Here is a 72089-nt window from a genome sequence, read left to right on the forward strand (position 1 = left end):
ACCTTCTTTTTTTTTTCTTTTTTTTTACAGTGTTATTATAAACCTGCCGTTACACAATTCAAGCCAAACTTTAAAGTCTTACACCATTAATGTCTCACACACATTACATTACAAACACAAATGCATGCTCATAGAAATGTTTATTCAAAATGTTGTGCAAACCAGCTCATTCAGCAACGTTTAGCCTTGTGTTTAATGGGAGATTTATTTCTGTGCAATTATTTTTGTAACTTAGGATGTACTGGTTCAGTGTCCTCATTTTAATTTTTAGTCATATATTGGATTCAGGAGTGTGTTCCTATTCATTGACTCCAAAGTCATCGTCAATGGGCTCAGAAGTGTTTTCATTTTCGGTCTCTGCAAAGTAATCATCAGTGGGTTCAGCAATGTTGTCAATTTTGTTCACTCCAAAGTCATCATCAATGGGCTCAATAGTGTCACCATTATTTGTCACTCCAACATCCTTATCAGTGGGCTTGGGGGTGTTCTCATTTTCGTTCACTCCAACATCCTCATCAGCAGGCTCAGCGGTGTTATCATTTTCAGCAAATCCAGTGTCCTCATCAGCGGGCTCAGGGGTGTCATCATTTTCGTTCACTCCAGCATCCTTATCAGCAGGCTCAACGGTGTCGTCATTTTCAGTTACTCCAGCGGTGTCGTCATTTTCGGCCACTCCAGCGTCCTTATCAGCAGGCTCAGCAGTGTCATCATTTTCGGTCACTCCAGAGTCCTCATCAGCGGGTTCAGGAGTGTCGTCATTTTCGGTCACTCCAGAATCCTCATCAGTGGGTTCAGCAGTGTCATCATTTTCGGTTACTCCAGCGTCCTCATCAGCAGGCTCTGGAGTGTCGTCATTTTCGGCCACTCCAGTGTCCTCATCAGCAGGCTCAGCAATGTCTTCATTTTTAGTCACTCCATCACCCTCATCAGTGGGTTTAGCAGTGTCTTCGTTTTCGACCACTCTATTGTCCTCATCAGCAGACTTAGCAGTGTCATCATTTTTGGACATTCCAGCATCCTCATCAGCAGGCTCATTAGTGTCATCATTTTTGGCCACTCCAGCATCCTCATCAGCAGGCTCATCAGTGTCGTCATTTTCAGCCATTCCAGCATCCTCAACAGCAGGCTCAGCGGTGTCTTCATTTTCGGCCACTCCAGCATCCTCATCAGTGGGTTCAGCAGTGTTGTAATATTCGGCCACTCCATCGTCCTCATCAGTAGGCTCAGCTGTGTCATCATTTTCGGCCACTCCATTGTCCTTTTCAGCAGGCTTAGCAGTGTCATCATTTTCGGCCACTCCAGCATCCTCTTCAGCAGGCTCAGCAGTGTCGTCATTTTCATTCACTCCAGCGTCCTCATCAGCAGGTTCATCAGTGTCGTCATTTTCAGCAACTCCAGCATCCTCAACAGCAGGCTCAGCAGTGTCGTCATTTTCGGTCACTCCAGAATCCTCTTCAGCAGGCTCAGCAGTGTCGTCATTTTCGGTCACTCCAGCATCCTCATCATCAGGCTCAGCAGTGTCATCATTTTCAGCCACTCCATCGTCCTCATCAGAAGGCTCAGCTGTGACATCATTTTCGGCCACTCCATCATCCTCATCAGCAGGCTCAGCGGTATCTTCATTTTCGGCCACTCCAGCATCCTCATCAGTGGGTTCAGCAGTGTTGTAATATTCAGCCACTCCATCATCCTCATCAGTAGGCTCAGCAGTGTCATCATTTTCAGCCACTCCATCATCCTTTTCAGCAGGCTCAGCAGTGTCGTTATATTCAGTCACTCCAACATCCTCTTCAGCAGGCTCAGCAGTGTCATGTTATTCGGCCACTCCATCGTCCTCATCAGTAGGCTCAGCAGTGTCATCATTTTTGGTCACTCCAGTATCCTCTTCAGCAGGCTCAGCAGAGTCATCATTTTCGGCCACTTCATCGTCCTCATCAGCAGGCTCAGCTGTGTCATCATTTTCAGCCACTCTTGTGTCCTCATCAGCAGGTTCAGCGATGTCTTCATTTTCAGTCACTCCAGCATCCTCTTCAGCAGGCTCAGCAGTGTCGTCATTTTCATTCACTCCAGTGTCCTCATCAGCAGGTTCATCAGTGTCGTCATTTTCGGCCACTCCAGCATCCTCAACAGCAGGCTCAGCAGTGTCGTCATTTTCGGTCACTCCAGAATCCTCTTCAGCAGGCTCAGCAGTGTCGTCATATTCGGTCACTCCAGCATCCTCATCATCAGGCTCAGCAGTGTCATCATTTTCAGCCACTCCATCGTCCTCATCAGAAGGCTCAGCTGTGACATCATTTTCGGCCACTCCATCATCCTCATCAGCAGGCTCAGCGGTATCTTCATTTTCGGCCACTCCAGCATCCTCATCAGTGGGTTCAGCAGTGTTGTAATATTCAGCCACTCCATCATCCTCATCAGTAGGCTCAGCAGTGTCATCATTTTCAGCCACTCCATCATCCTTTTCAGCAGGCTCAGCAGTGTCGTTATATTCAGTCACTCCAACATCCTCTTCAGCAGGCTCAGCAGTGTCATGATATTCGGCCACTCCATCGTCCTCATCAGTAGGCTCAGCAGTGTCATCATTTTTGGTCACTCCAGTATCCTCTTCAGCAGGCTCAGCAGAGTCATCATTTTCGGCCACTTCATCGTCCTCATCAGCAGGCTCAGCTGTGTCATCATTTTCAGCCACTCTTGTGTCCTCATCAGCAGGTTCAGTGATGTCTTCATTTTCAGTCACTCCAGCGTCCTCATCAGCGGGCTCAGAGGTGTCATCATTTTCAGTCACTCCAGCATCCTCATCAGCAGGCTCAGCAGTGTCGTCATTTTTGGCCACTCCAGCGTCCTCATCAGTGGGCTCAGGGGTGTCATCATTTTTGGCCACTCCATCATCCTCATCAGCAGGCTCAGCAGTGTCATCATTTTCAGCCACCCCAGTGTCCTCATCAGCAGGCTCAGGGGTGTCTTTGTTTTTAGTCACTCCATCGTCCTCATCAGTGGGTTCAGCTGTGTCATTATTTTCATTCACTCCAGCATCCTCATCAGTGTCACCATTTTCAGCCACTCCAGAGTCCTCATCAGCAGGTTCAGCGGTGACATCATTTTCGTTCACTCCATCGTCCTCATCAGCAGGCTCAGCAGTGTCATCATTTTCTGCCACTCCATCGTCCTCATCAGCAGGCTCAGCAGTGTCATCATTTTCTGCCACTCCATCGTCCTCATTAGCAGGCTCAGCAGTTTCATCACTTTCGGCTACTTCAGCGTCTTCATCAGTGTGTTCAGCAGTGTCGTCATTCTTAGTCAATTCAGCATCCTCATCAGCGGGATCAGTGGTGTCTTCATTTTCGGCCACTCCAGCATCCTTATCAGCGAGCTCAGGAGTGTCATCATTTTTGGTCACTCCCTCATCCTCATCAGCGGGTTCAGCGGTGATGTCATTTTTGGCCACTCCAGCGTCCTCATCAGCAGGCTCTGGAGTGTCATCATTTTCGGTCACTCCATTGTCCTCTTCAGCAGGCTCAGCAGAGTCATCATTTTCGGCCACTTCATCGTCCTCATCAGCAGGCTCAGCTGTGTCATCATTTTCATGACACATGAAACACGTCATTTCATGACGATGACAGTTCATCGTCTTCATCAGTGGGCTCAGTGATGTCGTCATTTTCAGTCACTCCATCATCTTCATTAGTGGGCTCAGAGATGTCCTCATTTTCGGTCTCTCCAGCATCCTCATCAACGGGCTCAGGATTGTCATAATTTTCTGCCACTCCATTGTCCTCATCAGTGGGCTCAGCACTGTCATCATTTTTGGCTACTTCATCTTCCTCATCAGCGGGCTCAGGAATGTTGTCACTTTCAGTTACTCCAAAGTCATCAGGAGTGGGCTCAGGAATGTTGTCATTTTTATTAGGTGGGCCATGTTCCCAGTGGAGCACATTGCCAAATCTGTTCAAACAAACAAAAAGTCATATTAATGGTTCTATGCCATTTTTATTTTGGAAATTAAATCTAAAAAGCATTAATCAATTTGTTAAGCATCTCTCTCCATTTCTCTAAAAGTGAGTTTAGAAACAGAAATATAGATGCATAATAAAATAATTGCTTATAAATCTATCTCATTACATTGGGACAATTTCTTCTGCAATAAAGATTACATTTTAAGTAATCTATTTGAAAAATTTTTGTAAGAGATCCTAAATTAGAAGTTGTAAATGGAGTGTTCTAAAGTGGGATGTATTTTAAATGTCAACAGCCTTATCAGGAACAAATATTTGGATAATTAGTAAAAAGCATGCATGGTAAATTGTGCATCCAAGAATTTAATGCAAACGTACCTTCTGCAACAGATGGTCCCAAAAGTCACACATACACATGTGTCAGAGCCCTGCTCCCATTCAGAGTCAAATTCATGGATTGTTCCCTCTGAGTCAAGGCAACCTAAATGAAAACAAAATGTTTTCAAACACTCAAACTTTATTACAGAAACTTTTAAGAAAAAGATAACACACACACACACACACACACAAGGAAGAAAGCCTTGACTGAACCAGATACAGCACAGTAGTAATGACTTTATTTTTTAAAAAGTACTGATAAAATTGAAACCAACAGAAACAAAATTGGAATTATGCAACCCTCTGCCACAGTACCTCAGAAGACAGTATCACAGTATCACAGTATCCCCTCTGAGCAACTTCAGTCCTTCGCTGTTATAGGTCTGAAGGAGCTAACAAAATGTATTACAGCATCAAAACCAACAACATGTATACTAGATCCAATACCTACTAATCTCCTGAAAGAGGTGTTTCCTGTAATTTCAGAACCTCTTCACAATAAATTCCCAAGAAACTTTAAGCTGGGAGTTCTCAAACCACTTCAGCTCAACCTTGCCAAGACATACTCCTCGTGATTCCAGCAAACCCAACTGTTGACCACAACATCACTATTCATCTTGGTTCAACTACACTAGCACCAACCAGAACAGCTCTGAACCTGGGAGTGGTGGTAGATGACCAGCTTAATTTTACCACCCACATCTCATGAACTGCCCAGTCTTACAGATTCACGCTCTACAACATCAGGAAAATCAGACCTTTTCTGTTTGAACATGCTGCACAGCTCCTGGTCCAAGCTCTGGTCACTTTAAGACTGGACTACTGTAATGATTTGTTGGCTGGCCTCCCAGATAACACAATTAAACCACTGCAGATGGTCCAGAATGCAGCAGTGTGTCTGGTCTTAAATCAGCCAAAAAGGGCTCATCCCACCCCACTCTTGATTTCACTTCACTGGCTACCTATAGCTGCCCGTATCAAATTCAAGGCTTTGACTCTGGCCTTCAGGACAGCTAATGGAACCGCACCCTCTTCAATTCACTTCTCCAGGTCTATGCTCCAAGTCGCTCCCTGCAGTCTAAGAACGAGCGGCGCCTGTGGTCCCATGGTCCCATCACAGAGAGGCTTAAAGTCTATTTCATGATCGTTCACTTTCTCTGTTCAACTGTGTTGGAATGAGCTTCCAACCATCACATGATCTGCTGATACCATCTCAACATTCATGAACCAGCTGAAAACACATCTGTTCCACGAGCACTTAAACAATCCACACTAATTGTACATACTATTGAACTTAACTTGCACTTACTGTACAAAAACAAAAACAAAAATCCTTCTCTGTCTCTTTCCTCTGCACTAGTGCCTATTCTACTCCAGCCACCTTGACAGCTTGGCAGTACAACACTGTAGATGTTGTTGAACTTTGCATGACAAATTGCTTGCTATGTTCCTCATTTGTATGTCGCTTTGAATAAAAGTGTCTGCTAAATGACTAAATGTAAAATGTAAATTTAAATCAAGAAACTATAGCTTGAGCCTGGAAAGTTGGCTAATTATAGGCCGATCTTAAATCTACCATTTATGTCTAAAATGCTGAGGTAGTATCCTCCCAACTATGTTCTTTTTTTACAGAGAAATTTTATTTTTGAAGAATTTCAGTCATGATTCAGGCCCCATCATTGTACAGACTGCAAATCATTGTTACAAATACTCTTATCATCTGACCACAGCTGCATCTCTCTTATAGTGCCTTTAGATCTTGGTGCTGCCTTCAACACCATAGATCACTCTGGATAGGCTTGTCAATTATATTGGCATTTGTGGACAGGCATTAGCTTGGTTTAGGTCCTATTTATCTGACTGCTACCACTTTGTCTGTGTAAATGAAGAATTGCAAGTTCAAGCTAAAGTTAAATATCGTGTGCCACAGGGATCAGTTTTAGGGCCTGTGCTTTTCTCCTTATAAATGCTTACCCTGGGAGACATTATCAGGGACCATGGAATTATTTTTCACTATTATGCCGACAATAGCCAACTTTATGTTTCCTTGAAACCCTCAAAAATGGACCTATTCTCTAAATTTGCCGAGTGTATAGATTGGATGGCTAGAAATTTCCTTCTACTCAATTCTAACAAAACAAAGGTACTATTTTTTGGACCAAAAACCTCTAAAAATAAGATGCTAAAATATCATTTGACTCTCGATGGATGTACTGTTATGTCGTCTTCTACAATAAAGAACTTGGGTGTCATATTTGATAGCAATTTGTCCTTTGAAAATCACATTTCCAATGTTTTTAGAACAGCATTCTTCAACCTCTGAAACATTGCTAAGTTGAACAAAACATGCTTTATATTTCTTCTGATGCCAAAAAATAATTAATGTGTTCATGACCTCAAGACTAGATTATTGTAATGCATTACTGAGAGGATATCCCGCAAGTTCGTTAAATAAGCTTCAGTTGTTTCAAAAAGCAGCTGCTAGAGTGCTTTATAGAAACAATAAAAATGATCATATCATCCTGCTATATTGACAATGATAAAATGGCAGGACTTAGGATGGACTTCAAAAACACTTAGTCATTAATCTCACAGTTCATACAAAATCCTTTAGTCTAAATATTGGCCACCAACATCTACTCAGTTTACTAAATAAAACCATTACCTTTTTTACACATAGATAACTAATATTGGCATTATATTCATGCTGTTTAGGCAGAAGGGAACTGGCTCCCCCATTGAGACTGGTTTCTCCCAAGCTTATTTTTCTCCTTTAACTAACATCTTATGGAGGTTTATGTTCCTTGCAACAGTCTCCTTTGGATTGCTCACTTCGGGTCTAAACACAAATAATTTATTAAGGCATTATCTAATATCACGTTATTCAGTTAACCCACACAATGAGGAATTTACAATGAGATATTACAGACATTACAACTTCATTTTCTGTTACAGCATGATTTTCTATAAAGCTGCTTTGTAACGGTGTCAGATGTGAAGAGCGCTATACAAAATAAAATGACTTGAAGTTGACACACACACACACACACACACACACACTTTTTCACCTTCTTGGCCATTATCTCCATTTGTTGTGGGCGGCATTTCAAAAAACAAGCAGGAAGCATTACAGCAGACCACTGCTGAAAGCAACACAAACAGTCTCAGCTAAAGGAGAGGACAAACAGAGATGAAAAGAGAAATTTATGTTACATAATTTGATATGTTAATACATTATGCTGCAAGTTAAACAGTTAACATAACAAAGCAAATTGGTGTCAGAATGACAACCAATGTAATATAGAACTTTATTTGTCCAATAAATAAAATTATGTTTGCCCAATACAGGTTTTTTGCATTGAATATAAAATTACATTGTACCATGTCGTATAAGAAAACCAAAAATTACACTTTCCAATATTGCAGAAGAAACCCAAAAACAGCATTGTTGCATATAGTGGAAGAGACCCTTTAAACCTAAAAAAAAAAAAAAGCCATACAGTACCATGTTGTGGTGAGATGTCATGACCGATTTGAGATGTTGTTCAGTGAAACACAATAAGTGTTTATGGATCTCTCTTCATACGCCGTTAGGCCTATATAACTGCGACCTTCAAAATTATAGAAGTGACTGACAATCATTTCTTCCAATAACTGAACAGTAACTTGTTTACTGTTTGTTGGCAAGAACAGGTTAAATGAATAATTGTTTTTGTCACCCACCCCATTATGTGCTTTAATTGCTTTTAATTACATTTGTGATTACCTGGGTGTGTTTGTGTGCATGTATATACAGTTGCAGAAGCCATAGTATCAATCCAAACCAAAATTATTTACATTGGTGGGGTCAGTAGAGATGTTTAACATATTTGATCTTGAACTTCAAACAAAAGATTGTTTTAAAAATGTTCCTATGTAAATATTCTTTAGAACTAGTAGAACGTGTAAATGCATACTAGTTAGTAAAGTTTTCTATTTGGCGAATTTATAAACATTAAAATGGGTGACTAAATTTCTATTTAATCAAATTAAGGATGTTGAGGAACCATTTTGTTAAATAAACCTTATGTGAACCTATTCAGTAGATTTAACATGTTTCATCCACTTAGTAAAGTGTTGGATTTTGGTAGGGTATGTCACACGTAGCGTTTGTTTAGCTGAAAACTCACCCTCTTCTTTCGGAGGTCTGTCATGCACAATGAATTTGAATGGAAGAGTGCTGACAGACTGAACCACTCCCAGATAGCAAGCATTGAAACAATGTTAAGTAAACATTGATGCATCAACATTAATGGCATTAAATTAATATTATAATCTGATATTGATTCTACATCTCTTTTGCACCCTCAATTAATGTTGAAACAATATTGACATTTTAACCAAAAAGACATTTTAAGACATTGAATCAATGTTAGAATCTGATGTGAATTATACATCAAATTTGTTGAAACAACATTGAAATTTCAGCAAATTTATATGTTAACATTGTTAAACCAACGTTGCAATCTCATGTTGATTCTGCATCACTTTTGCACCTTACGTTAATGTTGAAGCATATTTAAAATCTCTAAATAAATCATTATTAAGGTCATTGAATCAATGTTAGAATCTGATGTTGATTCTAAATATTTTTTTTTAAACAACATTAAACATTTCAGCCAAACATAAAACAAAATGTACATAATTGAATCTATGTTAGAATTCTACATAAAACATTTTTTTAAACAACATTGAAATATCAACAAAGATTCAAGAAATTAGATATAAAATAAATATTATAAAAAATATTATAAGTTTCTCTACATTCTTAATAATTACAATCATCCAGAGTCTTTTCTGAGAGAAAAACTGCTCCCACACTAATTTTTTGAATCAGGGCATCTAAAACAGAACAAATCAAATAAAAAAAATAAAAAAACACTAGGATAAAAATCAATGGAACAGAATAATAATGCTGTTCTCAAGAGGACATTTTGATAAAACAAGATACACTTTTGAGGTATGTGGAAATATTTCTTCAAAGACTTTAAGCGCCTTCAACAAAATTTCAATGTTGATCCAACATACTTTTAACATTTAAATTTCGATATCAACCAAAAACAACCTTGCTATCTGGGCTCTCTCTGGCATTGAAGAATAAAAAAACTATATATATAAGAAGGGTCACGTGAAGGCATGCGAGAATCAGACGTGTGAACGGCGAGCTCTGCGCACTCTGCTAGTTTTAATACTTTTAATGACATAAACCAGTGAGATTCGATATGCTCCATTCCATAACTGTTTTAGGAGGACAATATGTCAAAGAATTCAAAATCATTGGGCTCTGGAGACATTAAAAGACAATTACATGCTCAAGCAGATGCCCCCGAGCAGGCCGCAAGCCTGGGAGTCGACTTAGTCGGGGAAGTGCAGGAAATACGGCGAGAGATGTTGAGCATGTCGGCAATGCTGGCGAAGGTCGTTGCTGACTTGGAGGATCTTGCTGTGATACGTCGATTGATCACTGCCATGGAGATGAAGTTCACTAATGTGGTTACAAGAGTGGTGGATGTCGAGAAACGGATCGATTACCTGGAGTCATCGGAGAGGGAATTATCTGCTAATGTGCTAGCGACCAAGGTGGATTTGGAGCGTGTCTGGGAGAAGTTGAAGGACATGGAAAACCGTAGCCGGTGGAATAACTTCAATATCATCTGAGTTCCTGAGGGAGCAGAGGGACAGGATATATTGAAATTCCTGGATGGGCTCTTTCAGAATATGCTCGACATAGCAGGCCATAAGCTGGAAATCGAGCGAGCTCACAGCGTTCCTGCTCGGCGATCCGCGGAGGGAGACAGGCCCCGATCCATTCTGGTCAAATTTCGGAGATTATCCGATAAAGATCTTGTGTTACGCGAGGCGAGGATTAAAGGAGGGCTTTCTTGGAAGAACCACAGCATTTTCTTTTTCCCAGGCTTTGCGAATTCGACAAGAGAGAATCGCGATCGATTCAAGGAATGCAAGAAACTTTTACATCAATGGAAAGTCTTGCACTGATATTCCCGGCCAAATTGAGAATAGATGCTAAGGATGGCCGTAAAACATTCACATGACCACAGCAAGCGATGTCCTTCATAAATTCAGTGGAGTGACCCGAGTGGGCCGGCTAACTGAACATTTGCTTGACTGTTGGGGGAATCTGCGCACATTTTTTGTGCTGGTTCTGCCTAGCAGCTGGAGTTTATTTTGTAGAGTAACACACCTTCAGGACAGTTTTATGGATGAATCTACATGCTCTTTGTGCTTATTCCACCTATTGGCTGGAGTTTGTTTTGTGGAGTATTTCTTGAAAAGTCAATGGAGTAAGTCATCTTGTTGTACTTAAGTTGCAGCCGAGTGGACCAGCTCACTGAACATTCGCTTGACTGTTTGAGGAATCTACACGCTCTTTTTGTGCTGGTTCCGCCTATCGGCTGGAGTTTATTTTGTGGAGTAACACACCTTCAGGACATTTTTGTGGATAAATCTATATGCTCTTTGTGTTTGTTCTGCCTTTTGGCTGGAGTTTGTTTTGTAGATTATCTTTTGCTGTGTAATTTTGTCTCATAAAATTTGTAAAAGAACACCGGACTTGAGCAATTCGATGGCAATGTTGTCACGGAGATTCTCGTGGGCGTGCATGGACTGTTTGAGTTGGAGGGATGGACGCCAGTTGGCATTGCCATGTGCAGGGATATTGCACAAATTTTTTTTTGTTCTGGGGGATGTTCGAGTTTTAATTGTCGCACTAATGTTGGAATGTGGTCTTTATAATCTTGTTTTTGATACACAATATATTTTTTCTTATATGTCAAAATGTCAAATGTTAATATGAGTGGAATGTCTCTCTCCACATGGAATGTGAATGGGTTGGGGCACCCCATAAAAAGAAGGAAGATTATTTTGTCTGCTTAAGCGCAAGAAATATGATATAGTATTTCTTCAAGAAATGCATCTTTCTCCGCAGGAAGCTGAAAAATTTGGGAAGATATGGGGTGGGCATGTTTTCTATAGTGCTGGCTCAAGTAAGAGCAGGGTCATTACACTGAGAAGTAAACATCCACAATTCAAATTTCTAAAACAGATTAAAGATAAATTAGGAAGAGTCATTATTGTTTTAGCTGAAATTCAGGGACAAAGTCTTATTTTGGCCAATATTTATGCACCTTACGTTGATGATCAGGGCTTTTTTATAGATCTTGAAGGGATGTTGCAAGCAGCTGGCACCCCTCATGATATAATATTGGGAGGAGACTTTTGACTCAGTCCTTTATCATAGTGAAGCAAAAGTGTGCAAGCCCCCTAGAGCAGCACTGATGCTTCACAGGATGTGTAAAAATCTCGGTCTTACAGATATTTGGAAATTTTGAATCCATCTGGGAGGGACTATATATTTTTTCATCAGTCCATAAGATTTACTCTAGAATTATTTTATTTTTTATCTAAGTCCCTCAATTTCATCAGCTGCTGATTGCTCAATTGGAAACATTTTAGTTTCAGATCACACCCTGGTGTGTTTAGAGGTGTTACCACATATGGTGAAAAGGAAATCATATAGTTGGCGCTTTAACATATCAATTTTGAAAAATCCTGAATTCCAACAAATGCTAAAGGCTGAAATCAATGTCTATATGGAGACCAACTAGTCCTAAGCATCCTCTATGGGCGTGGCTTGGGAGGCACTTAAGGCGGTTCTTAGGGGCCAGATCATACAGTATGCCTCATTCACCAAAAAATCCAAAGCACAAGAACTCGTGGAACTGGATGGGAATATTAAAAGTGCCAAAGCAGAGCTGAAGCACTGAATGTCGTCTAATGGCCTCAGGGAATTGACCCAATTGAAATAAAGATATAATACTATTTTGTCACGGAAGGTGGAGTTTTGGCTATTCAGGGCAAGACAGTCATATTTTTTGTTGAGGGACGGGGCAGGAAAACTTCTGGCTAGATATATAAAACATAGAGAGAGTCTTTTTCTATCATTCCCTCAGTGAAATCTGCTGGTGGTGAAATATTTACCTCAGCCATTGATATTAATAATGCTTTTAAAGAATTCTTGATCTTTATGGTTCCACATCTTCATCTACTGATGAGGATGTTAGAAACTTTGTGGAACCATTAGAATTTCCTAAACTGATGATTGAGCAAAAAAATTATTTTGATTCTGAGATAACCTTGGAGGAGCTTTTGCTAGAAGTTTATACAGAATCATTAAAGCATGGAAAGCTTCCACCAACCATGACGCAAGCCCAGATCAGTCTGATTCCTAAAAAGGACAAAGATCCAAGCGAGTGTAAGAGTTACCGTCCAATTTCCCTGATCCAGCAAGACGTTAAAATATTGTCAAAAATTTTTGCTAACCAATTAAGTAAAGTTATAACATACATATAGATCAGGTGGGGTTTATTCAGGGCCGTAACTCTTCTGAAAACATTAGGTGTTTCATTAATATCATGTGGTCAGTGGCGAACGATCAGTCTCCGGTCGCTGCCATCTCACTTGACACCGAAAAGGCATTTGACATGGTAGAATGGGATTACCTTTTTAAGATTTTGGAAACGTATGGGTTCGGGAATACCTTTATTGGGTGGATTAAGTTACTTTATAGACACCCGGTAGCGGCGGTTCAAACGAATGGTTTAATTTCAGATTATTTTACTCAGGATAGGGGCATCTGGCAGGGTTGCCCTCTTTCCCCCTTATTGTTCTGTCTTGCCCTGGTACCATTAGCAGCCGCAATAAGAAAGGAGGAGGATTTTCCAGGAGTTGTGGCAGGAGGTGTGGCGCATAAGCTTTTGCTTTACGCAGATGATTATTCATCTCCGACCCTACTAGATCTATGCCTTGCCTCCACAGAATTATTAATTCATTTTCTAAGTTCTCAGGATACAGGGTGAATTGGTCTAAATCTGAAGCTTTGGCTCTGACAGCATACTGCCCAGTATCGGCTTTTCAGCCAGGCGCCTTCCTGTGGCCCAAACAGGGCATTAAGTATTTGGGTATTTTATTCCCAGCAAATTTGTGTGATTTAGTTAGAGTTAATTTTGAACCTTTATTGAAAAGGTTTTCAAGCAATGAGGGCAGGTGGGCTTCATTACATTTATCTATGACTGGGAAGGTTAATGTTATTAAAATGAATTGTATTCCAAAATTCAACTAGCTGCTACAATCTCTCCCTATAGATGTCCACTTCTCTTATTACAAGCAATTTGATAACATAATGAAGTCCTTCATTTGGAATGGTAAACATCCCAGATAACATTTCAGTAAGTTGCATAGGCCGATTGACAAAGGTGGGCTAGGCCTACCCAAGATTTTGTTTTATTAATATGCATTCGGTCTCAGACATCATTGGTCACTTCCACCTGAGAGATCCCCTCCCTGGTTTTGTATTGGACAGGAAGTTCTTGCCCCTATTTCGCCATTGCATTTCTATCAAACTAACCAGAGAAGTTAAGTTACACCCTGTTATCTCACATTTGCACGCGGTATGGACAAAAGTGTCCAGAGTGTTTAATTCGGACATTTTTTAAATGTTGCTTTGAGCATATGGCTGAACCCAAAATTATGTATTAATAAGTCCCCTTTCTGCTAGACAGAGTGGATTGTGAGGGAGGTTAATATGCTCGGTGACCTATATGAGAGTGGAGTGTGTTGAGATCCTTTGAAAATATGGTTCAACATTTTGGGATTCCCAGTTCTAAATTCTTTAGGTATTTACAGCTGCACCACCTGCTTTGTACTATTTTTGGGAGTAGCATACACCCTCCTAAAGCGGCAGATACTCTGGGAGTGGTGATTACTGCTTTTGGAAAAGGTCACGAGGCATCAGTGTACTACTCCCTGCTAATTCAGAGTCTGGGGGACGGAGCTTCAACTTCTCTCAAGAGATTATGGGAGAAAGATTTAAACATGGTATTGGAGGAGGGAGTGTGGGCTAGGATTCTAAAAAACATCAAGTCTACATCTAGAGATGCAAGAGTGCGCCTTGTGCAATTTAAGATTTTACATTGATGCTAATGGACCCCCTCTAGATTGTATAGGCTTGGTTTTAAAGACACACCCACCTGCTGGCAATGCCAATCAGAAGATGGGGACACAACCCATGTTTTTTGGTGGTATGTTAAGATCCAGAAATTTTGGTTGAGGGTTCAGAGTTTTATGTGTGACGTATTGGGCACTCAAATTTCATTTTGCACCCAGACTCGATGGGGCAATGGGGCGGTCATTAATACTGGGGATAAATACATAAAAAATTGGGTCCTAGCCAGTGTTATGGTTGGTAGGCAGGTCATTCTTAGTGGATGGAAGTCGGCTGGAGCGCCCTCATTTCAAGAGTGGTACACAGAGATGAGCATGGTAGCGGCATTTGAAGAAATATCATATAGAAGGCTAGGCAACCTGGAGTTATTTAATAAAAAATGGGGTAGCTATTTAGCATTTTTAGAAGGATTTTTGGGAGGGGCGGTGGAGAGAAATTTGTAGTTTTAAATGTGTATGATTATTAATTTTACATCTATATATATATTCTCTTCATTGTGTATACATCTTTTGTTTTGTACTAAAGATTTGCATGTGGAAAACTTTTAAAATCTTTTATGGTACAACTACTCCTTGCAGTCTTACTTTGGAAGCCCATGTCTTCAAGTCACGTCATTTTTATTGTATACATATACTATATGCTACTCCCATAAAGAACTGTGAATGATGTAGGCAAATCAAAATTCAGAGGTTCTCAAATGTAATAATCCAACAGCCCTCTAAGAAATCAGGGAAGAGTCTGTGTTATATAATCAACTCTCCATACTATTTTTCATATTACACAAAATGTTTTTATTTATGAAATAAGACAGTCATTCACAAATGCTCTTTGCAATGAAATTAACAATGCATATCCATATAAAACATGATTTAAAAACAACAATACATTTGCCCTACACAATGACATTTTATTATCTTATAAAATAGGCTACAGTTTTATGGAACTCGTGGCCTCCCTGCAATAATGCAGCCCACATTTTGGAAACAGACGTATTAGAATCAGTGTCACTTTTAGTCACCTTCGCAGTCCAGCATTTCGCATCAGAGCGAATTGAAGCCTATATATTTAATATTTAATTTAATACTATATATTTTCTAATACCTTTCTTACAAGGTTATAAATTAAAATGCACATAAAATACTGTATGACGTACCCACAAAAGATGCATCAAACTACCTGTAACTAACTGTAACTTGAAAGAGGGGTGTGAGCTCTTCCTCAAGTGTTCCATGCGATACCTGGTGTATATTGTGAGATGTGCAAACACATCATTGAAAGTCAAGCTTTAAAATTTGTTGCTTTTAGGCCCCCATTATGCAAGCCAAAGGCAACTGTGGCAAAGAACGAAAAACTCCATAAGATATTAGATTGTGGAGAAAAAAAGCCAGTTCCCCTCTGGCTAAACAGCATGAACATAATGCCAATATTAGTTAGCTATGTGTAATACAAGTCATTTATTAATTGAGTAAACTGAGTAGATTTTTTAGATAGTTTTTATATCTAAAGGATATTGATTGAACTGTAAGATTAATGATTAAGTGTCTTTGAAGTCCATTCCGAATTAACTGTGGAAGTGCATGTAGATGCAGCAGCCTCTGCTGTTTGTCTGGTAAAGGCTTTAATTCAGAGGGGAGGGCCCGTCAGAGAGGAGACCTACGGAGGGCACACCACGGGTGGAGCACTGTGCAGCGCTCACGATTCCCAAAGATGAATTGATGCAGATGGACACAAACCCCCCTGATGAATGCGCATCCAAAATGCCAGTGCTCCAACCCAGGAAGTTCGCCTCAATGGAAGATGAGTGCGAGCCACACTCCCTCCATTAGCCTGGTACAGCTCAGTGTCCTCAGGGAAAAGAAACAAGGGAAAGCTGTCGTTCCTGTCACATGTGACCACAGAGATACCCTCTATGTACCTTCAGTCACTGACCATCTCGTCTGAACCCGATTTATGGACCCTGGAGCTTGGGCTCCTGAATGACCAAGACGGAAGCTATCATGACGCTGGCACACGAACATGGGATGCGGGACACCTAGAAGCCCAGAACACCTTTCAACGCAAATGTGACTATTTCCACTGGCCCAGGAAGGATGGGGAAGTAAAATGTTATTGTCAGCAGTGCGAAGTGTGCCAGATACGGCACCGCAGTGGCTGCCACCCAGTTCACTAATCCCACTGTCCGTGACTGAAGCGCCCTTCGAGTGCCCTTCCAACATATTGGCATGGACATCATAGGACTGTTGCCAAAGTCGGCCCGGGGTCATGAGCATATCTCACGTGTTGCGTTTGTGCTTTCACATTGACTGCACCTATTTTCTAGGTTCCTACAGCAACAGCAGACAGTCACTTGCACTTGTTTATCAGCATACTTAGTCGTAATTGGTTAATATATCATAGTCCCTTTCAAGGCAAGTCAGTCCACTTGTCATCTTTGGAATGCTCTCTGGCAGGCTGGGCAGCTATTTTCTTTGCAAACAAACAACATAAAAGTACAGCTCCTATCTATTTGAATGGGGAAAGACTGAAATTTCCAAAAAGGTTATTCAAGATGCAGATCTATAAATTGTAGTGTATAGTTGGTTCGGTTTAAATATTGTTTATTTGTTTTTGCCGGTAAAACCTGCATTAGTCATCACTGACTACGCCACTCGCTACCCTGAAGCCATACCACTAAGAAAGGCCACCACTGGCAATGTTGCAAAAAAGCTGTTCTTACTGGTCAGTTGAATCTGTATTCCACAAGAAATCCTCATGGACCAAGACACCCCCTTTATGTCCCAGTTGATGGTAGACCTCTGCAAGCTGCTATGCGTCCACCATCTACGCACCTCAATTACCATCCGCAGACTGACAACTTGTTGAGCACTTTAACCAGACCCTCAAGCACATGCTCAGGCAGGTGGTGGCGGAGGATAGGCATGACTGGGGCATTATGATCGTGTATGTCCTGTTTGGAGTACGAGAGGAGCCCCAGGCCTCCACTGGGTTATCCCCATTCAAACTACTGTTTGAAAGACAGCCATGAGTGTTATTGGCCGTCATTTTAGCTGCTAAATTTTTGGCCTCTTGGCAGGGTCCCTATATGGTGACAGAGAGGGTGGGGCCTGTCTCCTATAGCCAGGACAGAGAAAGGCAAATCTACCATGTGAAATGGGTAAAGTCCACACTGCAACTCGCCAATCTGATCACAGGGATTCCCATCATGGTAGACATGGGTGAGCAGTTCACATCCACGCAGAAGGAGGAGCTTCCCTATAGACGTATTTTCTGAGACCCCAGGCCGAGCCCATGTCACCTCCCATGACATCCACATGCCACCAGGAGTCATTATCAGACAACGGTCCTATAGATACCCCTAAAGCTCGCCGGCACGCTATGGCACTGGCAGTACCTGATCCTTCCCTTTGGTCTGCATGGGGCCCCTGCAACATTCCAATATATGATGGAGATCATCCTCTGGCCCCAATTGGACCTATGTAGACGCTTACATTTTTAGGGGCAGCGGTAGCTCAGTGGTTAAGGCTCTGGGTTACTGATCAGAAGGTTGGGGGTTCAAGCCCCAGCACCGCCAAGATGCCACTGTTGGGCCCTGGAGCAAGGCCCTTGACCCTCTCTGCTCCAGGGGTGCTGTATCATGGCTGACCCTGCACTCTGACCCCAGCCTAGCTGGGATATGTGAAAAAAGAAGAATTTCACTGTATATGTGCAAATGTATAATGTGATAAATAAAGAAAATTATTAATTATTACATTGATGATGAGGTCATCCACTTGGAGGGCTGGATGGACACCTGACTTGTCTCCGGAAGGTGCTGTTGGAGCTCTGATGGGCAATGCTGACAACTAAAAGTGTCAAGTGTCACCTAGGCCTGCTGGAAGCATGCTACCTGGGATTCCAAATAGGTCAAGGCCTTATGATGCCCCATAAGAAGAAGGTGAAAGCTTTCCCCAACCCATAATGAAGTCCCAGATACATTTTTCTGGGGTTGGCTGGGTACTATAGATGCTAAATTTCTCACCTCTCCTCTCTAGCCTGTCCCCTCACAGACCTGACCAGGAAGGTACAGCCTGAGACAATACAACGGACGCTGAGACAGAGAAAGCCTTCAGGACCCTTCAACGAGCCCTTACATCTGAATCGGTACTGCATGCCCCAGACTTCTCTTCTACAGAAATTAATCTGGGCTGAAAACTCTCTCTTAAATGTATTCAGTAACGTATTCATTACATAGCATAAAAAAGTGATGTATTCAGAGTACTTATATTTTATATACACTATATTGCCAAAAGTATTCGCTCATCTGCCTTTAGACGCATATGAACTTAAGTGACATCCCATTCTTAATCCATAGGGTTTAATATGACGTCGGCCCACCCTTTGCAGCTATAACAGCTTCAACTCTTCTGGGAAGGCTTTCCACAAGGTTTAGGAGTGCGTTTATGGGAATTTTTGACCATTCTTCCAGAAGCGCATTTGTGAGGTCAGACACTGATGTAGGACGAGAAGGCCTGGCTCGCAGTCTTCGCTCTAATTCATCCCAAATGTGCTCTATCGGGTTGAGGTCAGGACTCTGTGCAGGCCAGTCAAGTTCTTCCACACCAAACTCGCTCATCCATGTCTTTATGGACCTTGCTTTGTGCACTGGTGCGCAGTCATGTTGGAACAGGAAGGGGCCATCCCCAAACTGTTCCCACAAAGTTGGGAGCATGGAATTGTCCAAAATCTCTTGGTATGCTGAAGCATTCAGAGTTCCTTTCACTGGAACTAAGGGGCCAAGCCCAGCTCCTGAAAAACAACCCCACACCATAATCCCCCTCCACCAAACTTCACAGTTGGCACAATGCAGTCAGACAAGTACCATTCTCCTGGCAACCGCCAAACCCAGACTCGTCCATCAGATTGCCAGATGAAGAAGCGTGATTCGTCACTCCAGAGAACACGTCTCCACTGCTCTAGAGTCCAGTGGCGGCGTGCTTTACACCACTGCATCCGACGCTTTGCATTGCACTTGGTGATGTATGGCTTGGATGCAGCTGCTCGGCCATGGAAACCCGTTCCATGAAGCTCTCTACGCACTGTTCTAGAGCTAATCTGAAGGCCACATGAACTTTGGAGGTCTGTAGCGATTGAAAGTTGCCGACCTCTGCGCACTATGTGCCTCAGCATCCGCTGACCCCGCTCTGTCATTTTACGTGGCCTACCACTTCGTGGCTGAGTTGCTGTCATTCCCAATCGCTTCCACTTTGTTATAATACCACTGACAGTTGACTGTGGAATATTTAGTAGTGAGGAAATTTCACGACTGGACTTGTTGCACAGGTGGCATCCTATCATAGTACCATGCTGGAATTCACTGAGCTCCTGAGAGCGGCCCATTCTTTCACTAATGTTTGTAGAAGCAGTCTGCATGCCTAGGTGCTTCATTTTATACACCTGTGGCCATGGAAGTGATTGGAACACCTGAATTCAATTATTTGGATGGGTGAGCGAATACTTTTGGCAATATAGTGTATATTTATATGTACTAGAATACATATTTATGTAGGTGAAGCACAATTGGAAGAATTATGTTTGATATTTGATATTATCTTATCTGAACCACTACACCCACACCTTTAATACCTAAGGGAATCTTAATAGTTTATGTAAATTAGATATGGAGTTAGACACTAATGTTTCTCTTTATGGAAGGCAGAAGGCAAAGGCAGTTTGTGGTCAAATATAATATTTCATCCACTTTCCAGAAATGTTGCCTGTACCTTCACAACCCAAATGCCCAAGAAATACTTCATACATTTGGTAGACACTTTTATCCAAAGCAACTTATAGTATGCATTCAAGGTATTCATTTAATCAGTTTGTGTGTTCTGTGGGAATTGAACCCATGATCTCATCGTTGCTAGTGCCATGCTCTACCAGTTGAGCTACAGAATCCCCTAATTAAATAAATAAAATAAAAAAAAATAACCTCATATGAGATGTTTTTTTAAAAAGTGAGATATAAATATTCAAATGCCTGTATGTCGCAATACATGTCACATTGAACTAGCCCCCATGTGTCTATAAGCCTCAAAATTTGCAGTAGCTATTTACACAAGGTTTTTCTGTTGTCGTTTTGGAACACCTCTGAACTGCTTCAAGACCTTTTCCATCTCCCAGTCATTGCAGTATTTTCTCCCATATTTTACCTGTTCATATTATTGTGGTTAATAACTGCTATTTCTCAACAGATCTTCATTCTGCAAGTTTCTGATGTGGACACGACTCACCAAATGCTAATCATGAAGAGTCTGTCTTTACACTGAAATGCTCGGCACAGAGGCCGCATCTGTAGCTGCATAATTGTATTTACACAGCAATTACAATAGCTGAAAACGATGTATAATCACTCAAATGTTACATTTCTGAAAAAACTTTGCCAGCTGTATTGATACTGGTGCACAACTGACAGCACACTGATACAAGTGTGCTGGTGCGGTTGCCAGATATTAAATAACGGATTAATTATTCATGAAAAAAAATATATATATTCATAATCCATTTTTAAGTATCCTATAAAACTCAACCAGTGATTCTATAACTGTATTCTGAATATTGGCTAAAGACAATGTGAGGGATGAAAACTGTAATTTTTTTGTATTCTGAAAACGTTTGCCATTAAATGTATTCTGTTACAGCCCAACACTGCCAACAAACGCTACCCAACAACCGAGCAACAAATTGTTTCCCTGAACTTTCCCCTTTTGCACCTACTATGTTTACAAATAAATGGCCCCTTCGGGGTAAAAACTGCTATACCTTGTTGTGTTCACCTCATTCATCCCGCCACAAAAGCAAGTACACCGTATTTAAAAAAGCACCCAAAAGTGTCGCAAAAGAAGTCAATGCGACTCATGCGTCAAAGTCTTCTAAAGGCATAAAATCACTTTATATGATTAACAAATTGTAATTTAAAAATCTAAATGAAAATTTTGCTGCTTTTATTCCATATATATTAACTTTAAGTTCATACATATGCTAGTGTCTTTCTAAATGTTGACAAAATTTGTTTTCAGAAGATATATGCATTTAAAATCTGCAGTCTCTCTCTTTCGGCTAAAAACTCATGAACATCATGACGTCACATAGAGGTTGAGAAACATTGTCCAATAAAATGCTTTCTAGAAGGAGAATGCACCCTCAACCTACAACTGTTCAGCGCATCTGGCTGTGTTTTAACTGCCGCTGATCATGCCTTCGAAGGGCACATTAAAGGGAGCACAATTCATGCTGTAGGGTTGTTCCAAACAGAATTTTCTCTAAGAATTGCTTAAAAATTGAGTTCTGACTGACCGTTATCACCTTTCAGCAATAAGAAGCTCTCACAGTGAAGAAGATAATGTCTTGGGAATAGGGAATAGGGATGATCACTTCTGAATAGGACACACCATCACAGGAGCTGGACCCGAGGAAAGTTGCTGGAGTTTATTTATATTTTTGTGCAGCCGAATAGTTTCTTCGGATGTACAGCTCAAGTTATGCTTTGTGTATTGTGATTTAAAACATGGATATGTTATCTTTTAACCTCTTGTTTCTCATTCCTTTTCATTGGACTTGCACAACGGCTCCAACTGCATTGTGCTGTGTGCATTTGTGGGCTGGTTATAGGTTATGTTGTCAGTTAGATCATCATTTGGTTTTCAAGTCTTTGGAAAAGCTGGCAGGTAATGAGATATTCTCAAGTTTTCCTGGTAAATGGCTCTGACATGAGCAGCATGGTGGAAAGGGGTATGTGTAAATGGCTGTAATCTAAAGCTTTTTGGCTATTTAAAAAAAAATGGTTGTTCGACATGTCCCACCACCACTTCCTGTTTCAGTAGGAAATACATCAAAACACCAAATCAAACTGCGCTTGTCAAGGCAATTCACGGCAACTTTGAGTTGTTATTCTGTCTCAAATCCAATCATTGATCAACTCCTGTAAACAAAGCACAAATCAAATATGGTGACACGTCAAACCTCATTGGTTCTTGTGTCATGTCGTTCGGTCACGAGACATGCAAAAACAAAAAAAACACACATACAATAGTGTTTTGTTAGTGTAAGTCTGTAAAGTTTTATTATTTTAGTAAGTCTGGTCTTGTAAATGGTAAACCAATTGATAAGACTTCTGTTGGCACCAAATTACATTTAAATAAAACACTAAAACAGAAACAGCGTTATAAATTTTAGTTGCATTCACAAACACATGACTTCCATAAGCGAGCACCCGACTTCCATGCACACGCACACACACAAACACACACACACACACACACACACACACACACACGTTGGTGCGGCTATCCTTATGAGGACTCGACATAGGCATAATTATTTTTATACTTTATGAACTATAGATTCCATCCCCTAACCCTACCCCTAATCCTAACCCTCACAAAAAACTTTCTGCATTTTTACATTTTCAAAAAAACATCATGTTTTTTTAAGCGATTTGAATTATGGGGACACTAGAAATGTCCTCATAAACCACATTTATAGCACAATACCCTTGTAATTACCAGTCTGTAACCTAAAAACATTTGCTCGTAAACCACTCAAACCCGCCCACACACACACACACACACACACACCCCTTATACTGACAAACATAATTAATCTTACAGATAAACAAAAATTATGTACCTTCCTTTTTACAATGAAGTCCATATAAAAGTGTAGATCATTTCAATGAAGTGGGTTGCTGACATTAATACTAATGCTAATATTGGTAAAACATTTTGTAATAGTAATCTCTTTTAGGATCCCAAAGAGATTAAAGTATTTATACAAAACTAAATTAATAGCAAAGAGTCAAAATCAGTAAAACATAAGCATTACATCTCCTTGGCTATAATATGTCTTCAAATATGAACCATTATGAAGTATCCCAACATAATAATAGGCACCGCAGTAAACAAGAAATCAAAGACAGCAGTGCAGTATAAGGGCTCAATACTGATGAGCTATATTTGTATTTTTTTAACTCCCTCTAATTTTAACCCCTCTGACATTGCAAGTGTTTGTTTAAATATTATAGGCTAACTGTTAGTGTGATATAAATACTGTGTTTTCGGTTCTCAAACTGCTTCACAAGTGAATTCTTGTTCCAGTACCAGTAAAAGGAAACCGTGATATTAATTACTCAAGTGTATCCAACGAAAAAAATAAGCCTTTCAAATTGTGTATGCGTTTTATAGATTCGTATACAGATATTTTCCAATATTTTAAGAAGTGCAAGTCACCAAAACAAGACAGTGTTCTTATTTAAAGTGTAATCCAAACCATTAGATAAAGGTTGCAAGAAAGTGAACAAAAAGCAATAAATAAACAAATAAATAATCCACCAAGACACCAAATAAGAAGACGACTGTGAAGCCACAGTCTGAGCTACACATAAACTCACACAGTCTATCCTATAATTTTCTTCATTAAGATAGGTTTGGAGAAAGGCCAGCTATACACATTTGGAACAGGTCCGGTCACATTGCACTCAAAGAAAGAGAAGAGAGGGAACCAGATACGTGCTCTGCGGCTGTGCTGATAGGCTTGTGTGTTTGCAAGCGTGTGGTAGTACAGGAACAGTCTGGTGGTAATGTAGAATGCAATGAAGACGTCAATAGAGTAGTGTTCATGAGCCGCCAAGATGAAGAAGATTCCAAACAGGTTTAGGACCCAAGACATGGTATGGATAAAGTTCCAGTTACGTGGCATATCTAAAATTCCAAAGAGACATTGATTACACCACTGAATAAGGATACTGTAACAACAGGGATGGTTGTTAAAGACATCTTCCAGGTTCAGTACAAGTTAAGCTCAATCAATAAAGTTTGTGGCATAATGTTAATTACACAAAAGATTATTTTGACTTGCCCCTCTTTTTCTTAAAAAAAATAAAAGAAAGAAAGAAAAAAAAGGAAGTGAATGGGGCCAATTTTTGGATGATTTAAAGGCAGAAATGTGAAGCTTATAACAGTGGATATTTTGACATTACGGATTGGCCCCATTAACTTCCAACATAAGTGTCTTACTGTAACCCATATTTTTGCTTTTTTTAAAGTCTAAATAAATGTTTGTGGTAATCTTTGTCACAAATGCTGTCAACTAAGCTTAACTTGTATTGAACCCAGAATATTTCTTTAAAACAAGATCAATTTACTTGAAAAGCAAAACTGTACAAGGCTTGTTTTCAGAAAATACACTATATGGCCAAAAGTTTGTGGACACCCCCTTCTAATTAACAAATTTGGTTACTCCATTAAATCCAGTAAAGAAAAATCTTAATGTTTCTTTATGTAATGGCTTAGGCTTTGTGTACTTCCAAATTTGTGGCAACTGTTTGGAGGTAGCCCTTTTCTGTTCCAGCCTGACAATGTCCCTGTGAACAAAGTGAGGTCCATAAAGAAATGGTTTAATGTGTCTGGCGTGGAAGAAATTGACTGGCCTGCACAAAGCCTAGACCTGAACCCCACTGATCACTTTTGGGGTGAACTGGAACAGCAACTGTAAGTCAGGCCCCATCGACCAACATCAGTTCCTGACCTCACTGATAGCCTTGTGTCTGAATGACAGCAAATCCCTGCAGCCATGTTACTACATACAGTATAGTGGAAAGCCTTCCCAAAAGAGTGGAAGCTGTTATTACAGCAAAGGGGGAAATTGATGCCTAGGGTTTTTAAATCAAATGTTCATCAAGCACATATGGTGTCCACAAACTTTGGCCATATAGTGTATATATTGAATTAGTTTGATTTTTCTTAGGTTTTTTTTTTTTTTTTCTTTCATAAGGCTGCTCCGAGTGTCAAGTTGTTTTTTCTTGTTTAAAGCATAAACCTTACAAAATGTTGTTAGATTTATGCTTAAAACAAGAAAATAAATATATGTTAATGCAGTAAGAAAAAATAACCTAATTCAATATTCTTTTAATATTCTGTTAATATATTTTTTTTGCTTCAAGTAAATTAATCTTCTTTTAATACTTATTTAAAATAAAAATAGAATAAAATGTTTAAATATGGATTTACTCATTCAAATACTGAATTCTGATAAGAAAATTATTTTTGAAGCCATGCAATGATATTCTATAGAACGAAGTACAAAAAAAAATTAGAAAGCTTTACTTTCTAATTTTGTGCCAACAGTTTGGGGGAGGGCCTTTTTCTGATACTGCATAACAATGCCCCTATGCATAAACCAAGACTCAGAAAAAAATGGTTTACTGAGTCTAATGTGGAAGAACTTGACTGGCTTGCGCTAAGCCCAATTCTTGCACAAAGAATTGGATTGCCAACTGCAAGCCAGGCCCCACTGCCCAACATCAGTGCCCGACCTCACTGATGCGCGTCTCAATGGGAGCAAATCCCCACAGCCATGTTTCAATATTAACGCTAATCGTTTTTAAATTGAATGCCGAAAAAGTATGTATGGCTGTGGTGTTTGCATGTTCACATACTTTTGGCCATTCAGTGTGTCTATATACAGTATCTGCATGTGAGTAAAACCCTAAGCACAGCTTGTGCACTCACACTCAGTGATAAAGAAGTTGAGCATGGTGAGAACAACAGTGTGTCCACTAAACATGTAATCCCCACATGTATGAACACCCGTTAAAGACATGCCAAGTCCACTCCAGATGTCCAATGCACGCTGCACTTTTGCCCAGATATCACCATACATCTGCAAAACACAGATCCACATTCACACCTGCACATACACACAAAGTAGAAATGATGATAATGGTGTGACTGAATTGTTTGACTGGGTGTATGATGTTTTCTGAGGTTCTACAGGGCAGAATAAATAGATAATTAGAGCTAATGTTTATACTTTACTATACACACATAATAATCCAGTACACAATACAAGTTCTTTATCTACAAAAATAATTGTGTATGTGACAGACAAATAGTAAAATGAAAAAAAGAGAGAATGCGTTTTAATTAGGGCTATAAATCAATTAAAATTTTAACTGAATTTATATATTATATGAAATACTGATTAATTAATTGAATTAATCAATATAATCCCATGCAATCAATATTTGCTCAGAAAAGTCCCCAAATGATGATAATTCAACATTACATTTTTGTGGCAGATGAGAAAATGAATGTATTGAATTCCAGTTATAAAAATGGGCTTTAGAAGTTAATATATTGTTTGTTTTATTCATTATCACTGAACATAAGCCTATCACTGGCCTACAGTCCATAGCAATTTATTTTGCAATCATTATCAATCTGTCTGAGGTTCCATTCCACTGCGCTGAGGGTATGATTAAAAGTGTTAATTTTTTTAACACTTCATTTATACAGTATATATATATATATATATATATATATATATACACACACTATATGGCCAAAAGTTTGTGGACACCCCCTTCTAATTAACAAATTTGGTTACTCCATTAAATCCAGTAAAGAAAAATCTTAATGTTTCTTTATGTAATGGCTTGGACTTTGTGTGCTTCCAAATTTGTGGCAACTGTTTGGAGATAGCCCTTTTCTGTTCCAGCATGACAATGTCCCTCTGAACAAAGTGAGGTCCATAAAGAAATGGTTTACTGTGTCTGGCATGGAAGAAATTGACTGGCCTGCACAAAGCCCCAACCTGAACCCCACTGATCACTTTTGGGGTGAACTGGAACAGCAACTGTAAGTCAGGCCCCATCGACCAACATCAGTTCCTGACCTCACTGATAGCCTTGTGTCTGAATGACAGCAAATTCTTGTAGCCATGTTACTACATACAGTACAGTGGAAAGCCTTCCCAAAAGAATGGAAGCTGTTATTACAGCAAAGATTCCAATTACAGGAAATTGATGCCTAAGGTTTTGAAATCAAATGTTCATCAAGCACATATGGTGTCCACAAACTTTTGGCCATATAGTGTACATATATATACAGGTGCATCTCAAAAAATTAGAATATCGTGGAAAAGTTAATTTTTTTGATTTCCATGAGCTGTAAGCAGTAATCATCAAGATTAAAAAAAAAAAAAGGCTTGAAATATTTCACTTTATGTGTAATGAATCTAGAATATATGAAAGTTCCACTTTTTGAATTAAATTACGGAAAAAAATTCACTTTTCCACAATATTCTAATTTTTTGAGATGCACCTGTATATATATATATATATATATATATATATATATATATATATATATATATATATATATATATATATATATATATATATAAACACTCACTGACCACTTTATTAGGTACACCTGTACATCTGCTTATTTATGCGATAATCTAATCAGCAGATACTAGTCAGGAGCTTCAGTTAATGTTCACATCAACCATCAGAATGGGGACATTTTTTTGATCTCACTGAATTCAACCGTGGCATGATTTTTGGTGCCAGACAGGCTGGTTTGAGTATTTCTGTAACTGCTGATCTCCTGGGATTTTCATGCAGTCTCTAGTGTTTCGTCTAGTTTTAGGTTCCAAAAACATTCAGTGAGCGGCAGTTCTGCGGATGGAAAGGTATGTTGATGAGAGAGGTCAACAGAGAATGGCCAGACTGGTTTGAGCTGACAGACAGACTACGGTAACTCAGATAACCACTCTGTACAACTGTCAGCCATGAACAGAACGCTGAGGCTGCAGTGGGCACAGGCTTGCCAAAACTGGACAGTTAAAGACAGGAAAAACATCACCTGGTCTGATGAATGTCGATTTCTGCTGAGGTACACAGATGGTAGCCCCACTGCAGCCTCAGCTTTCTGTTCTTGGCTGACAGAAATGGAACCTGACGTGGTCTTCTGCTTTTGTAGCCCATCTGCCACAAGGTCTGACGTGTTGTGCATTTTAAAATGCTATTCTGCTCACAACAGTTATACACAGTAGTTATCTGAGTTACCATAGCCACTGAGATCACATTTTTCCCCATTCTGATGGTTGATGTAAACATTAACTGAAGGTCCTGGCCTGTATTTGCATGATTATATGCATTGCACTGCTGCCACACGATTGGCTGATTAGATAATTGCATGAATAAGTAGGTGTACAGGTGTTCCTAATAAAGTGGTCGGTGAGTGTATTTGTATATACCATGTATATATACATTTTTACTTTCAAATTCAAATTGACAAACTAATTTAACAAAACACAATTCAAGCATTAGTTTTATTTGTGTGTTCATTCCTGTCAATTGTTGTCACTACTAGAGCCACCAAAAATACATCTTATTCCATCGTCCACCCCCAAAAGTGTATGTATTTGCATATTCCTCACCTTGCCTGAACACTGCAGATGATGACCAGGTACAGACAGTGAAGTGACAAACATAGTAACACAGCGGAGCAAGAACACTGTCCCCATTAAACTACACAATCTGCGAAACAGAATGGACCTAAAAACACACACACAAACACACACACACACACACACACACAAACAAAAGAAAAAAAGGACAGACATATGAAAATGAAATTAAACTGATCATTAAAGGAGCACTATCACACTAATGATGTACAGTATGTAATTTACTGTTTACCATGGTAAAAACACAACTCATTGGAAATATAAAAACCAAACAGCGTGGCCTAATGTGTTTAAACACATTACATCTACCAGGATCATTTCTCTCTGATGCTGACAACCTTCATAAAAATTGCTGATAAAATTTACATGAGATTGTTTGCATAGTAATAAAGTATTTTCATATGTCCCAGCACCTTCTGAAAAGAACTCCTTTGTCTCTGAGAGTTTTGTAATTCTGTAATATTAACACTGCCCTGAGACCACAGTAAACTTTCCAGAGTATCTCTAAGTTCTGTCTTGCATTTTGACCATTTGTGTTTACCTGTGTTTGTGCATCAACAACACTAGCAGTAATATGAAACCCAGCACCACTCCACATGCTTCAGCCATGGCGAAAGCCCAGGGAATTCTGGGTACACTGACACATAAATCACAAATCATGAGTCTTTAATCATAATTATTAATATAAAATACCCAAAAACCACAAGCTACGCAGCATAAACACTGACTTAAACAAACTTCACACATTCAATGAACTGTGATCTTAACCAGGAAGCAGGTTAGGGATGTGTGAATTTAATATCCAGGTAATTGTATTTCAAATCTTTTTTAGCATTTTGACAAAATTGCATAATTTTTTTTTATTTTATTTTATTTTATTTGCAATATTCTTGACCAAACAGCCATTGTTGCCACATGGATTCATATTTTTTAATGCAGGAAGTAAAATACAGTAAAAAATCTATTAAAAATAATCAAACTATGTTTTTTACTAAGAGAACACATGGAAGAATTATATTTATTATTTTTTATTTATAAAAAATTATTTATATGTGCCAATATTTCTACATGTGTACCAAAATTTATTTCTAATAAAACATTGTAACATTTTAACAGAGCCACAGAATCAATTTCAAAAGAACAGATTCATGAAAATGAATCAAACTGAGGTATAAATCACAGAGGGTATTAAAACATTTCTGTCTTAACTAGTGCCCGACCGATATTAGCCTTTCACCGATATATCGGTATCGGCGTATATTTTACCGATATGAAAACTTTTTTTCAGAACATATAATGCAGAAAACAATGCTTTAGAATTGGTCATTACATAGTTTGTCCAACTCCATTGTTTACAGAGCTGACTCTGAGTTGATGGTGGCTCTGCAAACAGGGCGGAGTTAAACGGTGCGGATTTGAGGAGATCTCTTCTCGTTAAATTGCTAACTAGTTTGTGAAATACATACTGGAAAGTTAATAAAAAAATGACCCCATAATTTTATATAACTAATATAACGTCCCTGACAACCATGTCACTCATGTTTATCACATCTGTTTGCTGTGAGCCAGCTATAGTTTATCAGTGCAGTCAGTAATGTAGCAGATTGAAAGGTAAACATCAGAGCATCTTTTTGCAGCTCAGTAGACAACGGTGCGGTGGTGGATTGTGTCTGATGAGTGTTGATTTCACGCTTCGCTCTTGCCTAGTTGGTGAGACACAATGCTGGAAAATAAATAAAGTCCATCTTTTACTCTCCATGACGACGAGCTTACAGCTAACTAGCTAATCACGTAGCTACTTTCACTGATGTCAGCTGAGTGGAAGCTAATGTGTAAACATGTATTCACCTAAATGTTTTGTTCAGGATTCACAGTTTGATACCCCCTTCAACCAGACATTCCAGTCGTTGCATTTATAAAATGTAATATTTAAAAGTCTGGTTTTCCATACATTAAAATACGATACGTAATAAGAGTAGATTTAATAAATAGTATATTTGCCCTATGTAAATAATGATATATAGGAACTGTATCTAAAATAAATGAAGTGTGATAAATACTAATACAGCAGGCTGGAAAAATAGAAATGTATTCATTTTAATATATTATTATATATATTTTGAATGTGTTGAAACTTGACACCGGGCGACGCACCCTAAAAACTGCACTGTTAGATCGGTTTCATGCTGAAGAGCCGCTTAAAAGTACGTTTTTTTTTTCTCTCTTGTAAATGTAAATGAGTGTAAATGCCAACACCATCATATATGTCAAAAGGACTGATGCCTGTCAACCAAAACATGAACTCATTGATGTCATGAAATGAGTCTGCTTTTTTATTCCATCAGTTACTCCTGGTCGGAGGCTGCCTTATGTATTTAGTTTATACGTAGGGTTACGTCCTACATAAATGTAATGGTGCAACGCTCAAATATTTAGTAGTGCGTAAATTGTAACTTAGTGACCATTTACGCCACAACTAGGCTAAGATGTTTATTCTTTATTTTCTCAGTGTTCATTTCTAGAATTTGTTGACAATGTATAATAATAATGTCAAATGTTCTTTGATAAAAATATTTAAGAAAGCAGCCTGAGTACCTTTGCATAGTCATATCGGTGCAAAATCAGTGCACAATCCACATAGAAAAGGTCCATTTTCATTCCAGCTCAAAAATTAGATATATCGGTTACCATATCGGTAATCTGTGAAATTTCCCTCTCTAAAATCGGTATCGGTCTCAAAAATCCCATATCGGTCGGGCTCTAGTCTTAACACTCTCATATTCACAAATCATGACACGAGGAGTCGCCATGGAACTATCCTACTGGCACAGATATTAGGATCTTAATGGCTAAATAGAAAGCACATTAAAATATAAATATATTTAATACAGAATATTCAATACATCACCAGACCCTACATCCAGATGAACTCTGTGATGGTGGAGCTATGCAACACAACTCTTCTGAAATATATCCACATATGCAAACATAACTCACCTCTCCAGAAATATGTCTGGAAGTGGCGGGTACATCTGCATGTCAGGAACTCTCTCATGCACAAGCACCATTACGAATGATGTCACTCCGCACACCAGCATGGCATAGAGGGCACCGAGTGCAGTCTTCCAGTACTCTGGGTCCAACCGACCAGAATTCTGTTTATGCTTCCCATTAGAATAACCAGTGCTATGTTCTCCACCTACTGTGGTGACCACCCCAACCCCATTACAGTGTTGGTAGTCTCCTGACCCTCGTTCTGCGAAGCTGTTACATACTGTACGGTCCAGTCCCCCAGTGTGAATGGGAGACAATGCATTGACCTCTGACACTAAGTGTGCGAGGGCCACGTGTTGTCTCTGTAGTCTCCGCACTGCCAGCATCAGTCTCTTTATGTCACCAAGCACCTTAAGCTCCAGTGGAGGGGACCGTAGATCAGTTTCACTAAGGCACAGCAGGCTGGCTCCATCCAAACGGTGTTTAGAGCACAGTAGATCCACATATTCATGAAATCCCTGTTCCCTCAGCCAGCTAGCTACCTGCTTACTGCTCCAACATTCCACACAGACGTACCTGGACCCCGGCATACCTGGAGACAGGTAAAAAATAGTCACAAGGAGAACACTCATCCAATTTTTAAATGCACAGTACGATAAACCTTAACTATGTTATGTGCAGCTCATCAAGGCAAGATAACACTTATACTTGGATAAATGCACAAACAATCTTATATTTTTAATATTCCTTAAGTAAGCCTTTGAACTTAAACCAACAGGCTGATTCAATATTTGGTCACTTTGAAATTTAAATTAGTCCAAACTGTGCAGACAGCCTTGTCAATGGCTAATGAACAATTACTGTTTCCAATAATTCTGTGAATTGTGAGTAAATGTGTATTTATTATTTGCTGTAATTAAATTGTATTGTGTATATATCCGCAATAAACTGGCAATCGGCCACCCTGCTTGAGTCTAGATACTGGTATCAGTCATTTAAAAAAATTAAAACATATTGGTCGACCACTAATTAAAATTCAGCCAAATTAGCAGAGACTTACTTAGAATACGCTTGATCTCTTTGAATTACTCTCTGTAGCTCACCATCTTGAACTGCTCTTTCTGACTCCAAAGGTCTGTGTATAATCAGTACCTGTAGCTATAAGAGTAAATAAATGCAGTCTACAGTGCTTATTACAGTTTTCTTACACTGGAGTTTCAGTGCTAAAGTGCAGAGTTTCTTAAAAACACACACACTGTACACTTGCTTATCAGTGATTGCATGTAACCTCTGTATTCAGTTCAAAGAATGTCTGAAATGTGATCAGATTGGTTCAGTAAGGGGGGTGTGCACAAGTTATCAGAGATACATAACACTGTGTAAGTGTGAGGAAACTGAATTAAGTCTTAATTAACAAACTGAATGACTGGTGCTGACTGGCGAATTGTAAACAGCATTCGTGCAATATCTCCAAATACAAGTGTGATCTCTCCAAATTTTTGACTAGATGAGTGAAGAGTACTTGAGTTCTGCAAATTCTACAGCTGATCTTAAGGAGCAGAAGTCTGCTTAATTTAATTTAAATGCTTGCAGTTACAGACTTACAAATTGTTCCCAGATAGACAGGAACTGATAACACTGATGACTTTTTAAACATGCTGACCATACATAAAATCTCTTACTAGGGCTTTACTTTATATCTATTGACACAACAGGAAACTACAAACAGGGCCCAAATCTCTGTCACTGCTGACACATTTACACACATACAAAAATGGCATTCATTATTTATGGATAAATACATCAACACAAAAGCTGAACTGAACTTCTGAATTTGGAGAGAGAATCATAACCATCAGGGTTTTATATTAATAGTTCAGCCAAAAATGAAATTCTGACAAATTTTCACCTTTATGTCCTTACAAACACATTATGCTTTCTTCCATGAAACACAAATGGACATTTTTTGCAGTAGGGCTGTGCAATTAATCGCAATAAAAATCAAGGAATGAGCATTTCAGAATGGAAGCAAGCTGCAATTCTGTGATCTTTAATTCACAATCTAACTGGTGCACATATTTCGCACACTGACGATCTCGCAAATCAGAATGCAGAGTGCAAACATTGGCACCACTGAGATAACAGAAATTGGGAAGGTGAATAAAGATAAACACAAAGACAAACGAAAAACTGACGCTATCATCTATTGCTTTTGCAAAGAAATTTTTTTCTTCATTAAATATGTTTTTGAACACTGAAATGTTTGATTGTGAGATGTATAAGGCAAAACATTTGCCAAATTTGCAATTAAAATTACAACTGCAATATCTATAAAAACTAAACAAAAACATTATGTATTAAAAATTTATAAAATGTTTTTACAAAATTCATATTGCACAGCCCTATTTTGCAGAATGTCCTGGCTGCTCTTTTCCATACAACAAAAATGGATGGCCATTTATACTGCTATGCCAAAAAAAACCAAAAAAAAAAACACCAGTGACAAAAAGCACAATGAGCCATGCAATAGCTTTATGTGTTTGTAGAACAGACTGAAATTTCAGTCATTATTTGTTCCCAAATCTCACTTGCGTTCAATTAAAACCATTCAAATGCATCACATTACAGTCACGAAAAACACAGGAACCAATGATGTTTGACATCACTGAGGTCAAACCTAGCGAAGTGCAACTTGAGGTGCCATGTTTGAATGTGCAAAAGCACAAATGAGATTTGAGAGCTACAGTGGAGGGGAAGATTTTAAGTGAATAACAATTTCAGTCTGTACATCACACAAAGTTACTGGCTTTGAAGACTTGGAACAGTGCATGCACTGAAGGTTGTTCACAAATCTAAAGGTGCCCTTCTGGTCACGCAAAAAAATGGGGTGAAATTTTAATAACAGAAATAAAATTATTAAATAAAAACAAATCAAAATCATCTCTCAATAATCTCACAATAACAGTGGAAACATTAAAGAAAATTAGGTAGAGGTGCCTTTAATAGGGCAAGATACAGCAGATCGGGGCAAATTCCAATCGAAAGTGATCCTCCCTGTGCCCTACTCACCCTGAAGGACAAAGCCTTTTAAGCAGGTACTCTAAAAGCAACATGGCACCATTACTGAAGGAACGACGCCTTCGCTAACAGTCTTGTGGAAGGGCCCTTCGAGATAGGATTTATTTTTTTCACTTTCGTCTGGAGCAACCCTTTTGGTGGTGTTCACTTGCCACAGTACCCTTCAAGGGTACTGAAAGCAGCAGAGATGAATTGATGAAGTGAGGAATTAGACATGACAGAAAGTGAAGAGAAGAGTAATGAGACAAGAAAAAAAATAGCACTGTGGTGTTACCAAGGTAACATCATGGTAGTGAATGATTTGTGTCTTCATATTTCATGATATTGTCACGGTACTTCAAAAAATACCACGGTTTTCATATAGCACATGTTAAAAAAAAAATTATATAATAATAATAATATTTTTTCTATATACATTACTGAACTGCAATATGATGTTTAAATCCAGGCACCACAATGACATTGTAAGGGCAGTTCCTTTAAACAATTAATATTATCTAAATGAGACCAAGGCTGTTTTGGTTAATAATTATAAAATGATCTCAAACACTGGGTGTGTACAGTGAACTGTTCACAGATACCCAAACAGAATGCCACTCCATACCAAGACTAATTAGTGACTCAGGGACACTACCACGCAGTTAAAGTCGAGCGTCTGTCCTCTTGCGAAACGCTGTATGAACAAACAGCCTGTTGTTACCAAATCCATTTTTTTTTTTCTTTTTTCTATCTGCCACTTAATCTGTAAAACAGAACAGTATTGTCAAATCAAAGAATATACATACTCGCTCAAGTTTAGAACAATGAAACATTACGTAATATATCACACGCCCAGAAAGTGTTCTCGCTGATGTTTCGCGTGAAACGCTGATTCAAGTCGCGTTTGGCGCGTGGCCAACCACTGATTCCGATTTCGGAGTTTTGGCTCCGATGTACAATGTACCGGGGACGCGTGAGCCTATCTTTGGCAGTAACCACAGATCCAAGAACGATCGTGAAACTAAACCTGTGCTCTCAAAGACTGACCATGGAAGGACGTCTCCATAAGCTTTTATTAAGACGGACATAAACACATCTACAGTGCGCAGTCTCGAGACGCGCGTTTTATACGTTCTTATAACTGTACGTGTCCACTGGCGCGTAAAAACTCCGCCCAAAGCCGCTCTCAACGCCAGAGAGCAGCCGCTTTGGGGCGTTACATCGAATGTGGGCTGTCTTTGCAATCGCATACTTCCCATAGCCTACTACTTTACTGCTTCTGCCACATCAGTCAATGGTAGAAATAGCAAGAGTAGTATGTAGTATGCTATTTAGCCCCATCATGTGATTGACCATGAATTGAAAACAATCTAATCATCATAAATGTGCGTGATTACAGCCAAAAAAAAACTTTATTCCCAAATGCCTAACATATAAAAACTGCTTGATGTATTGTGCTTTTTCATCCAGCCACTGTATTTTCACAAGGAACACATACAGTCTTCATTTGTCAAGTCTGTTTGGAGTCTCACTTTTGCTCACCCAGCCACAGTATTGTCACAATGTATGCGTGCAATCATCATTTGAAATCCGTTGTTGATTAAAGCACTGAATCTAGCAGAAACATCAGCATTATCCTCATATGTTGAAGCAACGTCACTGCTTTCAGCTCACAGTCATTGGCCGGCGCACGGTGTTTTTCGTTCCTCATTTGCATAAAGCAGGAGAATTTCAATTATTTTTGAGGCTTTCTCTGCGCCGCTGTTAATCCCACAATCCACCTCGAGAGAGTGGAGCTCCATTTCCATAGGAATTAATTTGCTCACCTCCATTCAAAACGCGCTAGTGGAAAGGTACCGCAATCGCATAAATTCGAGGGCCTAGCAAAAGTTCAAAATCCTCTGCTTTATGTAAATGAAAAACGTAAAATGCCAGACACCAGCCAGTCTCTGTGAAATGAAACCAGTGTGGTCTGTCATGATAGCTTCAACACCTGATGATAATGATAGACTTTCTACTGGATTGAGTGCTTAAATCACATATTTTTGTTGAACTGAGTTTTTTTAACACTTCAAATTAATATTGCACACATTAATTGTGGCAATACTGTAGCTGGGTAAACAAAAAAACAGAAATAAATCAATTTACATACTTTTAAAAGTGGAAATAAAGTTAGCATCTTTCTGTCTGTAATCGCTCACATATATGACGATTATATTGACTGTGTACTGAAAACAATATTATATTTACAGTGTATTGAAAGCATCACAGGTTAAGTTTGAAGCTGCATACTACCATACCACTCTTACTATTTTTGCCATAGATCGATATGGTAGAAGCAGTAAGAGTAGTATGTATAGTATGCCATTGAGAAGACATCTGTAGACAATACAAACTTGCTGTACCACGCCCCAAAGCGGGAGTGTTGGAGCGACAGTGAGCGGATTTCTTCCATGCCGGTGAAAATGTACCGTTAACCTGACACGGCGTATACGCACGAGACAAAAAAACAAAAAAACAACTGGATGCGGCACAACGGGCGCCAGTCTAGCGCATTAAAAAAAAGTGCGAATGGACGCAAAGTCAAGTATTCGCTCCTCTTATCTGGCCAGGAATTTGAATGTGCACATGCATAAACGGGAATTTATAATTAATGACACCCATATAGACGCACATAAAAAAACAGTTAACAATAAATAAGCTCTCAAGTGACTTCCACGAGTGTAAAAAAAACCCTTGACAAATATGCATTTCCATCCACTTAAGTGTACAGTATATGGAAGTGTGTGCGTTTGTCATATTAGCTATGCGCTTGTCTTACCCTGTTTGTTATTGTGGTTATTTAAATAATCGTGTTGTGTTTAAAAAGATCCACTCCAAACAGCTCGAAATTTTTCAGCCTTGTGATCTCCCGCCACATCACCTTTTGGCTTCTGAGTCAACGACATGCTGCTTGTGACGCCCAAACAGCATGTAAACAACAATGGCGTCACAGACGACACTCCCCATGGGTGTCGCTACGGAGGTCCACATATGGAAGAAAGGGCTCAAAAATAACAATCATTCTAAACTCAAGTTTTTAAGTCATTTCTATTGGAAATTCTGTTTGGGACAACTTTACAGAATGGCCTATCAACCATTATAAGAAAGATAAATGACAAATAATTAGATTATTTGTCTGAATAAAATTCTCCACCATTAAAATCGTCAACATCTCGTTGTATCTGCTCACAGTTTCTGTTGTAAGGAATTAGAATTTAATAAGGGAATTATGATTAATCATTTTACAGATTAAGTCTTGGACTCTGTTATGATTGTGGATCGTTATTGTCTTGATGGATGATGAGGCAGGCTTTGAAGCGAGGCCTTCCGCAAGGAGGACTCGCGACTCCCATTATGCGTGTGTGACCTGTAGAGCAGAGAGTGAGAGGCTTCTTCGAGACTTCAGGTCCCGAGTTTCCTTGGACTCTGCATGGCATGGAGGCTGCAAGCCATGAGGGCAAAAGCACGGAAGAGCTGCAGAGGAAGTGAAGAGCAAGAGAGCCAAAGAAGAGAGGAGACCACCACCGACTTTTTCCTTGGTAGGAAACTTTTGAGCTGAAATTGGCCGCACCGCAAAGGTGTCCTAAGCCAATCAGAAGTGGCTTTTCAGAGTCACATGGTCAACTGGTCTGTCCTTTTCAAAGCTGATTTACAATCCTTTGTGTGGAGGATTCTTACAAATGTCCCACTCAAAATAGTGTATTTTTAATCATGAACTTTTATATCCTGGATACAACTGAATATATCAAAAATTAATTAACATAAACATTCCTGAAATGCAGAAATAATTTCAACAATAGTAAACATGAGGTGTTTTATCCTGAATAGTTACCATTCTTAGTAAAAATGACATGAATAACACAAGATTAAAGATTATAATCATCGATTTGTCAGTTATAATTGATAACAAATCACTACACATATATTAAAAGGTACATCAGGCTATAATCATTAATTTGTCAGTTATAAAAGTAATCACAGGTCAAAGTAATTTTCAGAATTATCTAGCAAGGCTAGGTATTGTGTACATTTTGGGTCCCAGTGCATTCTGTACATTTTAGAGGGTTAACTCAGTGAAGTACAGTGACTTTGTGTGTAATGTTCATGGATTAAGATGAGATGTCTTCATATTAGGATCGTGCAAACACGAGGGGCTTTAACAAGGAAACCTTTCAAAGAAAGCCTGCTTTAGCTATATGTGGAAGTTCAGAAGGTCATGCTGAGTCTGCCCCATGTCACCGTCCCATGAGTTGAGGGGCCTCTGACCAATGGCCTCTTTTGTTAAAATGCCTTTTATTAAATTATTATCCTTGTTTCTCTCTCCTAACCTTTTCCGCATCTTTAAGACGATTCAAGTCCATCCAGCCTGGGTTCAACACTGACGGTTTGACTGGGACTGTCGTGCAAAGCTTTCTGCCCATCAGCAGTTCTGCAGGACTATAACCATTGTCTAATGGTGTTGCCTGATACTCCATAAGAGCATGGTATGGATCTGCTGCTTTGCTAAGAAAATCCTTCACAGTCCTCGCTGCCCTTTCAGCTTCACCATTGGCTTACGGATATCTGGGACTGGACGTAGTGTTAGAGAAACCCCACTCTTTAGCGAATTTCCTAAAGTATTCCGCACTGAATTGTGGGCCATTATCTGACATCACCTCGGTAGGAATTCCATGAAGAGCAAACATACATTTGAGATGAGTTACTACACTTGTAGAGTTGTTGATGACAGTTTTGCTATTTCCACAAACCGGGAAAAATAGTCAATCACCAGCAGATACTGATCCTCTTTCCACTCAAATAGATCTGCTCCAACCTTTGTCCAAGGTCTCTCAGGGAATTCAGTGGGAATCAATGTCTCTTTGAAGTTTTTCCGATGGCTTGCACAAATGTCACATTCCTCCACCTTTGTCTGAAGCTGTGCGCTGAGACCTGGCCACAAAACTGACTGCTTAGCACATTCTCGACACTTGGCTATACTTTGGTGTGCAGTGTGTAATTTTTCCAAGATATCACTCTGTAGAGATTTTGGAATTACCAGTCGACAGCCTTTTAACAACAGACCGTTTTCTACGGTTAACTCCCCTGCAAATTGAAAGTACGGCTGCACTATGGCTTCCACTCTGTTTTTAGTCGGCCAGCCCTCTAGAGAGTACTTCTTCACCAGCTGTAAAACTGGATCAGCTTCCTGATGTTGCTGAATTTCACGAAGTCTCTTTTCAGTAGCAGGTAAGCTTGTGACAATTAAATTCACATACAGGTTCATCTCTTCTTCATTTTGCTGTTCGTCTTTGTCTCCTCCTTCTCCAGGTGCTCTGGAGAGGACATCAGCTGTCGCAATGTTTTTCCCTGGAACATGTGAAATAGTGTAAATGAATTTAATGAGTCTCATACGCAGTCTTTGGATACGCGGTGGTAGTTCGTCTAGGTTTTTGGAACTTAGGAGAGGTACCAAGGGTTTGTGGTCTGTTTCTACATGAAAGGAAAAACCCACGAGAAAGTCTGAGAAGCGCTCACAAGCCCAGGTGACAGCTAGGGCCTCATTTTCAATTTGCGCATATCTCCGTTCAGTGTTTGTGAGTGCTCTTGTTGCATAGGCTATGGGTTTAAACTGTTTGTCACCTTGCATTTGTAGCAATACAGCTCCCAGCTCATACGATGATGCATCCACTGAGACAACTGTGGCCGCTTTTGGATCGTAAAGAGCAAGCCCAGGTGGTGTGCTTAAATCTCTTTTAATGTTCTCAAAAGCCCTCTGTTGATGCTCTCCCCATGCCCACATGTTCTTTTTCTGCAGGAGATCTCTCAAAGGCTGTGTTTTCTCTGCTAGGTTAGGTAAAAACTTCCCTAGGTGATTTATCATTCCCATGAATCTCCGCACTTCACTTGTGTTTGTTGGCTCACTCATATGTGTGATTGCATGCACCTTTTCAGGATCTGCATGAACACCTGACTCATCCAGTATCTGCCCAAGGAACTTCACACTCTTCTTAGAGAATTCATATTTCTCATTGAGAGTCACTCCTTCCTTTTGCAGTCTTTGCAGCACAGCAAAGAGACTTTGGTCATGTTCTGTCTGGGACGCTCCAAACACCAATATATCATCCATGTGGCACAAGACTCCCTCTAGACCCTCCAGCATCTGTGACATTCTTTTCTGGAAATGTTCTGGAGCTGAAGATATTCCAAAACAAATTCGGTTGAAGCAGAATCTTCCAAAAGGGGTAATAAAGGTGGTGAGGAGGGCTGAATTCTGTGACAAAGGAATCTGCCAAAACCCTGAGTTGGCGTCAAGTTTTGAGAAGACTTTGGCTCCTTCAAGTTGACCCAGAGAGTGTTCCACAGAAGGAAGAATGTATCTTTCCCTATTTACTGCGCTGTTGGGCTTTGTTATGTCCACACATATGCATACTGCGCCGCTGGATTTCGGAACAATGACCATGCCTGCGCACCAGTCAGTTGGTTGTTCTACTCTGGTAATCACACCTTGATTCTCCATGCATTTCAATTCCTGTTTCACTTTTGACATTAGGGGTAGTGGAATGCGATGTGGCGTTGACAGTGAATAGGGCTTGGTATCTGGCTTTAGAGATATCTCATACTCTCCCTGCAATTTTCCCAGACCCTGGAATAATTCAGGGAACTGTCTTTTAACTGAGTCTAGGCTATCAAGGTTCACTGTATCAATTCTCACTATAATGCCAAGAGCATGGATTTCTGGCCTCCCTAGTAGAGCCATTTTCAATCCTGAGATCGCATAAATATCTTGGGTCGTGGTTTTACTTTTTGTGCTGATTTTGGCTGTGCACCTACCCTTGACCTGCAGTGAATCTTGGCCTGGTCCCAGAAGTATCTTTGAGGTTTTCTGCAATTTACCAAAGTTTTCCTCCTTGAACAGCTCTTCTGAAACCACAGTGACATCCGCTTCCGTGTCAACTTTGAACAGCACCTCTGAATCATTCACTTTGAGTTTTATCAGCTAGGGGGCATCATTCTGCTCTGTACAGACAGTGCCTAAGAATGCTATGTCACTCTCATGTTCATCATGAGTCATGTTTACTTCACTTATGCCTCTGGACGTGCAAACTTTAGCATAATGACCCTTTTTCCTACAAAGGTTGCGGTATGCCTGTCTCGCTGGGCATTTAAATTTGCTGTGAGATGGAGATTTTCCACACCACTTACATGGAGTGGACTTATCTAACAATGTCTGTTTCTCTGCCATCTTAGCAGGCTTCTTACTCTGCATTGTGCCTCATCCTTTATTGTAAGGTCTTTGCTGTGCATGGACAATGTCAATATTTGTTGCTATGTCACTTTTGAAATTGGCTTTCAATTCCTCTTGCTGTTTTTTTACCAGCTCACTTTGGCATACACGTATGACAACCTTTTCTAAAGTGAGTTCAGGAACCATCTGAAGTTGCTCTGACAGTCTCTTATCTCTCAGTCCAACCACTAGCCTGTCCCGAATCATTTCATTGTATAACTCTCCATACCCACAATGCTCTGCTAGGCAATGTAATGCTGTGATGAAATTATCTGCAGACTCTCCTGCTTCTTGCTGTCTCATATTAAATTTTGCACGCTCAAATATTACATTTCTTTGTACTAAAAAGTGTTCATTCTTTCTCTCCATGACAGTACTATACTCACTGAGCTGTTCTGCCAAAGTTGAGCTGTATCTCCAAAGATAATACTTAAGTATAGTAATGAAATATAATTGCGCAAGTACTTTTCACCCTTGGCCACAACATAACTTTGGAATGTGCCAGTCCGTCATGAGGAGATTGTGGCAATATCGATGACCAATAGTTTTTTGTTGGTAACCAGTTGGTAATTTTTGCTTTTAATGATTATTCTACATGCAGTAGTCTAACTAATTTATGTCCTCATTTGCCCAACATTAATTTAAAGGCTATTTAAACAGTGCATGTGAATAATGAATGCAGACTCAAAGTTAATGTACTTCATTTATTTTGACAGAGAACAGAGAAAATAATTCAACAATAAAAGAAATTGAGACCTATTGCCACAGAATTGCAATGAATTACAAGCCTGAATGACTTTTGTACCAGATTAACATTTAATGCCTTGAATTACATTTGTTAATTTAAGCAGTTTTAATTTAAGCAATTTTAAGGATATATAAAAATGGTTAATGACTTCATTACAATATAATCTTCAGAAGATCTACATATTTTTTTCAATAAATATTTATATTAATTTATAGCAAAAATGTAAAATTAATCAGTTATCAAAAAATTTATAAAAAATGAAATAGATAGATATATAGATATATAGATGGATGGATTCACTTTTGTATTATATTATATTATGTATACATATATTTTAACAAACAGCATCAAACATATTTCCATACGTAAAAACTTATCTTGTATAATACACTTCTGTTATAAATATTTGACATAATGTTAGCGAAAATTTCAGGTGATTAAAGCTGCCAAATAATCACAGATGCAAAAATATTAACAGAACTTCAACTAGAATGTAGTAATATTACTTAACCAATCCAATGTAATTTTTGAACTTTGAGACAGAGGTGCAGCTGTTGTCTTCTGCAGTTTGGGTTTGGTCCGATTGCCATGGCAGCTCCACTGCTAACAGTACTATACAATGGTAAAAACAGGTTTTATGTATTTAGCATCTTTCCAAAGGTCAAGGAACCTTTACACACACAATATTTCAGTAAATTTTTAATAAAAGTCGTTTATTTGTTGTGAAGTAATACGTGTCTCTCCTGTCAGATGAGATTTCAGGCTTTATGTAAATATAGAAATATTCTAGAGTTATTTTCATAACTTAAGATATTTTTTTATATGTTGTTGTGAATTAAAGTGTCTTAACTCAAAAAAACAAACGGTCCTGTCAGATGCATTTCCATGGTGGAGCCCCGCTGGGAAAAAAAGTGTTCCGTATTTAATGCTGGAATGTCCGGTATTTGGCTGGTAGAAATTTGGCAACCCTATGCATGATATTCAGTTTGCTTATGCATTTGTTAGTTTTTGATATTTTTGGTGACATTTTTATAAGTATGTGGAACATTTTCAAAACTGGTAGAATAAAGGTCCAAACTGATTTGTAACAAAACTAGATATTCTTTCAAAACATGCTCTCAATTTTCATGATGGTTATACATGTTTCCTTTCCACATAGTCATTATATTGTAATTAGAATTGTATATTTTAATAGAATTGTATGTATTAATATATTGTATTAAACAGAACGGTATGGTCTTCTTTCAATTTAGTACTTTTAAATGTCAGTAAATACAATTGCAAACATACAACCTATTTATAATTTTATTGTTTTTAAGGTTTATGTGTCACTGAAAAATGTATTTGACACTCTTGAGGCATACCAGTGCTTCAAGTGCACAAAATGTCAATGATAATTTTGAAAATTTATGTACCATCTGTGTAAACTGTATCTGTGTATTTGAATCTAATCTGAATCTATTTCCCTCCCTAAATTAAGTGAGAAAACAACAACAACACCAATGTTACTGTGTTGAGCATATACACACATGCACATCTGATATTGTAACTGTGTTATCAGTGGTTTATGTTAGTCCAGTGGCTGTGATCTCTGAGCCTGTGGCAGGTTGCTACATATCTAGCTGCTGTTTGTAAAAGACTTGAGTTTTCTCCTAAAGTGTGTCTATTTAGTTTGATTTGGTGATGACATGTTCTCACATTTTTGGAAGAAGACAAATCTAATATTTTTTTAAAGTGGTCACAATGTAGTTGAATAAATTGTACTTATTTTCTACTGCTGTCTGTGTGCACGGGGAACATGGTCTCTCCTCTGAGTGGCAGATATCTCTGTCTGTCATGGCCTCTTTCAGTGGCTAGCAGATGGTCACTTTAGTCTATATTTTGTCAGTGTCTTCCTCAAAATTTCTCTCTCTCTCTATCTCTTTCTGTTATCTATCTGTTTGTCTGTCTATAACTATTATTATTATTATTATTATTATTATTTTATTTTATTTTTTTCAACTTTCAGACCAGGTTTCTTCAAGCCAACCTCAAATTTAGTCTACAAACTTTGTCTAGTTATTATTATGTTTTTCCTCATTCAGGTGTTGCATGTTGGAAAAGTAAATGGCCACCATTTACTTGCATTAAATGTAGGTGAATGAACTTATAAATTACAAAAATCAAAAAGGCAGAATAAAAGTAATCCTTAAGACTCCAGTGGTTAAATGTATGTCCTCAGAAGCAATCACTTTTACACCTGAAAGGGAAAATAAACAGGTGCTGCTTAGGAAAGTGAAAGTGGAGATTTATAGTAAAAAGCGGCTTAAACATTTATCTGTTTCTCACACACACACCTATCATAACACGACTGAAGATATAGATTTATCCACTGGAGTTGTATGGGTTACTTTTATGCAGATTTTGTGCGTTTTGAAGCTTTAAAGTTCTAGCCACCATTCACTTGCATTGTGTAGACCAACAGAGCTAAGATATTCTTCTAAAAATCTTCATTGGTGTTCAACAGAAGAAAGTTAAGCAAATCTGGGATGGCATGAGGGTGAGTAATTGATGAGAGAATTGTTATTTTTGGATGAACTATCCCTTTAAGGTAACAAGGTAACTTTTTCCATTTTAGTAGTGTAGTCAGATAACTTTTAAAGCAAACCTCTCCAAGCAAGGCATCACAGACATGCACCCTAGTACTTAATGTGTTTCCTGTGTATCCACCAGGTTATGCTGGGAAGGGTAGACGAGGCGAGCTCCAGGGCATTTATTCAGATGCCCTGTGTCCAGGATTTTGCAGTTGGTCTTGAATGCAATCCAAATGTGCTAAATGTGCTAATGAGTGACATGTTATTGTATTTGTAAAGAAAATGCTTCTCGAACTGTGCCACCTTAATAATCTGGACTGTTGAAATGTTTAAATTGTTTCAATTTCTATGAGCCATTTGTACATGTTTTGTAACTGTTGAAAAGATTTGGCATCTGTGGTGCATTCCCTTTTAAATATGCTTTGTAATACATTTATTACATATTCTACTGTGTTGTTATAATATTGTTGTGAATAGATGGGTAATGGAAGATTTGATTGATGTAAAGATTTAATTTTACTTAAAGAAATTGCTCGCTAAAAAATAAAAATGTAATTTACCCTCAGATTTCAAACTAATGACTTGCCTTTATTTTTTGTTACATGTTAGGCAGGATGTAAGTCTGTCAGCATTCATTAAAGGAGAAAAATATAAATTATAGGTGAATTTTGACAGAGACTACATCTCATTTAGTGTTCCAAAGAAGAGAATGTCATATAGTTTGGAGCAACATGAATGTGAGCAATTGATGTTAGAATGCATACATTTTAGGGTAAACTATCCATTCAACTTTTTTTTTTATGCATGGGACAAAACTGTGACATTAGGTTAAAAAAAAAATGTAAACACTTCACTGTAAATCGCTGGCTTTAATAACATTTACACATTCACCTCACCTCACTGAGTGCAGTTATATCTCCTTTTGATACGCTCCTTTCCATCTTGATACTAATTATTTAAATGTAATATATAATATTAGCCAATTCTCCAGGTATAAGTTTGTGTTTTCAGTTGTGTGACAAAAAATATATTACAACCTTATTGTTTTAATGAAATACCATCAACATATGCACGTATGGCAAAAGGTATAAGCTTAAGTGTTTTCAGTTGTGTGACATAAAAAATATTTTACAACCTAATTGTTTTAATTAAATACCATCAACGTGTGAGCGTATGGCAAAAAATGCAACTTCAGTGTTCAAACTGAATTGCATTAGACAATCACACAAGGAGATCCACTTGGAGGTCTCCAATATGCAGCCATACACACTTGGAAAATTTCAACTTTGTGCAAATGACGAGTGACACTCACGAGCGACTACCAATGAGAGTGAAGACAGAGGAGCTCATGTCATCCGTCTCCAGGAAGGGTGAGTGAGAGATACTGGAGTCCACACGAGTGCAGGCAAGAGGTATGAGAAGTTAAAAGTCTCTGTGAGCAATTTCACTGTTCAGTATCATTTGTCTGTAACCACATACATAGATATGGCCTAATAAAATGATGCATGGAAAACCATGTCAGCATTCAGAGTGAGTTTGATTCATATACTGATATAACGTTCGTCTTGTTTAATGATATGATGCATTAAGCACTGCTGCAGGTATATAATACGCTCTCCCCTTCAGAATGTGCATTTGTAGCGGCAAAAGAACTGATTCCTTGTCAAATTAGTATGATATCTTTGTTTAATCGGCAGTATCATCTGTAAACAGCATTTCAAACTCTACTATGTCCAGTTGTGCATTCCACCAATAACATTAGAGCGGCGACAGCAGTAGGAACGCCCACCAGCGACATGTCACCTGCGGTGTGAACGGGGCTTTAGGATACAAGAGAAGGAAAGAGGATGGAGGAATATAAGTGAAATGTATTTGTAAAATGAAATGTCCCGCTCATTCAAGCGTCATTTCAGAGCGTCGCCTTTGCACAGCTGCATTAGCCTACCTCAGAACGCTTGCCGTTATGTTGTTCAAATGTAATTAATTGATATAATAAGAATAAATCCTAATAATTCAATGTGCACTGTTGAAGTATGTGACAATTACAGTTTGTTAAAACAGCGGTGAAACAGGAATTAGAACTATTATGTCAGATGTGAAAGGGGAGAAGAATTTAAGCATACGTCAGGTGCGATCGACACAAAAGATTTCCAAATAGAATCAACCTGCGAAGGGCTGTAGCTAATGGTGTGAAAGGTGGTAATGATTCTAGGGGCCCACAGGTCCAGGGGGGCCCACAACAAATTTTAACCTGTATATTTTTATATGAAAGGGGCCCAGCGCAATATACAGTCAGGGGTCCGAGAATTCCTTGCTACAGCCCTGAACCTGCGCGTCCTTGCTCAAGCCTCCTCATAAAGATTTCTCTGTCCTCCTTTCAGTTGTTTTTCATGTAAACATGCGCTAGATTAATGTGTTTTTGGTGCATTTTGCTGTGTTTTTAGACGCCGTAAAAGAACTTCAACTGTTAAAAACGTGTCTCAAGACATCTGCGTTCTGCCTTATTCATTGCGCTGCATCTTGCTTTTTTAGTGCAAGAACGCATTTGGAATGAACCAGGGTCAGAAATTAACAAGGGCTCAGGGCAAAAATGCCACTGAAGGTGACAAAAATAACCCCGAAATTGAAAATGTGGGGGCAAAAAAAATAAAATAATAATGCCACTTATGATTTCTATTTCTTATTTGTAACATCGGATATATATATATATTTTTATTCTAGACCTAGTATATATGTATCACATGAAATTATTTGATGTTCATTTAAATTTATTGGTAACTGCTTATCTGAATTTTCAGGTTGAACATGTTTTATAAGGAATTGATTAATTAGAAATATTTGATGTAACACAATGATGTCATATTGTCATATTTTGTATGGTTATAAAAAAATATGCCCTAACAATTCCTTCATAATGGTGATGCCCCTAAAAACAACTCCAGGTGGCAAATGTTGATATAGATTAATAAAAAAGTTAATTTCTGACTTGTCTAAATAGCCTCTTTTAGAAGTGCTTTAGCCAATTGTTACATAAACGCTATACATACTCAAGAAAATAATAATAATAAAAAAATGCTTCTCTCAAAGTCACCATAGTTTAATGCTTCGGTGTTGTAAAAAAAAAAAAAAAAAAAAAACACACACACACAAAAAACAACAACAACAACAATAATGGTACACTTAAAATATGTTTTTAAATATAATAGAATAACATATGTTATTCTACCTTTTTCAGCTGTACGGAGTTTGATGTGCCATTGTTTGTGTTTTTTAGTTAGCCTAGACTTCAGTGACATGCTATCATGATAACATGATAGGTTTTACTCAGGCATTACAAACGGTTAATTTATCATGACAGCTGTCCTGTGTCAGGAATTGTGCATCATTGCAGGTAAGGAATTGTGGGGATGTATCTGTGCAATTGCGTGGTCAGCTCAAGGTCTATTTTGGGGTTTCTACTTTCTACACTAGAGGGCGCACAAAAAAAAAAAAAATTTGCCAGTGAGAAATACATGAACTCTGTTTGAATGTTATTTTAGACTAAGATGAAATTAAAACAGTGGTAAATCTAAGATTTGTTTTGCATACCCCCATCGTAACTCCACTTACCCCAGACTGGGAAACACTGGTCTGCTTGGTGTTTTTTAAGTTAGGTGTCTGTATAATTCTGTTAGAATCTAATGGATTTGATTCTGGAGAAGTTCCCTGTAGAAGGAGCACAGATGGATCCATAAACAAGCTTTTTTCCTATTTCGTGTCTTTACAGGTTTACAGACAAATAAGAACACACACACACACACACACACACACACACACACTATGGAACAAGCAACATAAACATTTTCACAAAAAAAACAAGGATTCAGTACAGGGCTGGACCTAGAAGGGTGCTGGGGTGGGCTTTGCCCCCACAAATTATCCCTATGCCTCCCCATGGGCGAGTGAAACAAACGGTCCAATTGTATCACGGATGGTGCAATCGCGGTAACCCTAAAGCAACGCTCTTGAATGGATGATATGCTAGAAAGAAGACACACCCGCAACACACACAAGTACAACAAAATTTTTGATTAATTAAAAATGTTCAGTGTGAATGTGGGCCACATATTTTAATTGTTTGAATGATTAAATAATCAAGTATATTGTTGTAGGCTGTGTTAATACCCTGTGCTGGGAAGTAACCGATTACATGTAATCATGATTATGCTACCTTAGTAGAAAAATCAAGTACTTGTAATCATATTACATTATTTTAAAATATTCGTAATCAGATTAAAGTTACTTTTTAATCTGTTATATGATTACATATAAATCAGGCAACAGCAGTAAATTGTTGATAATTTAATAACTCCCCTAATTCTTCTTTTTTAAATTTTAAAATAAGATTTTTGAAGGATTTCCCAAAGAGTAGGTAGCAAAATTACACTATCCAAAATTAATATAATGATAAACAACAGCTATTATTTGTCCATAATGAACATTACACTACACAAGAGTAGTAAAGATGAACTTAATATAATTTACTGAATAATGTTGGAATATCCATAGAATGTGAGAGTATGCATGTTTTTTCTGCTTAATGCGTGTATGAAACAAGAACTCAGTTCTGCTGTTTTATGCAACTCTGCATTCCTCCACTATTGTCAAATGGAAACACTTACTGTATGTGTGTGTGGATATATAAGCCAGACGTAGAGCCTTATTAGAGAGGGAGAAAGAAAATTAGTCTTTTACTCAGCACTGAAATATCATTGTAATTATGAATGATCAATGAACATAATTGTGGCAGCGGGGGCATGGTCAAGCATCTCTCCGGAGAGAGAGAAAGCGGTAAGGGTGCTTACACCTGAGCTAAATTATGTCTAACACCTGTCTCTAATTTCAGTGAGCACGGGGAGAGCGGCACAAAAGAGAAAAAGAGCCACACCGCAAGTAGACGAGAGAGAGAGAAACAAATGTGCAGCATTGTCAAACTGTTTCCATTTCATGTTGAAGCTATTGAGTGTTTTGTGAAGAAGTTTGTTTATTTTTGAGAGTGAATTATTGAACGTAGTGAAAACCCTGAAAGAGTCTATCTGCTGCAGTGAAGAGAATAAAAGGCATACCTGAACCAGGAAATCTGCTTCTCACCTCCTCCTTTCATTGAGAAGTGTTACAATAATATAATTTATATATAAATTATATGATACCCTTGACAAGGCCGCAGACTAGGTACTCAATTTGGCTAGTGAGGTAAAAGAGATTCAGCGTCAACTGTTGAACGTGACGGCAAAGCTCTTCCCGAGTCTGCTCAACATTACAGGCCATAAGCTGGAAATCGAGTGAGCTCACAGAGTTCCGGCTTGGAGATCTGCGGACGGAGATAGGCCCCGATCAGTTCTGGCCAAATTTCTGAAATCATCCAATAAAGGTCTCGTGTTACGCGAGGTGAGGAGTAAAGGAAGGCTTTCTTGGAAGAGCCACAGCATTTTCTTGTTCCCAGACTTTGCAAATTCAACAAGAGAGAAACGTGATCGGTTCAAGGAATTTGCACTGATGTTTCTGGCCAAATTGAGAATAGATACTAAGGATGGCCGCAAAATATTTACATGCCCATGGCAAGCAATGTCCTTCATAAAGTCAATGACTGAGTAAGTTATTTGTGGTGAACATTCACTTGACTGTTCGAGGAACTGAACGCCTTTTTTGTTTCTTTTTGTGCTGGTTCTTTCTATTGGCTGGAGTTTGTTTTATAGATTATTTTCTGTTGTGTAATTCTGTCTCACAAAATGTGTATAGAAACACCGGACTTGAGCAATCCGACGGCAAAGTTGTCACGGGGACTCTCATAGGCGTACATGGAATGTTTGAGTTTAGAGGGATGGACGCCAGTTGGTGCTGTCGTACGCGGGGTTAATGCATACATTTTTCTTTTTTCTATTTTTTTTTTTTTTTTTTTCATTCGGGGTTTGATTGTTGCACTAATGTTGGAATGTGGTTGTAATAATTGTATTTTTGACACTATCTATCTATTGTATTCTATTGAATAATTAATAATTTTTATAATATGTCAAAATGTCAGATGTTAATATGAGTGGATTGTCTCTCTCCATGTGGAATGTGAATGGGTTGGGGCACCCCATAAAAAGAAGGAAGGTTATTTCTTTTCTTAAATGTAAGATATATGATATAGTGTTTCTTCAAGAAACACATCTTTCTCTGCAGGAAGCTGAAAAACTTGGGAAGATAATGGGGTGGACATGTTTTCTTTAGTGCTGGCAGGGGAGTCATTACATTGATAAGTAAGCATCTACAATTCAAATGTCTCAAACAGATTAAAGATAAATTAGGAAGAGTCATTATTGTTTTAGCAGAAATTCAGGGGCTAAGGTCGATTTTGGCTAATATTTATGCACCTAACGCTGTTGATCATGGATTTTTTATAGATCTTGAAGGAATGCTGCAAGCTGCTGACACCTCTCATGATATAATATTAGGAGGAGACTTTAATATTTTTATGGACTCAGTCCTTGGTCATAGTGAAGCAAAAGAGCAACAGTGATGCTTCACAGGATGTGTAAAAATCTTGGTCTTACAGATATTTGGAGACTTTTGAACCCATCTGGTAGGGACTATAAATGTTTTTCCATCAGACAATAAGATTTATTCTAGAATAGATATTGTTTTTATATCTAAGTCCCTCATTTCATCTGTTGCTGATTGTTCAATTGGAATCATTTTAGTCTCAGATCATGCCCTGGTGAGTTTAGAGGTGTTGTCACATATGGTGGAAAAGAAATCATATAGTTGGCGCTTTAATAGTCTATATGGAGACCAACTGGTCCTCAGTATCCTCTGTGAGTGTGGCTTGGGAGAAATTTAATGCGGTTCTTAGGGGTCGGATCATACAGTATGCCTCATTCATCAGAAAATCCAAAGCACGAGAACTCGTGGAGTTGGAAGGGAATATTAAAAGTGCCGAGGCAGAGCTGAAGCGCCGAATGTCGTCTGATGTCCTCAGAGAATTGACCCGATTGAAATACAGATATAATTCTATTTTGTCATGGAAGGTGGAGTTTTGGCTATTCAGGTCAAGACAGTCATATTTTGAGTTGGGGGACAAAACAGGGAAGCTTTTGGCTAGATATATAAAGCAGAGAGAGTCTTTTTCTACCATTCCCTCAGTGAAATCTGCTGATGGTGAAATATTTACCTATAATGCTTTTAAAGAATTCTGTCTTGATTTCTATAGTTCCATGTCTTTGTCTACTGATGAAGATATTAGAATCTTTGTGGAACCATTTGAACTTCCTAAACTGACGACTGAGCAAAAAAATTCTCTTGATTCTGAGATAATCTTGGAGGAGCTTGGCGAGGTAATTAGGGCCTTGCCTACAGGCAAGGCTCCGGGGCCAGATGGCTTTGCCACAGAATTTTTTAGATCTTATGCTACAGAACTGGCTTCACATTTGTTAGAAATTTATACGGAATCATTAAAGAATGGAAAGCTTCTGCTAACCATGACACAAGCCCGGATCAGTCTGATTCTTAAAAAGGACAAAGATCCAAGCAAGTGTAAGAGTTACCGTCCAATTTCCCTGACCTAGCTAGACGTAAAAATATTGTCAAAAATTCTGACTAACTGATTAAGTTATGACATCTCTTATACATATAGATCAGGTGGGGTTTATTCGGGGCCACAGCTCTTCTGATAACATTAGGCATTTCATCAATATTATTTGGTCAGTGGCGAATGATCAGACTCCGGTCGCTGCCATCTCACTTGTCGCCGAAAAGGCATTTGATATGGTAGAATGGGATTATCTTTTTAAGATTTTGGAAATATATGGGTTCGGGAATACTTTTATTGGATGGATTAAGTTATTTTATATACACCCAGTAGCGGTACAAACAAATGGATTAATTTCAGATAATTTTACTCTGAATAGGAGCACCTGGTAGGGTTGCCCTCTTTCCACATTATTGTTCTGTCTTGCCCTGGAACCATTTGCAGCTGTGATAAAAAGGGAAGATGATTTTCCAGGGGTGGTGGCGGAAAGTGTTGCGCATAAGCTTTTGCTTTACACAGATCATATATTATTAGTCTCCGACCCCATTAGATCTATGCCTTGCCTCCATAGAATTATTAATTCCTCAGGATACGGATTGGTCCAAATCCGAAGCTTTGGCTCTGACAGCGTAATGCCCAGTAACGGCTTTCCAGCCGGGTGCCTTCCAGTGGCCCAAACAGGGCATTAAGTATTTTTAAGTAAGCATTTTTTTCCCAGCAAATTTGTCTGATTTAGTTAGAGATAATTTCGACCCCTTAATAAAAACTTTTTCGAGTGATGTGGGCAAGTGGGCTTCATTACATTTATCTATGATTGGGAAAGTTAATGTTATTAAAATGAATTGTATTCCAAAATTTAACAACCTGTTACAATCTCTCCCTGTAGATGTCCCCCTCTCTTATTTCAAGCAATTTGATAGCATAGCAAAGTCCTTCATTTGGAATGGTAAGCGTCCTAATTTACATTTTAATAATTTACATAGGCCGATTGACAAAGGTAGGCTAGGCCTTCCCAAAATTTTGTTTTGTCATTATGCATTCGGTCTCAGACATTTGGCTAATTGGTCGCTTCCACCTGAGAGAGCCCCTCCCTGGTTTTGTATTGAACAGGAAGTTCTTGCCCCTATTTTGCCATTGCAAAACCTTTCTATCAAACTAATCTGAGAAGTTAAGTTACACCCTGTTATCTCGCATTTGCACTCGGTATGGACAAAAGTGTCCAGAGTGTTTAATTCGGACAATTATTTAAATGTTGCCTCAAGCATATGGCTGAACCCTTAATTATGTATTAATAAGCCCCCTTTCTGCTGGTCAGAGTGGATTGTTAGGGGGGTTACTACACTAGGTGACCTATATGAGAGTGGAGTGTTGAGATCTTTTGAAAATTTGGTTCAACATTTTGGGATTCCCAGATCTCAGTTCTGTATTTACAGCTGCGCCACCTGCTCTGTATTGTTTTTGGGAGTAGCACACCTCCCCCCAAAGTGGAAGATACTCTGGGAGAGGTGATTACTGCTTTTGGAAAAGGTCATGAGGCATCAGTGTATTACTCCCTGCGAATTCAGAGTCTGGGGGTCGGAGTTTTAACTTCTATCAAGAGATTATGGGAGAAAGATTTAAACTTGGTATTGGAGGAGGGAGTGTGGGCTAGTATTCTAAAAAAAACATTAAGTCTGCATCTAGAGATGTAAGGGTGCGCCCTTTGCAATTCAAGATTTTACATAGATTTTATTGGACTCCCTCTTGATTGTATAGGCTTGGTCTTAAAGACACACCCACCTGCTGGTGATGCCAATCAGAAGTTGGAGACACAACCCATGTCTTTTGTGGGTGTGTTAAGATCCAAGTATTCTGGTTGAAGGTTCAGAGTTGTATGTGTGACGTTTCGGGCACTCAAATTTTACTTTGCCCCAGACTCTGTATTTTGGGTGATGGGGCGGTCATAAATTTGGGGGATAAACACATAAACAATTGGGTTCTGACCAGTATCAAGATTGGCAGGCAAATTATTTTAAGGGGATGGAAGTCGGAAGGAGCGCCCTCATTTCCGGAGTGGTTTGCGGAGATGGGGAGGGTGGCAGCTTTCGAGGAGGTAGCAAGTAGAAGGCTGGGGTTTTGGGACTTGTTTGTTAGGAAATGGGGCAATTATTTAGCGTTTTTGGGGGACTCTCGGGGAGGGGATGTGGAGAGAGAAGTTTAGTTTAATTATGTATATTTATTATATTTTCTTTTTTGTTTTCTGTTGTGTGTGTGTGTGTGTGTGTGTGTGTATTATGATATGTGACCACAAGGGTGTTCGTTGGGGGTCAGGGTGGGGTTGGTGATTGGGGAGGCATATTAGTGGGGGTTAAATGTTAAATGTTGATTCGATATATATTTGTTGTGTTTTTTTTGTTTGTTGTGTATTTATGACTCAATAAAAAATGTTAATTGGAAGAATATAATAAAATGTAATAATGCATAAAATGTAGAAAAAGTACAGAAAAGTCTTTCAAACACACTCATGCACAAAACATTATTCTCTCACCATCAAATGTGTTTTACTGTATATATACACTACCGTTCAAAAGTTTAGTTATATTTTAGCATCTTCAAAGTAGTCACCCTTTGCCTAGATTTTGCAGTCTTGGCATTTTCTCAACCAACTTCTTGAAGTATCACCCTGGGATGCTTTTTATACAGTATTGAAGGAGTTCCAATCTATATGCTGGGCACTTAGTGGCTACTTTTCTTAATTATTTGGTCCAAGTCATCCATTTAAAAAAACTTTAATTTTTTTTTTTTTATAAAATTGTAGTTTTGTAATTAAATAAATGAATATGTTGGCACAATTATATTTTTGTCTACAAAACTAATTTCAAACATTTAAGCATACACCTTCAGATCAAAAGGTTTAAGATCATGAGAAACATTTCAGGCAAGTGACCCCAAACTTTTGAACGGTACTGTATATATATATTTCACTTCACAAATTCATATTCATATAAACTTTGAGAGTGATAAACATAAACATTAGGCCTAATGAAAGAGCTTTACTGATAAGACTCAGGTTGAGTTTGAAGCCCCCTATAAGACCAGTTTATTTAAAGAAAAGGCGTTGTTGGGGTGGTGAGTTAAGGCCAAAATATACTTCATATGAAATCGCAGAACGTACGGATGTGATGTCATTTAGAATGAAATCTGGCCAAAAAGATGGTGTTGTTATGTTCGTTTCGGTGGTTCGAAACATCTCGCCTGGGAAAACTTCTAACCGGCTGCTAAACACCTTCTTACTGCTATTGGTCCACGTTATTGGTAGGTGTGACCTGGAGCTCCACCTACCTTTAGGCTGACAGCTCATTCTGTTTATCTTGTTCAATCAGTCAAAATCAGTCAACAAGTACACACTGGCGTGTAGAGTTATTAGCGAGCTGGTGCAAATTTACCAACATCTGTTTGATCGTTCATGTAGAAATATTTTCCAAGACCATGTCATGCATTTTTTTTTTTTTTTTTTTTTTATTAGTCTACAAAAGGTATTAAATCTACTCAAATATTCTCAAGGGCCCATTCACCCATGTGCCATCTGCAGTGAAAGCCATTTACACATCTGGGTAGGGTTGCACCAGCTGTGTGTAAGTCTCACGTAAGTTGGGACGTAAAGTTCACATTAAGTGCTTAGTAACTATTAGTTAGTTTTTAACTATGTCAGAGCTTAATTTGGTTGCACCACCTGTTCTTAAGGCAAGACTTAACTAGTAGGTCGTTAGCTCTCTGTAAAGTAATGCGTAGTCGCATAATATGACGTTTACCAACATCTGCTCACATAACTGTCAGCTGTAATAAATTATATCCCCATTAAAATATGATACGTAATAAAAGTAGATTTAATAAATAGTATATTTGCTCTGTGTAAATAACAATATATAGGAACTGTATCTAAAATAAATAAGGGGTGATAAATAAATACTAATACAACAGGATGGAAAAATAGACATTTATTCATTTTAATATCCTATATATATTTTGAATGTGTTGAAACTTGACACTGAGTGACGCACCTTGGAAACTGCACCGTTAGAACGGTTTTATGCTGAAGAGCCGCTTAAAAGTACGTTCTTTCTCTCTCTCGTAAATGTAAACAAGTGTAAATGTCAACATCATCATATATGTCGAAAGGATTGAAGCCTGTCATGCAAAACATAGCTCACTGATGTCATAAAATGTCAGTCTGCTTTTTTATTCCAACCGTTACTCCTGGTCGGAGGCTTCCATAAATATTTAGTTTATACATAGGGTTACGTCCTACATAAGTTTAATGGTGCAACGCTCAAATATTTAGTAGGGCGTAAATTGTTACTTAGTGCCCATTTATGCCACAACTAGACTAAGTTCTGACGTACGTATAGCTGGTGCAACCGGCCCCTGATCTGCCCAAAGTAAGATATGTCTCTATCACCATTCTTTCACCATTACTCCTCCAGACGTGCACATGCACAAACACGCTTAGAAACACACACACACAAATACCTTTTTGTAAAGAAACCTTTTTGTATTTTTAGATTTTCATTATGTAAGATATTATTTTTTATAAACCATTTTCTTCAGTGGGGACTGTTGGCTGGTCTCTGTAAAATAGGCAAACCCAACACACAAGTGAGGACTTCCTTTTGACATCTTTTGTTCTTAAAATAAGCCACTTACAATTAATCTAGACTAAAAAGAGCCTTATTTTTGAAGGGGTTTTAGACATGACATAGACATTATTTAGTCTAATTGTATTCATTTTGCCTTGAGGACATCTCCAAAAAGTAATTTTCTTTTTCAGATTTACTTTTAACTAATTCAGCAAATTTGTCCCCAAAAGTATACTAGGTCAGAAACACATAAACACACCACCCACACACAGAGAGCAGTAAATGTGCTTAACATACAACCACTGAAATGAGCGACAAACTTTTTTTATGGAAAGAAAGAAAGAAAGAAACAGAATATTTGAAATAGTCTAGGGACTGCACAGTATTTTATGTGCAGTCTGATTTATAGAGTAAGAAAGTACACTGTGCATGTTTATTTTGGATGTCAACTGAATTCCTTATGAAAAACATATAGCAGAAATAAGCAAGAAAGACATGCAGGACATGTAAAATATGATATTGAGGTCAGAAAGAGAGTGTGAGAGAGAAATAGAGAGAAATAGTGAGTGAGAGAGACAGCTGGAGAAAGAGAAATGGATTCTGTGATTTTTCAGAAAAAGCAGTTCAGAGGGAGGCCGTTGACGTGGCAGAAAGGAAATGGTTTCAGTGTGATGGGGGAATAAGGATGGGGGGGTATAAGGATAGGAAAGAGAGAAAACTAGAGCAAGGCAGAGAAAGAGACTGTAAGACAAGGAATAAAACATCCCTGATTATAGGTACAGTGTGTGTTGAACTGCAAACTGAGTGGAGTTTTGAGGTGGAGGACTGGTAAATAGTGACTAAATATACTTACATTATAGTACAGTAACTTAAATAAGCAATTCATGTTCTTGATAAGTGTTTTGCCAAATGCCTTAAATGTTAATGGGTATATAAAGGCATTTAGCTTTTTTTAACATTAAGATTTTAGGTTAAAATTTATGTGAAGGTAAATGGGAAATTGTAGAATAAATACAGGTAAAGTAAATAGGGCCACTTTTTGTTTCATAGGAATTAATGGCTAAAAAGTTGCCCAATTTACCTGAAATCACCCCTTTAATTTTAGATGCTGTTAGTGGTCACTATAGTTTGGGTAAGTTACTCAAAAAAGTAACCCATAACAAATGACCTCTCTAAAATTCCCTGATAACTTCATCAAAAAATAATCACATTACTGTTTAATTTTAAGTTACTTTCTAAAACACTTTACACAGAAGATTATCCACTCAACGAATTCAAAATATTGTCTATATTTTCACAAAAAAAATCATTAGGGGACACGTGGCCTTCGGCTCTCACAGGAACGCAAACAATCAGTTACTGACACAGTAATTTAAGTCAGTAATAAAAGTAACTGTAATCTGATTACAAGAATTAAAAATTTAATTCGTAACGCTATACTTAGTAAAGTATAAGTGTAACAATTAACGATGGCAAAGGAGGAAGCTGGGGCCGGCTTGACAAACACATAGATATTTAATGACACTTTTCAGTGTATAAAGAAACAAAAACACACACTGCTTTTCAGCCAGCTATGTCAAATCATAAAACACACACAAGAATGCGGACAAGCTTCGTGCATCTCTCTCCCGTCTGCCTCTGTCTCTTCTCCTTAAATACTCCCGCCTCCCCTCGCTGGAACGCAAGGCCGGTGTGGCGCGCAGGTGGAAGTCATTCGCCACTTATCTTCCCAGCCTCGCTCTGCCCAGATGCCGCTCGGCTCTGCCCTGCTCACCACATACCCCCATCACCAAACTCAGGTCGGGGATTTCTCTGACCTGTGACCTACCGCCCCCCCCCCCCCCCCCCATTTCAAGGGAGGGAGCATCAACGGGTCACACTGGTCTCTGGATCCAACCTGTGCATGCCTGGGAGGGGGAACAGGGCGAAAGAGAGGAGAAAGGGAAGAGGGGGGTGGGAATAACAAAAGGGAGAGAGAAAGCAGAGAGGGGAGAGAGAGGAGAGAGAGAGGAGCTCACCAGCCCCAGATATGAGTGGTCCTTGGCCCGCTGTCCTGCTTCCGTCCGCAATGCCGGGTGAGGCACTGCACCCCTTAGCCATTCCTTCTGGTTGCCGGTTGATGCGGGGCTCCAGCACCACTGGATCTAACTTTCCCTCAGCATCGTGACCCCTAGTCAGCGGCGAGGACTCCTTGGATGGCACATCCTTCCTCCTTCCCGGGTTTCGGCACCAGTGTAACAATTAACGATGGCAAAGGAGGAAGCTGGGACCGGCTTGACAAACACACACTGCTTTTTAGCCACCTACGTCAAATCATAAAACACACACAAGAACGCGAAGCCCAGACGCCGCTCGGCTCCACCCTGCTCACCACAATAAGTAATTTGATTATGTAATTACTTTGTAATTAGATTATACATAGTACATGTATACGATTTTCAACATTCTGAATCACACTTTCTTTTTTCTTTTTATGCAGTTCACAAATAGTCCTACAGTGTGGCAAATTAATGTTTAAAAGTACAAATATTCCAAAATGTTAATTGTAATGTGGATGCTCAAAGAGAGAGAGAGAGAGAGTGAGAGAGAGAGAGAGAGAGAGAGAGAGAGAGAGAGAGAGAGGTGTAGGATCTAATTGCAATATTTATTAATCAAAGATGCAAAGATACAACAATACAGTGAATGAAGCTACAAGAAAGACCGAGCACTAAATCAACCTCACCAACAATACAGTCACAAGTGGACAGTACCAGACAATGAACCAGTGAAAAATGAAGGCTTAAATACACATAAAGCGTATTACAAACTAAGACAAACCTGGGCAAGGTAATAACAGGAAACAGCAACAAGGAAAATACAGGAAAGCGAAAGTCTATCAAAATAAGAGTCCATAAAACAAAAGCGCAAACATAAAAAACACACCATATACATTACATTAATATTAGGTCAGAAAATTGCATGCATTCCAATTATAATAAAATAATCAATTATAAAATAATTATAGAAAAATGTGGCTGACTGCGTCACTGCTGTGACGTCATATCAACAGCCCTTATGCAAATTTGTCGTGAGTAGTACATTTTCGTGCACTATATTTTATAGGTAGCCAAATTCCTCCCCCGTCACTCATTTTTATACTCTCTTTGTTTTAGGCTTGTTCTGTACACACAGTGTGTACATGTTTTAATACATGCATGTGACACCATGATTGCTGCACTCGACAACTTTGATTCCAAATTGAAATTAGGTTGATTATTAACAGAGCAAATGTCTTTGAGTGTATTGAGCATGCTTTGGCTTTCTGCATCTGCAAACCCTCTGTCTTCATGTCATCCTAAATCAGTCTTGCATATTCACTGAACACTATCAAACAATATCATATTTGACAATATTCATGCCAGCTCTCTGAAAACTCCATTTTTAAGATTTTTTAAAAAAGAAGATAGATCGATAGATAGATAGATAGATAGATAGATAGATAGATAGATAAATAGATAGATAAATAGATAGATAGATAAGCAGTGTTTCAAATGTGAATTTGCTGCTTTTGTTTGTGTATCAGTGAGAGGTTGTATATGTTTTATCAAATGAAGTTGGAGAGAATGTATGCTGTGTTTGTGTGTGCATGCTCTATTTTCATAGGCCATATGTTTCTGTTTAAAACTGTTTTAAAGGGGTGGAGAATAATTTGATTGGCATCTGTTTCCCCTTTCTCCATTGCCCCGCCTCCAAGCCTTTAGCTCTTGGTTTATTTTCTTCATCTCATCTTTCACTCCTTCGTCAGTTCTCCCTCTTTCTGTCTTTCCCTCCTTTGCTTCATTCCTTTATTCAGTTAAGCCTCTGTCCTGCTACAGAAAACATTTGTAACTTCCAGAGGATTCCTCCGTCCCAGAAGCTTGCAAGACACTCAACCCCATTTAAGCTCTGGGCCCAGGACCAGTAGGATGTGCCTCAAGATGAACTGTGGTTGCTCAAAACTCTTTACCTTGGAATTTTAGTGCTGGATGAAACTGGATCTGTTTACCTGAATTGTGATTTAAAAATTGTATTTGTTAAGACACTAACTCCACAGATCTGACCCTGGGCCTATGTTCTTGTGGATTCTTGGATGGCCCATTGATCTATTACTGCATGCTGATTGGCCAGGGCTGTGTTAGTCTCGGTGAATGGCGCGGCGCAGTTCAGGTGGACGAGGGCATGGAGGCAGCTGGCTCACGGCCTGTTTTTTCCCGTCATCCTCAGGGAGAGAGCGTGGAGATGCTCTGGGTGCTGAGGAGTGTATTTGTGTGTATGTGGTGACGGCGGACTACCAGCGGCAGGAGAATACAGAGATCAACCTGAGAGCAGGAGAGAGAGTGGAGGTGATCGAAAAGAGTGAAAGTGGTGAGTGATACACACAGACACACGTTTACTTAGCAAAATGAGGACATACTTTATACTTTAGGCTAATACATTTCTGTAGACTAACTCATAACCCATAAAAGAAAACTCTTTGCATTTTTAGAATGAAAAAAAAAACACAAAAAGTATTTCTATTCTGTACATTTATTAAAATTAATTTAATTTATAATTAAAAGCCCTTAATATCATCTGTACTGGCATTAAATCAAAAGTGTTAGTGTGTGGTGTTTTCCTGTTCAAACTAAACATGCACCCCCTAAAAACAAGTCATTCAAACATTTTATTACAGTTTGATTTACAGTCAAACTGTCATTTTGTAAAGATCATTGCATGTATGTGTTTGTTTACTAATTTAAGCATTAGGTGAAGGTATTCCTGTTTTAGGTAACATGTTATTCAGAGGGTGACAATCTGACAGAATAGCCAAACCTATTATTCTTGGTTGTGTGATTTGAGCCAATCCTTTTTTAAATCTAGAAAGACTCTTCCCCTGAAATCAGCTCACATGCAGGTCATCCAATTTTGACAAACTGTTTTTTTTTTAAATGCACTTGCTGTAACATGTCCCTAAAGATATTCAAAGTATGATATCGCCAACCATTTATTCTATACAAATCTATATTCTGATTATCCCCTGCTGTTAATGCATTACTTGACCTTTTGCAGAGCTATTGTCATTGGAATTGTGCCATGGTATTATTATCTGACACTGTTGGAACCTAAATGAGTAAATAATGATAATATCTATCATCTTGCCCAAAACTGCAAAAATGACCCATTTAATTCCAAAGAAAAGTCTCAAAAGCACTAATTCAAAATGGATCACCTGGAAAGCAGAAACAACTTTAAAAGTTGCATTTTTATTAGGTAAAGCATTTTGCCACTTTAAAAAGGTATAGATTTAAGAAAATTTAGGAGAGAAAACAGGAGTTATTGTAAAGATTTTTGCTAAAATGTGTTGGCTCTAAGCGTACCAGAGTTTAAAGACGACATTTGGATTTCATTCAGAGTAATGGTATGTTTTACTGAAATACTGATTTGAAACAGAAATAAACTTTCCTTTATAGATGCAAGGACAGAGAATAAAAAGGCCAGTTTCAAAAAACAAAAACAAACAAAACAGAGTGATATAGAGTCATTTTGATGTAGTGGAGGAGTTTGGATAATGTGTGTGTCCACCACAGCCAGCAACTTGAGTGAAGGTCGTTATGACGTCTTAATGGATCCTCCAGAATCTTTCCTCAGCAGAAAAGTGTGTGTGTGTGTGTGTGTGTGTGTGTGTATCCACACGCGTGTATGTGTGTGTGTGTGTGTGTGTGTGTGTGTGTGTTTGTATGCTGACGTCTAAGTGTGTGTGGTGCTTAACTCTTTATGTTAAAGTCATCATGAGCTGTATAGGCCAAGCCAAATACCCTCAACTCTCTCTTCCACCATCTCTTCTGTCTTTGCCATGTCTTATTTTCTTTTTCCCGTTAATATTTTCTCATTTTCATACATTAGTTTGTAATCTTTTGATCCTGTCCTAGGTCTTTGAAACATAAGCAAACACACAAACTGAAGACATGTACTGTATACTTGCTAGTAGAATGACTGCAGATATCTACTGTATGTTATTTTGAGTCAATCTGCTTGCTTATGTTTGTGTCTTTCATGTTCTTATTACAGTATATGTTGCTTTGGCAGAGTGAGGCATGCTGGGTAAAGAGCCGGCAGATATTTTTTCACACAGCATTATAAACAGTGGGATATGGCAACCTTTCTGAGTGTGTGTGTGTGTGTGTGTGTGTGTGTGTGTGTGTTTGTTTGTTTGTTTGTTCTAATGACTGGATCACACTGTGAGCACTAACTCATGGCAGGTGTGTGCAACCAGTGACAATATGCTTGTGATTTGCATAAACATCTTTGTGGTCCATAATATTTTTCTGTTTTGAGACATTAGCAGGGGTGCAAAAACCATGCAATTCTGTAAGTGCAACACATAGGGGTGCCACACATGGGAAGTTGCACCCCTGGACATTAGTGAAATATTTTTGATACTCCGGTTTTAAGGGATGATTTCTCTCCATAAGCATGTGTGGATAGAAAAGTATTTTATGCAAATGCAGACACAGATGATTATTGCAAGAGAGCAGTCCTGCTACAAACTCAACATGCACTTTTGCGTTACTGTGGCTGGAAAAAAACAACAGTACTCAGGGGGCGATAGAGTTAACTTTTAAATGTCTGTGCCATTAAACCAGATGTGTTATTCGTCAGGTAGCTAGCAATAAAAATTTGGACTTTTCTTCAAACTGTTGCTCCACCATGACATTTCTATACCTGAAAGAGAAAACTGGCTCTTTCTTTTCGTAGTAGAAGAATATCCGCTTAGCACCCCTTGTGATAGTGGTGTGGCTATCCTTATGAGGACTCTTCATAGACAAAATTATTTTTATACTGTACGAACTATAGATTATATCCCCTAACCCTAACCCTTCCCCTAAACCTCACAAAAAACTTTCTGCATTTGTATATTTTCAAAAAAAACATAGTTTAGTAAGCTAATTAAGTGATTTGAATAATGGGGACACTAGAAATGCCCTCATAAACCACATTTGTAGCATAATACCCTTGTAATTACCAGTTTGTAACCTAAAACACACACACACACACACACACACACACACACACTCAAAACACAGTGATCTAGTACAGTCTGCTTTTTTAATAAGCTCAACATCTCTAAAAAGACTTGCTTACCCTGCATGCAATTCCCATGCTGGTCTAGGCTGGTTCGGTATTATGGATGGTCTAGTTGGTGGAACAGCATAGCCATTCTTTTAACCAAAAAGCTTGTGAAAATGATCTTTCTGATGAAGCTGGTTAAGCTATAGTTTAAAAGCCTAGTGGGGACACTAGCATACCAGCATCCCATGCTGGGGAACCTGCACCCAAAACACAACATACAGTAAGCTGGTGACCAGCAATGCCGGTCTTTTCAGCAGGGAACTCATACAAATATATTGCCAAATTGCTTTCTCTTCAAAATGGTTGCTAATGATCTACAATGATGTGTTCATGTTGATGTGTGCAAGACTAGCTAAACTATTAAGCCAAAGGAGATGTGACCCAATTCAAATGAACAGCTGGAATCAGTTACATCAGTGGTATGTGCTCACTCACGCACTCTTATTATCTCTCCCCCTCTCTCTCTCCATTTCTTTTTAGGGTGGTGGTTTGTAAGAACAGCTGAAGAACAAGGCTGGGTTCCTGCTACATACCTTGTCTCTCTCACAGGACATCGAGACAGTCACAGAACATCGAATGGAGAGAGTAGGGCAAACACAAACTGTTAAACTACAAATTTAATCACCCACATTGCTGTTGGACTGCATCAAGAACTGTTGAACAAACAGAGTACATCTTTCACAACAGATATCAGAGCTGTAGGCTTGTGTAAAACACACGTACTGGCCAAATGTCCAGTTTTTCATTGTCTTTTGCAATCCTTAACTCTTAACAGTTTCCATTCCTTTGCTTTCAAGAGATTTGTGGGCAAAACTGAACTCTTATGGAGGCAAGTTAATGCCATGTCAGCAAATAGAGTCTTGCTTGGACAAAGACCATACAGTCATCACATCACCCAGGGACCCCCCTTTCCACACACATGCACACAGACACACACACACACACACACACACACTTCTTGGAGAATTTAACAGTTTGGGAGTGGGTAGTTGCAGTAAAGATGTCAGATTTTCCATCTCTTCTTCCAAAAGGCTTTTACTGCAACAACTGGATCCAACAGACGCTGACCCATATTACAGAGAGAGAATAACGCTTGCGGTAGAGAGATTCTGCAATGTCTGCATGTTTAATTCGGGTTTTCCATTGCTACTCCAGAACAGCGAAAAAACGAATCACAAATGCAATACATTAAGTCATCCAAAAGCATATTTGGACATTTAACCCACACTTAAAAATGCATTAACAAAATATCCAACCAAGTGGCATTTATTTTGAAGAAAGAAAGCACAAGCACCCTATTCAAGCAAGACATTTAAAAAACAAGTTCATGTTTTGAATTATAAAACAATAGATACACTATTAATTTACATTTCTGTATTTGGCAGAGGCTTTCATCCAAAGCAACTTACAGTGCACTTATTACAGGGACAAACCCCCCCACTCCGGAGCAACCTGGAGTTAAGTGCCTTGCTCAAGGACACAGTGGTGGTGGCTTAATTCAAAATGAAATTTTGTATTTTATTTGATTTTTTTTTATTATTATTTAATTTTTTTTTTACATTTTATTGGACTTTCTTTAATAGTCTCAGATTGGTATGTAACACGGTTGTCTCTTTTCTCTGTAGCAGAGCAGTATGTTACAGTTCAGTCCTACAACAGTTTGAGTCCGGATGAGCTGGGCTTTGAGAGTGGCGTCATTGTTGAGGTCATTCAAAGGAATCTGGAGGGCTGGTGGTTCATACGGTACCAAGTCTTATCTCTCACTCTTTTATTCTGCTTTTTTTTTTTATAATCTGTGCTTAAATGTGTGCTTAATATTGGCCTTTTGCCACTTTTATTTAGTGTTGCTTGCTAAAGCACTATCAATGCTCATACTTAGAGTTTGGGATTTAACCAAAACCTGTAACATGCTCAGCACTGTTTGTGCTACATAAATACAGGAGGGTTACTTTTAAAATGTATTCCACTACAGATTACAGAATACATACTGTAAAATGTCATTAGACTTTAAATTACTCTTCAGCACTATTAGATGCCTGGTAATAGGTGCATGTAAAATGGCTAGAAATAGCATTTTAGCTTAGCATAAAGATAAATGTTCACATGACAAGTTACACAAGGTTATTTCTATTTCTGCTGTTCCAAACTTACTCAAAACATACTCTGTCAGCTCGTATGAATGTAATGCAGCTTAAGAAAGTGTTTCACTGCTGTTCAGATGCACTTTGGATCGCATCATTTATATGTATAAATGTTTTCCAACTGAACAGACTAAATAGTAAATGGAACAAATGACAATAAAATGCAAAGTAATATCTTCAGTAATCAAAATACTTTTTGAATGTAACTGTATTCTGATTACCAACTATTTAAATTGTAACTGTAATGGAATACAGTTACTAATATTTTGTATTTTAAAAACTTAATCCCATGCTGTACCTCAAATCATGTGCCTTGTTGCGAGAGAGGTTTGCTACAGGTATTACTTTTCTAAGTGATTGGACTACTCAGAACATCCTAACAACAGCTTAGTAACCCCCTGGCAACTACTCACAAGCATTCTGGCAGTGCATTTTGAATTGCCAAGTACCATTCACATTTTCTTCAGGACATGTAAAAATCTATTTAAAAGGTACAGTAAAGAAAGAAAACTGGAAATTATGAAGAAGAAGAGGGGAATTGGGGAATGGCATGAGTTGGACTCAAACTTGTGTTGCCTGCACAAGCACAGTTGGCCCTATATTAAGAGTGCTAAGTGCAGCACTATGCCTTAAGTCTTAAGCACAAAGTCAGTGGGCATGGCCATGAAGTTTTGGTATTTTTGTGCAAGCATACTGTAAGTCTAGGTGCAAGTGGGTTTGGCGAAATCGCGGGCTAATTGGGACAAGTGCAAATTAATTCAGAGGTTCTTCTCTGGTTATTGCAGCGTCTGCATCCTATTATTTAGTCCATTCCCTCAAACCATTCCCTCAGCGATATAAACAAAGACAGCACATTCATAAGAAGCTGGTAGTGTAAATGAACTGTATGCAATGAATTAGAAGAATAGAAATATGGACTTACATTAACTGCATCCTTGTTAAATGGGACACGCTCCTTTTATATGCATGGAAAATGTGGTACAGGATATGGATGTAGTCTCCATTAAATTACAGAGATTGTAAGTATTATTAATAATTTTCATCTACTGACACACCAATCATGGCTAGTATTAACAGTGATTGTATCGGAATGCACTTCACTTCTACCAGTCGATTTTGATTTTGAAAAATGTAATTCATATATTGACACACAAAAAATGTAAACCAAAAATGTAAATTACACTTCAAACAAAATGACAATATAATCAAAATAACTAAGTGGTCAAAAAAATCATACCAAAACCAAACATTTTACCCTCTTCAACTTCTTCCACCAGCCCCTTTTTCAGTGACATAAAAATCACTCTGTGACAACAGGTGGAAAAATACCAATACAAATTAAATCATAAATACTATTGTAAATAAACATAATAATAATAATTTAAAAATAAACCATGACCTATAGATAATTTAACAAAACATTTTGTTTAATAAAAATGCTATTGTCAGGGACATAATTTGATGTTCCACCATATTTTCAGAGTTTGGACATGAAAAATGCAGGAACTGAATTTAGATGTTGCGCTGAAAAAAGACATGCTTTTGAAACGTCTGAGCGCAATGACCTATTTCTCAGGAAAATAGCAAATTGCACTTTGCACCACTTCATTACCATACATTAGACCCACATTTGGCGCACATACACCCACAGTTAGCGCAAACTGCCACCCTCGCCCACTTGTTCTTTACGCTGACACGAAAATTGCGCTTAGATTTATCGCTCTCGTGAAAATTGGGTAAGACGTAGAGCACAGTCGTAGCGCATAGTGACTAAAATAGAGCCCAATGTCTCAATGTGTTGTATTATGTGCACCAACCACTAGGCCGGCCTTGACCTAAAGGCATTTTATTGGAATTTGTTTTTGAGGTTTGATTGGGATTTTCAGAAAAATTGTAATTTGAGCTAACTAGCCAACAAGGTAAACAAATCTCTCTCCTATGTAACTCTCTTTATCTCTCTCTCTCTCTCTCTCTCTCTCTCTCTCTCTCTCTCTCTCTCTCTCATTTTCTCTCAGTTATGGGGGTAAGGAAGGGTGGGCCCCAGCTGCCTATTTGCGGAAGATGCAAGATGGTGTTATGCCTGGTAACCAGGCAACAGAGACAAATAAACCAGCTGTGCAGGGTCAGGTGGAAATCATCGGAAACCTTATGGAGATCAGCAACCTTCTGAACAAGAAACCAACGCAAATTGACACAAATGCACACCATAACAGCAATGCATCTTTGCATTCAAGCCAAAATGCATACATGCACTCAAAAACTGACTCATATACACAGTACAATGGTGATATAGAACAGACTGATGCTTACAATAACAATATACACACTAACAATGACAACAGCACCAGCCTTAGCACAGCAGCTAACACTGGCATAAGCAGCTCAGTTATACGCTCAGAAAAGGACATTGATGATCAGGTCAGCTCCAGCTGCAACCCACACACAGATACAAGTGTGTGTGTCTCAGTCTTGGACACAAGTGTGTCTGTGTCAGTGTCAGATGCTAGTGTGTCTGTTTCGGAAGCAAGCATGTGTTCTGCAACACCGTCTGCAATGAAGACCAAAACCGTTCCTCCATCTCCTGCCATTGCTCGAGTTGCACCTCAGAGATACCACAGTGTGGAGACTAGTGAGATGCCACCATCTTCTTTTCTTTTCTTTTTCTTTTTTCTTTCATTCATTCTTTCTCAGGCTTCAATTTTATAGTGCTTTACTTGCATGACAAACACTATGTATTGCCTAAGCATTTGCATAATAGCCGCATACAATAAAGAATTTTGCAATGTACAATAATGCAATAAAGTAAATTACAGTAGTGCAAAAAACTTGTAGTTTGGTATTCAAATAAAATGAAATATAAAAAATGCAAAATAAAACAAATAAAATGAAATAAAGTAAAATGCAGATAATTAATGGTATTATAATTAAAAGCAATATTAACTGAACAAGTAATTAAGAAAGATAAACTGTCCCTTCTCTCTCTCTCTCTCTCTCTCTCTCTCTCCTTTATATATGCAGTATTTAAAACATTGTTATGTGTTAAAATTAATTAATGTAAAATCATTTAAATAATTTGTTTTCTTCTCATCTAGGATCCCCATCAAACAGTCAAAAACCACCTCCTCGCCGAGAAAACAGCCTGGTCAGTGTGCTTGTCTTTTTTTCCCACTCTCTTTCTTTCTTTTCCTCTTTCCCTCCATTGCACAAACAGTTACATACAAATAGGTCATTTTGTGATTCGTTATATGCTAAACAGCATATTCTTATCTCTTCACATTCAGGGGTTTCAGTTACCTGAACCCCCAGATCCCCCTAGTGTTGAAGCCGAGTATTACACCATTGCTGAGTTCCGCTCCTGCTTGACGGATGGGATCAGTTTCAGTGGAGGACAGAAAGCTGATGTATGACACAATGAATTACATAGTTTGGGAGAGTTTAAAATTTAGAGTTGTGAGAGAATCATTTTGAAAATGTTTATTGTTCAAATGTTTGCTGTATGTCAAGTAACTGTTTGTAAAGGAAAATAGTGGTCGACCAAATTAGATTTTTCGTTAGCCTAACACTTTACAATAAGGTTTCATTAATTAATATTAGTTAATGCATTTGGTATCATGAACTAACAATGCACTATATATATTTTTTACTGTATTTATTAATCTTTGTTGGTGTTAGTTTACAAAACCAAAATTGCTCATTGTTAGTTTATGTTAGTTCATGGTGCATTAACTAATGTTTGATTTTGAAAAATGAATTAGTATATGTTGAATTTAACATTAACCAAGATTAGTGGTCGACCGTTATCTGTTTTTTAATGGCCGATGCCGATATCCAGAGAGCAGGGTGGCCGATAGGCCGATACAATGCCGATATATCACACAATGTAATATAGTAAATAAAATAAACATAAAATTGCTAAAGAAAATAAAATAAAAAAACTCTTATTTAGTACTATATTTACTCAATTTCACACAAAACTTTAACTTTGTAAAAAAGAATCTAATAATATTGTATTTTAAATGGTAGATGGTAGTTTCTTCTGATTTCTGTTTAGTCATCAAATTTTAGTAATTTATTTGCACATGAATAAATTGATGATATATTAGGAAGAAGGAAATAACAGTACCCACAGTAGTCCAGCAACCATAGATGGTATGTCCACGTTAGCAATCGCATTTTCTCAAAAAATACTGAATCAAACCAATTGTAAATACAGTGCATAGTGTATTAGATATTTACTTATAGCACATGTGAAGCGCTTTTACTTAGATGTTGCACTCACGCGCTCGTGCAGATCTAGCGTGAGCAGCAATCTCCTGACAGTTTAAACGGCCTGGATCGCCTGCTTGAATTGTCACGGAGAGACCATCATGATCTGTGAATCAGAGGAACTTTTGATCCTGATCCTGAAGTTTTGATTCTGGATGATTGAATACGCGCTTCAGAGGAAGATATTAGATGAGTGCTCGACGGGAAGAAAATGCTGGTTTTTCGTGAGGTTCGTGAATTACATCTGTTTAATTAGATATCTGCATATTTTAATTGTAAATGATAGAAGCTTTATTGATATTTGCCTTTTATCATTAGAAAAGAAAGTTAAAAGTTACAGGGAACTGCTGAGGAGAGGCTGATAGAATATGTGCGTTAGAGGTAAATAAATGAGCACTCCAAACCACGTTGGATCTGCTCAAGTTTTGTGAGGTTTGTTTACTCGTTTAAACGAGTTATGCACATCTTTGCGCAGATGGTATATGATATTAGTTTTATTGATATTTGTCTTTTTATCATTAGACAAGACTGTTAAAAGTTACAGGGAACTGTTGAGGAGCGAGAGAGGGAGAATGAAACAGGCGGGCACTTTAACATTATGAGGTCAAATGCATTTGCCATGGCTCTGATATGCGGACCGTTTAAATGAGACTGTGTTGCACACTAGTCTATTAATTTAATTAAATTAATTTTATTTATCACACATTTGCATATATACAGTGAAATTCTTTTTTTTCACCACATATCCCAGCTAAGCTGGGGTCAGACATGATATGGTGCCCCTGGAGCAGATAGGGTCAAGGGCCTTGCTCAAGGGCCCAACAGTGGCATCTTGGCAGTGCTGGGGCTTGAACCCCCAACCTTCTGATCAGTAACCCAGAGCCTTAACTGCTGAGCCACCACTGCCCCCACTGTTACTACTATTATTGTAGTAACACGATGGCACGTAACAACAAAACAAACTATGACTGATCGCTTACATGTCTCAGTCGTTTCACGTGCAAGCAGGTGATTTTCGGTGCCCTCAAGAA

The 72089-nt window shown here is 38.6% G+C and overlaps 3 protein-coding genes across 4 annotated transcripts in view; 1 reads left to right on the forward strand and 2 right to left on the reverse strand.

Moving 5' to 3' along the window:
- Nucleotides 1-1717: 1717 nt before the first annotated feature.
- On the reverse strand, nucleotides 1718-3625 carry LOC127454974 (serine-aspartate repeat-containing protein I-like). The gene has a single exon (XM_051722501.1). It carries the CDS (start codon nucleotides 3623-3625, stop codon nucleotides 1814-1816), a length of 1812 nt encoding a protein of 603 aa, XP_051578461.1. The 3' UTR covers nucleotides 1718-1813.
- Nucleotides 3626-22467: 18842 nt separating this feature from the next.
- On the reverse strand, nucleotides 22468-35850 carry LOC127454741 (sphingomyelin synthase-related protein 1-like). 2 transcript variants are annotated; one of them, XM_051722115.1, is made up of 6 exons: nucleotides 35538-35850; nucleotides 31678-32266; nucleotides 29222-29317; nucleotides 28651-28768; nucleotides 25935-26085; nucleotides 22468-24125 (listed from the first exon to the last, which is right to left on the reverse strand). In XM_051722115.1, exons 2-6 carry the CDS (start codon nucleotides 32262-32264, stop codon nucleotides 23821-23823), a joined length of 1257 nt encoding a protein of 418 aa, XP_051578075.1. In that variant the 5' UTR covers nucleotides 32265-32266; nucleotides 35538-35850; the 3' UTR covers nucleotides 22468-23820. The 2 variants fall into 2 exon arrangements, with proteins under 2 accessions (XP_051578075.1, XP_051578074.1); XM_051722114.1 differs by having other exon boundaries at nucleotides 35779-35799.
- A 25436-nt stretch (nucleotides 35851-61286) lies between these two features.
- Nucleotides 61287-72089, forward strand: part of sh3pxd2ab (SH3 and PX domains 2Ab) — a 13164-nt gene continuing 2361 nt past the window's right edge. Inside the window, exons 1-6 of the mRNA XM_051722108.1 lie at nucleotides 61287-61906; nucleotides 65132-65236; nucleotides 66277-66394; nucleotides 68808-69421; nucleotides 69885-69934; nucleotides 70074-70193. Coding sequence (XP_051578068.1) covers nucleotides 61690-61906; nucleotides 65132-65236; nucleotides 66277-66394; nucleotides 68808-69421; nucleotides 69885-69934; nucleotides 70074-70193 — 1224 coding nt within the window. The 5' untranslated portion in view covers nucleotides 61287-61689. The remainder of the gene's footprint in view (nucleotides 61907-65131; nucleotides 65237-66276; nucleotides 66395-68807; nucleotides 69422-69884; nucleotides 69935-70073; nucleotides 70194-72089) is intronic.

The sequence above is a fragment of the Myxocyprinus asiaticus genome, chromosome 17 (genome assembly GCF_019703515.2).
Source record: "Myxocyprinus asiaticus isolate MX2 ecotype Aquarium Trade chromosome 17, UBuf_Myxa_2, whole genome shotgun sequence".
Classification (NCBI taxonomy): Eukaryota; Metazoa; Chordata; class Actinopteri; order Cypriniformes; family Catostomidae; genus Myxocyprinus; species Myxocyprinus asiaticus.

What these genes read in the sequence shown, in the direction of transcription:
- LOC127454974 (XM_051722501.1), bottom strand. Translation starts at nt 3,625, where the DNA reads ATGAACTGTCATCGTCATGAAATGACGTGTTTCATGTGTCATGAAAAT.
- LOC127454741 (XM_051722114.1), bottom strand. An exon ending in TTGTTGATGCACAAACACAG is followed by an intron (nt 28,769 to 29,221) that starts GTAAACACAAAT and finishes GTGTGTTTTTAG; the next exon opens with GTCCATTCTGTTTCGCAGAT. An exon ending in ATCTGCAGTGTTCAGGCAAG is followed by an intron (nt 26,086 to 28,650) that starts GTGAGGAATATG and finishes TGTGTTTTGCAG; the next exon opens with ATGTATGGTGATATCTGGGC.